This window comes from Phodopus roborovskii, unplaced genomic scaffold (assembly GCF_943737965.1).
Source record: "Phodopus roborovskii unplaced genomic scaffold, PHOROB, whole genome shotgun sequence".
NCBI classification, from domain to species: Eukaryota; Metazoa; Chordata; class Mammalia; order Rodentia; family Cricetidae; genus Phodopus; species Phodopus roborovskii.
In genome coordinates, this window is record NW_026125544.1 from 7,767 (window position 1) to 79,855 (window position 72,089).

At 40.5% G+C, this 72,089-nt stretch overlaps 1 protein-coding gene across 1 annotated transcript; it reads right to left on the reverse strand.

Moving 5' to 3' along the window:
* Positions 1 to 2,190: 2,190 nt before the first annotated feature.
* Positions 2,191 to 54,029, reverse strand: LOC127216397 (chondroitin sulfate N-acetylgalactosaminyltransferase 1-like; the record flags this gene model as incomplete). Its single annotated transcript, XM_051177044.1, is given in 3 exon segments — positions 2,191 to 2,314; positions 2,316 to 2,443; positions 53,283 to 54,029. Coding segments are annotated over 3 exon segments (886 nt in total), but the record flags the coding sequence as incomplete, so codon positions are not given.
* Positions 54,030 to 72,089: the final 18,060 nt, after the last annotated feature.

Genomic DNA, 72,089 nt, shown 5'->3' on the forward strand with positions numbered 1-72,089 from the left:
ATGAGGCAGAGGGATGAGGGAAGGAAAGCAGGGAGGGAGAGGGAGAAATTGAGGGAGCAAAGAGCTGTGAATCCTCCTCTGACTTACCACCTCTAATAAAGCCACACCACCCAAACCTTCCAAACTGTTCTACCAATTAGGGACCACCTATGGTGGCCATTTTCATTCAAACCATCATCACCCCAGGCAAATCAATCAATGCCAAGAGGAGACATATCCTGGTTAAGTTACTACAATTCAAGACTAAAAAGGAATGCTTCCTGGCCTTTAGGCAAAAGTCACTTTTAGAAGAGATAAATGAACAATTCTTAATACATTTTCATGACATCATTCAATGTTAAAAGAAAGTCTATGAAGTCCCGAGTAAGTCCCAAGTCCTTAAGCCTAGACAGCCTGTCCTGTTAACATTACAAAGGTAACTATAGACAGTTCATGTTAAAGCATTTATGGCTGTCCTGTGTTTCTTACCCATTAAACACAACCAAGAACTGAGGGATGGGGATGCTATTTTAAGAAATGTAATAAATCTGAATATAGATTTGCCTTTTTCAAAATAGAAACTAAGGGTTGCATCCCACAACTAGGTAACAACACAGGTGACTAAATTTGGAATGTGGATGAATCACAGAGGAAGGAGTACATATGGAATGTACGGATGTTCTTTCCCTACTGCAACCCCTTAGTCTGCTCAGTGGGATACTTGAATATGATTAAAGGACATTATAATTCCAATCATAGCTTGTTCTGTGAGTAACTTTAAACATGAGAAAGACCTTTATGAATTAATATCTTTACAGCATGAAGAGAAATTTGCTAGAAACCCAGCATACTAAAAAAAGTTTAAATACAGATTTAAGGAGGTAAAATTTAATGCATTAAAAATGGAATATGTAAGATATCTCATGCCTATTAAATTATTCATATCTAGTAAACCATCCTTTTTATCACATATATGTTAAGGAAAGTCATGTAAAATGGATCGAATTAATGTAAATAGTGTTCAGTTGTGGATTGCTTTAAAATAACTTATTCCTTGTTTTGTTCACAATGATCAAACATCTTGTAGTAGCCAAATAATCTATTCTGTAAGTGAAATGTTCATTTTAAATTAGAAACCCCAAAATGGTCTTTCATCGTTTCAAACCATTTTATTCAATACTATATGTGTGTAGACTCAGTCTCGGCTACAATGCCCACTCCTCTGGGAATTTTTCTTTGTGTGCACTATCCTTTGCAGCCCCTGGCTTTCAGATATGGCCTCCATCTTCCATTCCCAGATGACTTTAATGGTCTCTTCAAAGATGATTTGATCCTGATACAAATAACTTAATTACAAAAGGATGCCTCTTGTGCTCTTAAGCTAGAATATTGAAAGCTGCCACAGAGATTCTTCTACTGAACACCATTGACTTTTTAATAATCTGAACTTAATAATAAAAACTCCCAAAAAGTAGCCAAATCTTTCAGGATTTATAACTCAATAAAATAAGCTGGCTTCCTTAAAACAAGGTAAGTAAATTATTTAGCTGGTTAATCTCAGCCTATATGCGGATTCCATACATAAAACTTAATGAGACCCACTGTTGCTCAGTAGATGGTTTCCAGTCACAGGTGCATCAGCTTCACCAATGCACCCTGGAATAAAGGTCTACTTACTGAGTGCCTATAACATTGAGTACCTAAAGCCTTCCTGCAATAGTTTTAATTCAGTCTCTTAGGGTATGTAGCTTAGAATAAGAAATAGGCTGTGATTCAATACCCTCCAGAAGCAGTTGGAATAGGACAGCAAATGAAGCTAGTCTTCTGCTGAGCCAGAGCCTCTTTCTTGTCCAGAGTCATCAGTGAAGTGGGTTTTGTCACCACCAGCCAGCTCCTACTTGTTCCTGATGATTTTGAACCTCATTTGCTTGCTTCTGAGAATTTAACGTTTGGCTTCGGAGCCTAGGATCAAGTCAGAACTGAAGGTGACATGCTGCACTGTTTTATCAAATCAGAATGAAGGTGACATGTGCAGTGCTGTGGATAGCCTATCCTTCCTAGACTTATCTTCTAAGGAAAACACATTTAAACAAAGATTTTCTAATTGCTTTAGGGAAAGGCAGATACAAATGGCAAACTTTGTATGAATAAAACTGAGTGGAGTGCAGGAAAAGGAGCCTTTGTGCATGGTAGGGAAATGAAGACACTGACAACAAATAAGCAGGGTTCCCTGCAAACAAACAAACCTGAAGTTCTGCATGAAGTGCCGGAACTTGTCCACCCTCCTCGCTAGGGGCACAATAACATTGATAAGCGTGTTGGCCATACTGAGTTTTTTCCTTTTTCACTTTCATAATGGGGCCAAAGGGTCGAAATAGGACAAGCCGTTGGAATTCATGTTTGTAGTCCCCTTTGAAGGTGAGCTCATACAAAGTGCCTTTATCCCTTTCTGTTCGGTAGATCCCTACAAAACAAAACAAGGAAAGGTGATTTCAGCAAACGAGCTTTGACTGTTTAGTATCCTTCTATAACCAAGATCTACCACAAATGCTTTTGAAATTAATATTAGAGCTCCATATACCAAGATTTAAAAACCTCAAAATATAATTAATATTCAAAAAACCCAATCAGTTTAAAAGTCAGTTATGATACCCTCATAAAGCAATAAGAAATTCTTGTAATATTAGATACAAAGTTACATGTTTAGAATCATTGGAAAAAGACTATTTGGAATGTAGAATAAGTCTGATATAATATAGATTAGGATATGTTCTTTACTGCTATTGTATACATTTTATAATAGCATTATAATATGGGCATTCTTGTTTACTTAACTTAAAACTATGTTAAAATTATTTCTTTGCAATTATATTCATTTCTGATGAAGCAGCTATAGTGATTTATAGGGGCATCTTTGAAGAAAGCAGGGATAGAAACATGTGCCCCTCCTACCCCAAAGCTCCCAGAAGCATTAAGACAATATTCAAATATCCAGTGTGATGGCAGGCATACATCATATTTAGTCTCACATCTTCCTGCCTCTAATCATTGTGATTAAAAACCTCAGAATATGTTTTGTTTAAGATCAAAAGTCTATGTTAAAGTTCTGGCCCCATGGTTGTACTTGGAAAACTGTTTTATCTTTGATGGGGGATGTTCATAGTGTGTGTGTGTGTGTGTGTGTGTGTGTGTGTGTGTGTGTGTGTGTGTAGTAGTAGCCAGGCAGAAAGTATAGGCAGGGCTACCAGATGAGGAGAATGCTGGGTAGAGGAAAGAAAGAAATGTCCAGAGGGGATGCCATGTAGACACTGGAAAGATCAGACATGCTGGGCATTCTCTGGTAAGACAAGGCCATATATAAATACATAGATTAGTAGTTATGGGTTAATAATTAAGAGAGAGAGCTAGTCAGTAAGACGTCTGAGCCATCAGCCAAAGGTTATAATTAATAGATGCCTCTGTGTATCCATTTGGGGTCAAATGGCTGGAAGGACCAGGTGGGAAAGAAATTCCAGCTACAAATGTTGCCTACATCTTTCCATACATCATTTACCTCACAGAATTAACAATTTCTTAGTGGCATAATCCACAGACTAATACAAGAAGATGACAAGCTGAAGGCTTGCCCAGGCCTCAGAGTTCAAGGCCAGCATTCATTACTTAGAGAATCACTCATGTGGCTTAGTGATAGAGTGCATGCTTCACATATGCCAGGCCCTGTGTTCAACCTCCAGCACCACTACCACCACCAGAAAGCTGGAGTGTTTACCAATAAATCCCCACAGTGCTTGGCATATAGTAAAGCATACATGCCATGCCCCCCCTCATTTTATCTTCCCTGTTCCTGTCAGTTCTTGTGAAACATGTTACATTAGGAAGGAAGCAGAACAGGGAGAAGTTTATTCATATTGCCTTCAATCTGTGTTGAGTCACACGCCACTGAGTGTCAACTGTCAGGCTGAAGGTGCAGCTTTGCCATCTCACTTCATTCTTAGGGAGGATACTCATTAAGGTCTACCTGATTGAACAGCCACATGTAAAAACCAAACAACTCTCTAAGCCCACTTTTTTTCCCTGGGATCACCAACAGTGTGGGTGTTTTTTCTTAAAGGTAGGCAAAAGTTAGTAACATCCACCAAATTAGGAGAGAAGCCTTTATCTTTGATTTATGCCATAGTTCCCATTCCACATCTTCATCTTATTCTTAATGCCTACATTAGCTGAAAATGTACCTCCTTGTCTCTGATTAGCTACAGAAATAAATCTCTGAGGGAATGTTCCAGCTGATGGTGAGGACTCTTGAGAGCATCTCACAAGCCATTTCTCTTTTCTTCCTCACTCTCCTGCCTTGTTACTTTTGTGGTTAATGCACATCTTCTTTATACACAATCTCTTGTCTGTGTTTTGACTTTGGGGGGGCTTTTTCATCCTAGAGATCTGGTCTTGTAGCCTCTTTGATTTCACCCAAAGTTTAGAGGTCTCTCTGAGGTGTAGCAAAGAGTCTGTGAATTTTCAGTGTGGCCTCATTTCTCACAGTCATCCAATGAGCCTGATTAAGATTCCAAAAGCACAGGGCATTGGCAGTGAGCAAGGGTGACTGAAGGAATCAGTTCTCTTCTGAAACCTTGGCCGCTTCCTGGGGTATCACAATGGGACATCCTGCTCTGCGACCCACAATGTCAGGGAATCCAGCAGAATAGCCGAGCTCCTGCTAGGAAAGAACTTCTGCAGCCAGTCAAAGAAGGGAGGAATAGATTTATTCCTTTCAAGGCACAAAGGACATCTTTGGAAATATCAAATAATGCCTTCAAAGTTTGTTAATTCCTTTAGGTAATCAGTCCCAAGTGAGGAAATGGCCTCTAATGATGTCTAAGCAGTTGGCTAGATACAATCTCTTTATACAGACTAAATGAAGCCCAGCAGAATCACACAACAGTCCAGTTGTCACAGAGGTATATCTACACACTTCAGTGGACCTTGAGGTTGGTTGCTGAGCCTTGACAAATGCTTTTGTTATTGGTGTCAGCAGTATAGATTCATCAGTCAGTTGTAAATCTGGGGAAAACTGTTTTCATTTTAACTTGCAAATAAAAGCATACAGGGGAGTAGAGGTCCTGGAAGCTAGTATATTGCTTGCAAGAAGAATTAAGTTTGATCACCAGAAATCATATAAAAAAGACAGGTGGCTGCCCAGCTTAGATCACCCCACTTACATATGATAAACCTGACCTTAGAAACCCCCCCAACTACATTTATCTTAAATATAAATTCTTTAAAATCCTCCTCAAACTTAGATCCACAAAACTGAGATTTACACTTGCCACCCAGGAACTGTCACCAAGACCATTGCACAGCTGCAATAAAGGTACTACAGCCTGCCTTGTGTCAACCCAGAGGACAACAGCTAAGGAGTATTTCTTCTGTGGAAACTTCAGTAATCAAAGCACAAAGAATCATAGAGAAAGAGGACATGAACACCCAGAGGCATGAATGGTTTTGGCATGACACATAGCTAACACAGAACAAAGGGCCACACAAACACCTTTCTTACACAGACAGGCCAGGCATTCTTAATTGGAAAACTGAAAATGTGAAACTTAGGTACAAACAATGCTCATAAATTTTGTTCTTTAAACCATTTTAGATTTAATATTTTCTGATTAAGTTGGTAAAATGTCAGCAAATATTCCAAGATCTAAAATCCTCCAAAGGAGGTAGATGGTGGTGGTGGGGGGGAGGGAACTGAGAGGGAGAGGAGTGAGTGGAAACTGTAGTCACTATGTAAAATAAATTTTAAAATGTCAATTAAATAAAAATATTTTAACAATGAAAAAAGTCCCCCAAATCTGAACCATGTCTGTTGACAGTGTTCTAGACAAAAGATATACCACTTATAGGCTGTCATAACATAGTAACTTATTATTATGTAAATTATGCATAAAAAAGACCTTTGTAGCTCCAGCTCAGATCTTGTGTAAATACACCTCTGGTGCCTGCAGTCCATTCCTTACTTTGAGTCTGGTGTTTCAGTTCGCTGTGCAAACACCCTAAGGAACTTTTATTCTTACTCAGGACCCAGATCTGTAGCCCTCAGCTAAGAGGGTGCTCCCTATGAAACAGCTCCATCACTGCTGCCTGTGCTCTCCCTCTTCCCCCTCTTTCCCCTTCCTCCATCATGGGAATGAAACCCACAACTCACTGATGCAGAGTAAGTAACATCCTGATGATGGGGGATGCCCTTCTGTGTATATGTATCTCTTATTGTTTGATGAATAAAGCACTGTGGAGGGAGTAGGGGATGAAGAGAATTCTGGGAAAGATAGGCGGAGAGAGTGCAGTACAGACAGAGACACCATGTAGTTGCCAAGAGGAGTAGAGGATCTGGATCCTTCTCTGGTAAGCCAAGACCATGTGGAAAAGCATAGATTAACAGATATGGGTTAATAATTAAGACAGCTATCCAATATGAAGCTCTAGTCATTGGCCAACAGTTTTATAATTAATATAAGTCTTTGCTTGCTTATTTGGGCTGAAATGGCAACAGGACCTGGTGGGACAAGAACCTACAGCAACATTTTATCATCCACCCATACTCCTCAGCCCTACTGCAAAGATATTCCTTCCTAGGCCAGGAACCACCTGACTAACTGGTTCTCTCCCATCTCTGTGTGCTATAGTTACCTTGAAAATCAAAATGACAAACGATAAGGGATGTAAATCTTGCTATCACTCCATATAAGTATACTTAAGATGACCAATGTTGAATGGCTGACTGAACCCATGCACAATTCTTCAAACCCCTCACCAGCAAAACACTTTCCTCATTCTCAAGAATCTTATTCAATTTCTCCTTGTTCATTCCTACCTTTCCATCCCCCCTACCTGGAGTCCAGAACCTAGGACTTTCACTTAGAACCAGATGTCTAGCCTAGATAGCTAGATGTAATCAAATGCTGACCAGTGTCCCAGCCTCCAGGTCTCAACTCACATTAAATGCATAATTTGGTTCTTAAGCTGCCTATAGGACCATATAATTTTGCCCTTGCCTCACCAGCTTCCTATACCCTGCAGAATAGGCACCAGAACCATATCCTAGATTCAAGACTCTCCATACTGTCACCAATATGCTGTCATAATTGAACATTTTGTCATTGCCTCAGGTGCAGTCTGGGCTACAGTCAAGCTGATTTAGATAGAAGACATGTAGCCACTTGTCCATATGGTGAATCTAGAAGGAACCAGGTAATTCTCAGTGGGAATATAAAATGGTACATATACTGTGAGAAAACGTTCGGAAATCCCTCAAATGAGTTAAATGCATGTTCACAGCCATATGATTTACAACAGCTAAGAGAGTCAACACAAGTGTCCATTCAGAGATGGACAAGGAAAACATAGTATATGCATACAAGACAATATTATTCAATATAAAACAGGAATATAATTTGATATGTCCTACTAGGGTAGATTTTGGGAATACTGTGTTAAGAGAAGTACGTTAGCCACACAGTGAGAAATACTGTGTAAAGTCACGTTTATAAGATACCCAGACAGTCAAAATAAGGAAGAGAAAGTAGAATTGGGGTGGCCCGGAGACAGGAGGGTGAGAAATGAGGGGGTCACTGCTTCACAATTCCAGTTGTGGGGGTTTCTTTGTTTTGTCTGTTGTACTGCTAGGGATTGAACTCCGGGCCTTGTATATAACAGGAAAGCAATATAATAGCAAGCTACATCCATAATCTCAAGTTTTCTATTAGGGAAGATAAAATTATTCTGGAGACAGATGGCAGTGATGGCCATCAAGTTATGTGAATATTCTTTGCATTACTGAACTAAGTAATTAAAAGTTGCTCCTGATCTATTTAATGGTATGTGAGTTTTCCAGCATACCATTCTGTTCTGAAAAGATCTTATACTTTCTCCCAGGCACACGAATTTCAGCTGCATCACATCTACCTCCTCGACTTTCTAATCTCACCTTCCTCCCTGTGGGAAAGAGTCTGTCATATTCTCGATGTAAAGCGATCTCTCATCTTCCAGATTTTTTTTTCTCACAGCCCTTAAACATTCCTTTACTAAAACTACTTTCTTGATATCTGAGAATGAAAAAGGTGTGGAATTCATCTGGTCCAGACATATGAGCAACCTGAGACCTAGAGAAGCCATCATTTGTCCTAAGGACCTACTTGTTACTGGCTACCTGTCTAATAGGCCTGACTTACTGGAGTCACTGCTCACACATAACTGGACAACTGGAGTATGGAAGTCAGGAGCAGGGGAAATTGCTGCCTGGAAGTCAGAATAAACAGACCACAGGGAGAGGAACATGCTGTACTTGCCTTTCATACTCACAGGTGATCCCTACACACTCACAGGTGGTGCCTGCACACTCACAGGTGGCCATTGCACACTCACAAGTGCAGCTTTCCTTTAGTATACAAGTAATTTTGACAGTTACTAAATAAGTTGTACTCCATCCAGCCTGTGAAACACTGAGGGAGGGAATGGTGAAAAGCATGCTTTTGTGGGGGAAAGATTTTCCAATAAGAAAGAAGACTATAGCATCCCTTGGTAACTGCCAAGGCATTCTGGAACCCTATTAGGGTACCAAAATAAGAGGAGAATGCTCAAATACCTTATATTTAATAGCACAAAATTTACATAAAACCCGTATGCTTTAAATAATTTTGGTTACTCATAATCCCTCAAAGAGTAGATTTTATGTAAATAATTATTTCCTTCTATTTTTTTTAGGGACTAATGCCATGAAAAGGTCTGCACATGCTCAGTACTACTGTGATTATTTTTGAGTAGCTTCAATCCAAGGTTGGTTCAATGCACAGGTGCTGAGGTTGTAGCTACAGAGGGCTGACGTCAGGAGAAAACAGAGACAGATGAACTGCCAATAGAGGTCAAGACAGAATACTACATTTTAAAGATTACATGTGCATGGTAACTTCCCATGTTACAAATCCACTGATGTGAACTGCCTCTACAGACTACAGCTGCCTCTCTCCAACTCTAGAGGGACACATGCTGCGTATTCTGCTCAGGGAGAAAATCAGCCAAGTGCAGAGAAACATTTCACTCTTAAAATGATAACATTCTCCTTTGCTACTTGCTACTTCAGCTTTCTAAACAATTCCACTTACATGACATGTCATTCCTAGACCTCATAAAGATCACCTTTGTAAATTTCTCCATAGTGCATCTGGTTGAGTCACAGATTGAAGTAGGCAAGTCTGATATCTAGTTTTTACTCTACCCAGACTTTCTGGGAATCTCACTTAGCTAAAGTTGCTTCTTGCTTCCTCAGAATCACTAGCAACTGTCTTTCTTCTATCACAGTAAGCCTGCTGGGATTAGACAATAAGGAGACAAAAAAGGTGCATGTAAGATTCCAGTGTTTTCCATGGAAGCCATCATGTTTCCCTTCTGATTGCCAGTCTGAGTGAAAGCTGGGGTTCACTGACAGTGACCCACATTAAGAGATGGCAACTAATCAAGGACAAGGTCAAAATTAAAAAGGCTGATCTTCCAAAAGATCTGAATTCAGAGTTCAGTTTGCAGTATCCACATCAGATAGCCACAACTATCTGTAATACCCACACACACACACACACACACACACACACACACAGAGAGAGAGAGAGAGAGAGAGAGAGAGAGAGAGAGAGAGAGTAAAACTTTTCTGATAAAAGAACCATGATTCTGAATTTACTTACTAGAGAAGAAAGTACATGGGTAAACAAAATAGGTAAACTATATGATGGGCATATCACAGAATGAGCCTGAACAATTGGAGAGGAGGAGAAAGAAATGTATCTCCCCCTAATGAAAATCATGGGCCATTTGATAGGTGTTTTGCCAGAATTGAAGACGGGGTGTGTGTTTCCTGAGACTTCCATCAGAGGGAATGCTGAAGAAAGATAGCAGCATACAGGAAGAAAACAGCAAAAACAAACCAGGTCCTCAGGGAAGGCAAGCTTGACAGAGTTGAGCAAGGAAGGAGCGCAGAAGTAAATAGGTATGCTAGAGAAGTGGGAGAGGCTGGGGACTCACTGAAAGCCATGTCACATATGCACCTTTGGTCATCCTCACAGGCACGGCTTTATCTTGGGCCACAGAGAAGCCCTTTTATTGTTTCAACAGGGGAGAGATAACAGTCTTAGGACGATCACCTCCCAACAGTGTAACAAACAGGCGGATGACAGGAAATGAGATCAGGAATCATCAGGAAGTAACTACCCGGAACAACAGGAAGTGGTGAAGGCCCTACTCAAATTTGGTGACCACAGATAAGAGAAGGAAGGTACTGGAAAGAACGTGGCTGGTTACTTGGATCCTGGGGGAGAGTGGAGGAGACATGTATCCTAAATGTAGTTATGGGTGAGAACACAGTTATGCATTGTACATACCCACTTTAGCAGCTGAGTAAGTAGGGTTGAATTCACTAGAGAGACTTTTATAGAGATATGGATTTGCACATTCTCACTTTATAAATTAAAGGTTTGTGTATGGGTGTGATAACCTAGAAAGAGCCATTAGATGTTGAAGTAGGAGCTTAGTATGTCTAGAGAACTATTTTTAACATCCACGATATGGAAGCAACATCAGCATTCTTTGGTCTTAAAAAGAAAGATACCATGCAATTTGTGGTGATGTGAATGGAGTCAAGAAAATTTTATTGAGGAAAATCAGGTGAGTAGTAAAAGACAAATTTTGAATTTTCACATATATGTGGAGTTTAAAGCAAACAAACAAACAAAAGGAACGAGGGGGGAGTAGTGGTTATCATGATGTGGAACGGGGAGGAAGGGACGAGAAAAAAAAGAAGATGTAGGTTTAAAAGTACCAAGTGTCAGACTGGAGAAGTTTTTTAGTGACCAATTGTTTTGCCTGGTGATCATGATCAACAATACTATATATTTCAAATTATTTAAAATAGGTTTATTTTCTTTATTCTTATAATACACACAAGTAAGGTATTTGGACACTAATCATCATATTATCTATGATGTATGGCATACATTATATGCCATAAAGATACACAATTATTGTTACTCACTTAAAATAGATACATGGAAGACAGATAGAAAGCCCATGATGTTGACATGGGATATACACACCTCCAGACTCTGTGTGCATGGGTCAGCACAAAGGACTGAGAAGTCTCAGTGACCAAAGGACTCATAGAAGACAGTAATGTCAGGTAACCAGTGTCAAGTACAAAATACTGCTTCAGGGTCTGGCTGGTAAAAGGAGGATCAAAAGCCCAGGGAATGGGGCAGGTATCTATCTCATTAGTGGTCACTCCAGTAGTGGCTTCAGAGAGGTGGCAGGGATGAGAGCCAGACTGGGGTCCATCTGAAAGCTCATGGGCATTAACATAGCAGCAGGGAGATGAGGGCTTTTCTTTCATTTGCAACTGTCAAGTTTATTCTTGCCTCGAAACCCTTGTCCTCAATCTTCAGGGCCTGAGATCTTCCCAGGTGCCAGCCTGGCTAGATTCCCCCAATAATATAGGCCTTGACTCAGTGGCTGCTTCCCCAGATGGGCATCTATTTCACTCTGTATCCTTCAGGTCCCCTTTCCAGCCCCTCGCCCCTTGACTGTAAGCCTCTCTACCCTCCTGCTCTCACTGCTCCCCTACAGAAGGCCAGCACTTTAAAAAGCAGAGCTGTGTTTCCAACATAATAAAGATTTATTGCACAGATGGGACAGAGAAGACAGTGATTATCCTTGACTAGAAAGGGAATATATACATTTGGACAGAAGGTAGAGGCACTTACAAAAAGATAGATGGAGAAACGTCTTATGCTGAAGGAAAGGAACAAAGAGTAGGTAATGAGAACACATGGATGGGATGAGGAACTGAGAAGTGGATAGATCCACAGCCCATGTAAGGACTTGGTAAAAAAAAAAAAAAAAAAAAAAAAAAACCATAGAATTTATAGATCCCTAAACAGGACAGAAATGGGAGAACAGGGGTTCAGCATTTGAAGCACAGAGTGAGGAATTAAAGGTGGAACAATGGGCTATAGAGGACTCCTGCTAGTGCGTTGTGATGGTGACAGTGTGGATGGGAGATGAAGCTGAGGAAGCATGCAGGGAAGGCATTCCAAAATATCACATTGGTATACCAGGGTTGGAGATCAGAAGACTCCAATGATGTCAGTGTGGGAGTTCAGGGGTCCTTCCACCATTCTGCCTCCCTGTCTCCCTCCTTTACCCCCTCCCTCCTTCCTCTCCTTCTTTCACTTTTCCTCCTCTTCCTTCTTTTTGCTCTCCTAACACACACATGTGACATTCAAGTACCCAATGCAAAGGCCAGAGCAGGATGCCAGGTGTGTGTGTGTGTGACTCTGTGCCTTGTTTCCTGGAGACTGTATCTCTTACTGTACCAGAAAATCACAATTTTGTACAGTCTGGCTATCTATCAAGCTCCCAAGATCCACCTGTTTATGCCTTCAAATGCTGGGATTACATGCATAAGAGCCTTGCCAAGCTTTTTATGTGGGTACTTGGCATTCAAACTCTGGTCTTTTTGCTTGAAGTATATATGCTCTTATCCATTGAGACACCTCCCCAGCTCCATTGGGGATTATTTTCCAGTAGCAGAAAACCAGCTGGCAGAGAAAGCACCCATATAGTGCTTAGGGTTGCATGAGGCAGGGATGGAGGCACAGTCATACACAGTCAGTAGAGCAAGTGGTTGCGGAACAGAGTGGAGCCTGGGCTGCAGAGGGAGCAGGGAGGCCCAAGAAAGGCTCTAAGTGTACCTGCAGGAAGGACAGGCAGTAGGAAACTGACCACAGTCAGACATACTAAAGGAAGGAATGGAAGGAGAATCAGTTAGAAGATGTTAAGATGGCTGAGAGTTTAAATTTAACCCGTTCCAGGAGAGACAAGGGTGGGAGATGTAGCCACACCGGGAACTGAACATTTCTACCTCAATGATTAAGTTTTCTAGGCCCAGACAACAAAACAAGCTGCCCAAGGTCTAAGAACACTTTTTTTTGTTGTTGTTGTTGTTTTCCTTCAATTCTCATTTTTTGAGAATTTCAGTTTTTTAGGAAGAAATGGCAGTTCTTTTTCTGACCTCATTTTAAGAAATCAGTGAACAGAAATTATGGAGGTGCACCTAGGCTAAAGAAGTTGGAGTAATCTGGTTGTGAGAGGCCAGTGAAGCTAGTGGAGAGCTCTTTAGAGATTCCAGACCAAACGAGCATGGAAGGGAAGCCAGAGCTGCCGTTCGCAAGGTTTGCTTCTGAACAGCTGCCAAGACTTTGTCTCAAAACAGGAAGCACAACCATCTACTCAGAATGCTATGAAAAAGCAGAAAAGTTCAGATGGGAGCTGGCAGGAGCAGGAATTCAAGGGTCAGAGCCCAAGAGATGTGTGTGTGGCCAAGCTGTTGTCTGTGGCCCACCACTGACTTTGTCTATTCATTTCTGTCCAATTTGCTACCAAATAGCAGATGCATGTTGTTAGTATTTATGCATTTTACTGACCTGCCCTTGTTGTTCTGACAGGATACACCACTACGAGCACTACCTGCACCTATTCAATATGTTCCCTTTTAAAAGGGCCCTACCTACCTCCCATCCCTCTCCCATCCCTCTCTTATTCTTCCCCCCTCTCTGTTTCTTCTTTCCTGCTGTTCCTGTCCCTGGATGCTGGTCTTCACCCTCCCCTTTCCCCCTTATGATCCTTCCTTGTTATAGGTAGGTAAATAGAGATCTTTGAAGCATTTAAATACCTAACTTAATCACGGTTATCCACGATGTGTTCACAGATGGATGGATATACCATCGTGAATTTAAGAGCGATGATATGGCTCAGCTCTTCCAAGTAGATCAACTTTATCATAAAAATGATGATTTTTAATATCTATTTTTTCTCATTGATACTGGCTTTTGAGAAAACAGAAAATTATGATGCTTTGAAAAGCTAACCAACTCTGTAACATGTATCACAAAGCCAGTTCTAAAACTGACCCTTGAAAATTGGTTCCTTGACAGCAGTATTTACTTGTCTTTCAAATGTGGTTAATAGTAGTGTTTCGTTTTTCTAAGAGACACTGTGAAGATCAAATGGATATATGTAAAATATGCATATCTGATGAGTAAGCAGTACTCAGCAGTATTAGCACTGGCAGGGTGTCATTGCTATTATTACTGTGTTATTCCGATTTGTGCCATTAGTCATTGAACATGTAATTGCTTTTAGTCACATAGTCTGAGACTTCAGAAAAAAGCATGTCAGCTTGCTGCACTGGTATGAAACGGTCTTGAAGGCAGAACCCAATTGCTGATATTTTTTAAAGTTGCCATTGTTGACCTATTTGTCCTTCCTGTTATTTATTGACTTTTCTTTTTATTTTAGTTGATCCTTTATGGGTTTCACATCATGCATTCTGATCCCACTCATCTCCCCATCCCCTCATATTTGCCCTCTGCCCTTGCTAACCACTACCACAAACCCAAATTTAAAAGAAAAACAAAACACAAAACAAAACAAACTTGACATGGGATGACCAGAAAATATGAGAGTAAAGAAGCATATTGAACATTCAGGAAACCATAGAAGTCCAGGAAGACAAGAAATGGAATGTATAAGAATAAGTATTTCTTATACAGTAAGATATGGAATTGAAAGACCTGGGGAGATTCCAGGTCACAGAAAACCTTGTGAAGATTACAGAGGGGGCCTCACCATTTGCTACCATAGGATTATAGGCTTTATTTGTGTTATGAGTAAGGTTTTTTCCTTGCTGGTCTGGGGCCCACTGCCATGCCAGCCCCAGATAATACACAGAGACATTATATTAGATATAATTCTGTAGGCCAGTTACTAGTTTCTTATTGGCTAGCTCTGTCTTAAATATTAACCCATTTCTATTAATCTAAGTATTTCCACATGGTCTCCTCTTACCGGAGAGAGAGGAGCTGGCATTCTTCTCTCTCCATCCTCCATCTTGGATCTCCTCCCAACTACTTCCTCTTTCCTCCTAGTCTCTTAGTCCCACCTATCTTGCTTTCCTATTGGCCAACAGTGCTTTATTCATTAATCAATAAGAGAAACATATTTACAGAATGACATTTCCCATCATATTTGAGATTGCTTTAGGTATTTTACTCATTTATTTTTTATAATTATTATAACTGAAATATAATCTATAACAATATAAGTTGCTAAAAATACAGAGGTAGTTTGAATAAGAATGGTCTCCATGGGCTCATATATCTAAATGTTTAACCAACAGGGAATGGCACTAGTTGGAAAGATTAGGAGATAATGGCCTCATTGCAGGAAGTATGTCACTGGGGGTGGACTTTGAGGTTTCAGACAAGTACAGTGTCACCTCTCTTCCTGCTGCCTGATGATCCAGATGTAGAACTCTGTGCCCTACCCCTACACACACACACACACACACACACACACACACACACACACACACACTGATTCAATGGAAAAATATAAAAAAACAAGAACAAAGTAAAAATGATCTTTTCTTTGGAGTAAAAAGCATAGCTGGGAACAATTTAAAATACTAAATACTGGTAAATGGAAGTTTTCTCACCCCAAAGGGGTTATTCTTATTGAACATCTACTCAGGATGCCAAGCTACATTTTACATGTTAACCTGTGTGGTGGCAAGTCAGATGGTGACAAAGCCAGGGAAAGTTCTACAGAGCCATGCTGCCATGGGGCAAAGAGATGCTTGCTTTTTAAATTTCATCATTTCCTTGTGCTATGACTTTGGGCAAAATTTATCCCCAAGCCCAAGTTTCCCCATCTGTGCAGCACAGAAATGAAACAACTTTCAGTACTCATGACATGACCACAAGCCAGAAGACTGTTGCGAGTGTGGGGTCTGACTGTCATTACCTCTATCAAATCTCTGCAGCACATGACATGAGAACACAGTGAACTGAGAATGAAATCAATTCCACAAGATGCCAGCATAACACAGCTTCAGTTTTCAGATGCTAATTTAATAAAATGATTTTTTTCTCAAACTTAAGTGAACCCATAAGCTTTGATAATATTTGGGTAGTAAGTATATTTCCTAGTATTTTTTCCCTTCAATGAGTCATGACCTCCAGATTCTCAGACAATGTGATTTCTTTCTTTCCTGAGAATTGACTGTGTTTTGGGCAGGGAGGAGAATGAATGTCCACCTTCTTTTCTGGACAGATTTCTCTTGGGTCCCAGAACGCTATGGAGCAGGTTTCAATAGCTTAAGGATACCATAAAGTCATGAGACATGGACAAACTATATATGTGGACACTCCTGATCCTTGTGTCCCCACAGTCCAGGTGCAAGACTTGGGAGTAAACAATGGTTCAGATGATTTTAGGCCCAGGTGTCAAATCCTGTCCCAGCTTTCTAGAAAGCTGAGGCAGAGGCATGCCATCTTCATCTGTCTTTTCAGAATTCCTTGTCCCACAGAATGGTGATATTAAGACATTAAATTCTAGTACAGTGTGCAATGTAGCCATTATTGCTAGAGAATGAGTGCCTGGTGGATAGAAGTTTTGCTTTTATTATATTGCCTGGCAAACTTGCCACAGGTAAACATGCTCAGAACTACCATATATCATTATACCTGAAAATGGAAGCTCTAATGTTACACCAGCATCATAAGGCATTGCACACTCCATTTTATTGATAGACACTCATAATCTACTACACAGAACATGAGACCACTAGCCCTCTATAAGGAGCTGGACAGTGGGACTTTCACTTTCCTCAGAATAAAATGTTGTAAATCCTTTGGACCTTCCTAGGTCTGCTCTGAGCACACTGGACCTGCCTATCCATGAGGGACCACCTTGAGGCCCCACTCACCAGATCTTTGGACCCCATCACCTGCCCTCTGCTGGAGGAGAGACCTCCAAGAAAGCATGGATCATCCAGAGTTACAGGCATCAAACACCTGACCCACTTATACCCACAGGGAGAGCATGGTAGAGAACAGAGATTCTACCTGCACCCACTGGAAAAGGTGATGGGAAGATAGCAATATAAGAAAACACCCAACAACAGAAAGACCAGTATGACACCACCAGAATCTAGGGACTCTATGCCAACTAGATGTGCACACGCTGAAGCAGATGAAGCAGAAGAGAACGACTTAAAAATAACTTCAAAAAAAAAAAAAAAAAAAAAAAAAAAGATAGAGGCCCTCAAAGATGATATGAGAAAATCCCTTAAAGAAATGGAATTAAAAACAAAAAATTGGAAGAAATAAAAGACTAAGGAAGAAAAAAAAAACAAGAAAAAAAAACCAGCACAAAAAACAAAAACAAAAACAAAAAAAGTAAGACATGAACACATGAACAAATCTCTCTCTCTTTTTTTTAATATTCTAAATCTAAAGGGAATGGAACGCTGATGACAAATGTTTATTAAAGCATTAATATTAGTATTAAACAGCTTGTATTTTTCTTCCCATACAGTCTTACTCATTGACTGAAGATCTATCTTCTGCTTCAGGGATACTAGTCATTATTCAGTCAAAATCCATCATTTATGACTTAAAACATACATATTCTTCTGGACATCAACCAATTAGTTTTTAACCTCTCCACTCATCCTATGATATATATTCATAGAACATCCACGTTTATAGAGTCATTTTATATGTCAGGTAAACAATGCAAAAAGCCTATCCTGTTGTTAATGTGGTCAGATGTTAGAGTAGCATTCCAAAGAGTTAAAATGCATTGTTTCTCCTTCCTGGGTCAATGTGAACCTCACCTCTTTGTTCTGATTCATTCTACTCTAATGGACCCTGCTCCTCTGTAGGAGGTTATTTTAGCCTACATTTTTATTGGGGGAAAATACATCCCTCACAATTATATTTATACCCAAATCTCTGCCATTCAAATAGCTGAAAGCAAAATGTAGCAATGCAGAAGCCATTATAGTAAAATGTAAAATAGGTAAAACAATCAAGTTCTGTGACAAAATGTACAAGGATTTTTTTTTTTTTTGTAGGAAAGCTAAGTGGTATTATAATCCATTCACTTCCCTTGGCAATGCATATTAGGCTTTCTAAATGAGACAGGGCAATTAAAGCTGTCTGGAAATGATTACCACCATGTGACCTATGAAGTCAATTCCACTAAATAGTGATTTCCCCTACAAGCCATATCAGTGTTAATGTTTGTATGTAGGCATATACACAAAAGCATCTCCATGTTGTAAAATAGTTTTTTTAAAATAGAGTATTTCTAAAGGTTTGTTAAAAGAATTACTGACTAGCTACTATTTCATTTTTTTGTGGGGAGGGGGAAGAGTTTATTTGGTTTATTTCCTTATCGAAGGAACTCAGGACAGGAACTCAAACAGAGCAAGATCTTGGAGGCAGGAGCTGACGCAGAGGCCGTGGAGGGTGCTGCCTCTTGGCTTGTCTACTGAAACTTGCGTAGCCTGCTCATTTATATTATTATTATTTTATTTATTTATTTTATATAACCAAGTCCATTTAATTGAAAACAAACGTCTATAGACAATATTTGGGAATTTGGGTGTTGTTCTTTCCAAACTACTTCCTGCTGGTAAGGGGCACTGTCATGGGGGATTCGAAGATTCAGAAATCCTGGCTGTAGTTTGTAAAGCTGCTTTGTCCAGCTGTTTTGAATGTAAGATCACCTGGTACTCTGTTTCAGGTGGTCTGGCTTAATCAAACCACATTAGTCTGGAAGGAATCCACATCAAAACCCCAGTACAATTCTTCACTGATTTGAAAGGATAATACTCAACTTTATATGGAAAAACAAAAGATCCAGAATAACTAAAACAACACTATTCAATAAAGGAACTTCTGGAGGTATCACCATCCCCAACTATAGTCCTGAGAACGTATTGATATTGACACAAAAATAGACAGGTAGACCAATGGATTCGAATTAAAAATCCTCATATTAACCCACACACCTCTGAATGCCTGATTTTTGACAAAACAGCTAAAATTATACAATGGAAGGAGGAAAGCATCTTCAACAAATGGTGCTGGCACAACTGGATGATGGTGAGTAGAAGACTGAAGATAGATCCATGTCCATGTACAAAACTCAAGTCCAAATGGATCAAAGACATCAACATAAACCCAGCCACACTGAACCTCTTAGAAGAGAAAGTGGAAGATACCCTTGAACAAATTGCTACAGGAGACTGCATCCTGAACATAACACCCGTAGCACAGACACTGAGATCGACAATTAATAAATGGGACCTCCTTAAACTTAGAAGCTTCTGTAAGGCAAAGGACACAGTGGAAAATATCAAATGGCAGCCCAGAGACTGGGAAAAAAACTTCACTGATCCCACATCTGACAGAGGGCTGATCTCCAAAATATACAAAGAACTCAAGAAACTAGTCAACAAAATACCAAATAACCCTATTAAAAAGTGGGGTGTAGTACTGAATAGAGAAATCTCAATAGAGGAATTCAAAATGGTTCAAAAGACACTTAAGAAAGTGTTCAACATCCTTAGCTATCAGGGAAATGCAAAAACAACTCTGAGATACCATCTTACTCCTGCCAGAATGGCTAAAATTAAAAACACCAAATGACAGCTTCTGCTGGAGAGGATGTGGAGAAAGGGGAACACTCCTCCACTGCTGGTGTGAGTGCAAACTTGTACAACCATTTTGGAGATCAGTATGGTGGTTCCTCAGGAAAATGGGAATCAGTCTACCACAGGACCCAGCAATCCCCTCTTAGGCATATACCCAAATGATCCACATCCATGCAACAAATACACCTGTTCAGCTACGTTCATAACAGCCGTATTTGTAATACCAAGAACCTGGAAGCAACCTAGATGCCCCTCAACTGAAGAATGGATAAAGAAGATGTGGTACATCTACACAATGAAATACTACTCAGCGGGGTGGGGGGAACCATTGGAATCTTGAAATTCACAGGCAAATGAATGGAACTTGGAGAAACCATCCTGAGTGAGGTAACCCAGTCATAAAAGAGGAACATGGTATGTACTCACACATACATGGATTTTAGACATTGAACAAAGTATCACCAGCCTATAATTCACACTGAAAGAGAAACTAGTGTACAAGGAGGAACCTAAGAGATTCATACAAGGTCCCTCACAGAAGGGAAAGGAACAAGATCTCCTGAGCATATTGGGAGTGGGTGGGGGGGTTAAGAGAAAGGGAAGGGGAGGAGAGGAGAACATATGAGATCAGGAAGAGTGAGTCAGAGGAAGAATACAGGAGAGCAAAAAGAAGAGATACCGTAATAGAGGAAGCCATTACAGGTTTGAAGAGAAAACTGACTCTAGAGAAATGTCCAGAGACTTACAAGGATGACTCCAACTAACAATCTGAACAACAGTGGAGAGGCTACCTTAAATGCCCTTCCCTGGTAATGAGATTGACAACTAACTTATCCACCATCATAGAGCCCTCATCTAGTAACTGATGGCAATAGAAGTAGATACCCCTCAGCAAACATTGAGCTAAACTGCTGGAATCCTGTTGCATAGAGGGAAGAATAATAAGAAAATGGGTGAAGACCAGGCAACAGAAACCCACAAAGACTGCTGACCTTCATGAGCAAGGGGGAGTTCATGGACACCCAGACTGATAGCTGGGAAACCAGCATTGGACCAACTCAGACCCTCTGAACATGGATCTCCATTATAAGAGAAGACCTATAAGGAATCTCTGACAGTGGAACCAGGATGTATCCCTGGTGCACAAAAGGACTTTGGGAGCACATCCCCATGGGGGGATATTCCTCCTACCCAGAGGCTGGAGGAAGGGCCTAGTCCCTACTCCAAATGACTTGACAGATTTTGTTGATCCCTCTTTAAAGGCATTACCCTCCCTGTGGAGTGGGGCTGGGTGGGAATGGGATGGGAATGGGGATGGGGGCATGGGAGGGAGCGGGGAGAGGGAACTGTGATTGATATGTAAAATAAGAATATCTATTTGGCTGAGTCACCAAAATCCCTGACAGTTATGCATAGCCACAATTAATTTACCCTAGAAACATTTTCAAGTAGATGATGGTAATCTTGTATTTTGTCTACACTGTCAACAACAAAGACAGCTCCTTGGTCAGTGATAGGTATTTATATATTTTAATCCCTTGGTTTGTGAATGAAATTAGTTCTGAGCATAACAAGCTTACATGCCAAAAGTTTGTTAGAGAACATAGCTTATTAGTGAAAATGTACATCCATTCTATAGCTAGTTAAGCCAGGAAACAAATTATAGTATACCAGAAATTATCTCAAGATGTACTCATATATACCCATTAAAAGGAAAGGGGTTAGGGATAGAGCTGAGTCTACTAATGGCTTGCAATGCAATCATGAGGAACAGAATCAAATCTCCAGAACCCATATGAATAAGCTGGAGTCAGAAGACCTTGTAATCACAACACTGGTAAAATAAAGAATTTCTGGGAGCCAGCCTGGACATGGACATACTTGACAAGTTCCAAGCCAGTGAGAGATCCTGTCTCAAAAAACAAACAAACAAACAAACAAACAAAAAAACAAAAACAAAATATGGGCAGTACTTGAAGAACAGCAAGCAAGGTTAGCTGTGGCCTCCACAGCCACTGCACACATGACATGCAAATCTGTACAAACATATATGCCTACACATGCACAGGCATACACAAACACAGAAACACAAACACACAAGCACAGTGAATTAAAAAATGAAACATTGTGATAACACGATGTTCATAAGGAATTTACTTTAAATTTAGTAACACAGGCATGTTAGTGGGGAAAAAGTGATGAAGAAAGAAATACCAGAAAACAATATTTTTATAAAGTTTAGAACAAAGAGACAAAGCCAAAACACATGTTACAAAATGAAGAAAATATCAATTCAGGAAGACATATGTTAAATATGAATGCATTCTACAATCAAGACTCAAAATACACAAAACTAAGAGGCAAAAGTATATAGAGACATACAATTATAGCTGGGGATTGATTTCAATCACCCTGGACAGACACATTGGACATGTAAGGAAGAACACTGAAGATGTGAACACCCCAATCAACAAACAAGGTCTAATCAACAGTTGGAGAATATGCCACCCCAAAAGCACAAAACACATCTTTGAGCACTCTTAGAAACATAACTGGGGCCACAGAACAAACCACAGTTTTAAAAGAATCAAAGTACAAACAATGTATTTTGTGATTGTAATGGAATCATAACAGAAACCTGAAATAGAAAGCCAAGATGGGCTAGAGAGATGGCTCAGTGGTTAAGAGCCCCAGCTGCTCTTGCAAAGGACCTGGGTTTTACTCTTAGCACCCACGTGAGCACCCACAACTCTGCAACTCCAGTCCCAGTGGAATCTGACACCCTCTTCTGGCCTCCTCAGGCATCTCATGCATGTGATGCAGACATACATGCATGCACAATATCCATATATATAAAATAAAAACCGATCTTTTAAACAATGAAAGAAAGATAAGGCTTTTTTTTTTTTTTTTTTTTTTTTTTTTTTTTTTACAAACATTAAGTTAAATAACATATTTTAATCCCCAGGCCAAAAAAGTGCTCTTAAAATTTTTAATATACAAAATTGAATAATGAAATTACTACACAAGGCTAACATAAGAGAGTACCACAGGCCATCTGCAAAGAATTACTATTTTAAAGCAATTGATTTTAAGTCATTTTCTGACAGTCAACATGTAGATCTATTACGTACTGAAGTACTCTGAAGGCATGCCTGAACACCATAGAGAACTGTCCATTTCAATCCAGAGTCCAGACGATCCTCTCTCTCTCTCTCTCTCTCTCTCTCTCTCTCTCTCTCTCTCTCTCTCTCTCTCTCTCCTCTCTCCTCTCTCCCCCCCCCCCCCCCCCCCCCATGGGAAAGTCATGAAACAGGAACTCTCAGAGAATATATGGTGCTGCATTTAACTTCTAGTTAAATAATCTTGGGAAAGACATAAGCTTTCTTTATCTCTGTGATTTCATTTCTGGCATTAACCTACTCCTAATATAACTACTTTGTGGTAGGGACAGTGTGAGGTCTGAGATGCGTATGTTGCACCTCCAGCAACACATGAACTATCTCAAGCCCTCAATAAGTATCAGGATATTATTTTAGGCTGTGGGAAGAAAGAATCAGTTCTCCCCAAAATGGACTGAAACCTTGTGCTTGTTTAGCAGAGATGGTGACCATGTTTCATGACATCCAACAAAGAATGCTGAATCCCACACTTACAGGCTTGGGTATGATTAGCTGCAAGATCCAACCAGCTTTCAATATGGTGATTTCTTTCAAATGTCAGTTCACACCTGTGGCTGGCTAGTATGATCACCTGGGAGCTTTAAAAACACTGAGATCCTGACCCTTCTCCCACAGATTCTGATTTTATTACTTTGTAGTATGGCTTATGCTCCCCAGGAGACTGTAATGTGCAGCCAGGTTTGGAAGGCACCACTTTGTGACTTCCATATGTAGCTAAAGGCATTCCCAGGCAGTCTCAGTGTACTTGGCCAATAAACACATTACTTTTCAAATCAAATCTAGGAGTTAACCGATGACAAAAATAATTTCCCTTTCTCTACCATTGAGTTGCTCTATTACCATAAATTGCATTGGTAAAGTAGTGTTAATGTTTCCAAGGCTTAATGTGACAGAGGCGTTTGTCCTTTGAAAGCTAACGTTCAGACAAAACAGGCATGAACAGCAGTAATATCTAGAAGCACTTCCAGATTTTGCCTTCATTGTTTTCCTAAAAGGCCCCCTGGTGCCTTTTGCAGCTACTACTCCTATGTAGTCAAAGTGCTGGCTTCCCTTGTACATAAAGACCTCGTCATTTTAGATTATTAATGTTTGGTGGTGGAGATTTCTATGAGATAAACATATATAGGAAACAGTGAGCAATCATAGCTGTCTAGTGAATGAATGATTAGGTGGCAGAATGCAAAGTTAAAACCTGTAGATGGTCTTATGAAGGACAGCTGTTATAGAACATAGGTTGTTAAGATGTGAGGAGATGGAAATGCGAGCAAGCTGTGGGGTAGGGATTGGTGTTTAAAATCTTTACAGCTGTCTGTAACACAGAGACACTTCAAAAGCCACAGGACTAAAATAAGCCCAAACAAAGCAGTTCACTATCCATTCCTTCCTTGCATAAACTGACAGTCTAGTTGAACTGGTATGCTCCAATTTCCATGAGCGATTATGTCTAAAAAAACCAGGATGAGAACAATTGAGCATATCAGATACTGATCTCTGGGCTACACACAAACACACACACCAACAAGAGCAACAACAAGCAAAAGCAAAACACACACACACACAAACCAATAACAACAAACAAAAACAAAATAAAACAAACACACACAAAAAACAACAAACAACAAAACAAACATACATACACAAACCAAAAACAAACAACAAAACAAAAATACATACACAAACAACAAAAAAACAAAACAAAATACACACATACATATATACGTACACAAATGTTGAACGGTATCAAATTGTTGACACTTTCAAAGCAAAGACCAGCATTCTGGAGACCATGGGAGAAGTCTTTCAAGTATAAATATTTAATAATAATGAAAACCACTTTTCTCAATGTGCCACCCTTGGGGGGAGGAGTTTATCACCAATCTCAAGATCCTGATGCCTTTGAAAGCATCAATAATACTATTATAGCTCAACGTGCATGTGTCCACATATAAGTGTGTGTGTGTGTGTGTGTGTGTGTGTGTGTGTGTGTGTGTGTGGTCCAGAGATCAACATCTGGTGTCTTCCTCGATTGCTTTTATTTTTCTTTTTTGTTTTTTATATAGAATCTCCCATGGAAATGGGAGCCCATTAATTCAGCTAGACTGTCAGTCACCAAGTCCCAGGGATCCTCTTCATCTGCCTACTCAGCAATGGGATTACAGGCTCACATCATAGCAGCTGGCTTCTTATGTAGGTGTTATAGTCTCAGGTCCCCATGTATATATACATGGCAAAGACCTTACTGATGAGCCATCTCCTCAGCTTTCCATGGTAACATTTTCCTCCCATTATTACACCATAAACCAAGGAAAGCACTTCATTGTTCTCATTAATTCTACCTTAGTCTCTTTCAGGGATTTAATATGTCTTGATGATAATATTGGAGACTTATAAAAAATTTCAGTGCTACCAAAAGTGTGTAAGAATTATTGCTCTATTCTGGCAACTATCCAGAATTAAGGCTTGTCAGGTAAGGACCTCCTCTGTGATGAACATGATTGATTGCCTGTCTTTAGAAAAGAATATCACCCCTCACTGTAAAAAAAAAAAAAAAAAAAAAACAGGCAATAAAAAGTGTGATAAGGATGCTGAAGTGTAGCTCTCCATAAGTGATGGGTTCTAGAGGGGGTGCAGAAGGAGAAGGACTCAGTTCTATTTAAAGGGCAAGCCACTGAGAATTTGATCATAATTCAGTGAGTGAGTGTGTGTGTGTGTGTATACATACATACATACATACATACATACATATATATATATAATCACAAATTAGTCTTTTGGGGGGGTCACAAGCATAGGTGGACTGGGAAGTGTGACCAGAGTGCAGGATATAAAATTCCCAAAGAATCAAAATTATGTTGAAATCAAATATTATGCTGAAAAAATAAAAGAGCCAAGCAAACCATAAACAGCAGGAAGACAGATACTCTTTAGTAGAGCCACAGCTCTGAAAGAACATCTCTCACAACACAGTATACTTATTTTTTTAGGTTCAGATTATAAATGAATTCAGTCATAAGTATTTCATTTGCCTCCATACCTAAATTCAGAATATGAATATATTAGTGTGCATTACAAAAATCAGAGCCCAGTGCTCAGCTGTTGGGGCATCTTGGGAAAGTCAGATTCCCTGAGGTTCGGAGATAAGGAATGTTTTGAACTGAAGATATAAATTGTGTTCTTAAAAACAGGAGTGTCACCGAGCAGAGGCAGGCTCTCCATGAGTTTGAGGCCAGCCTGGTCTACAAAGTGAGTGCCAGGAGAGGCTCCAAAGCCACACAGAGAAACCTTATCTCAAAAACAGCAACAAAACAACAACCTTCTAAACAAGCAAACAAATAAAATAACAAAAAACAAAAACAGGAGTATCTTTCTCTTCCTGTTTGACATCCCACCAAGCTTACCTCAGTAATGAATTCTTTGCAGTTAGGACTGACAGAGACATCATGGGAGGAAACACAGGGATCTGTAATCCCAATGAATGATCACTCTAAAATTTTCATACAGCAACTTTTCATGCAGTCCACCCTCACACTTCTACATAAAAGAGGGCTGTAGACCTTGTCCTTAGGACATTTGTGTCAGGACATTACCTGCACAAATTACTAAAACGCTCCCATTGCTGCAATACCACACTAATATTCTTATAAGGATATCGGTTCCTCTGTATGGTTAATGAAAGCACACTCTTTCCAATCATATTTTACTCTTGCATAACTTTACTGGCTAGTGTGTCCAACCCAACGGGCTTCTTTTATCTCCTGAATACCTGGTGACCATTTGGCCTCCTGCTCTAGGTATCTGTCCCCACCAACAACAACTTGGTTCATATCTGTCCTATTTTTTTTTAACTCTTCATGTATGTTTTGTTTTACCAACTATAGAAAAGATTGAATCTTATTTTCAAGTCTTTTCTATATCTTACATCTTGGCAAAGGAATAGAAATCTAGCAGGCTCACAAAAGAATACTTATAGACAATTTTGACATTATGGTTGGTTATGTCATTGTGTGTATGGCAGGGGTGGTGGTCATAAGGCTCTAGTTAACTATACTTGTCAACGTCTCTATCAAAAACTCCAAAATCACATTACAGGACATGCATACGGAAGCCTCAGAACAACAAAGAGGAAAGAGACAAGCACACACTCTGGGAGCTAAAATTTCATAGCTAATATTATTATTTCTGTATCTTGAATGGCAAGCACATTAGTAGAGTATGGAGGAGTGCTGGTATAAGTATACAATGTATTGCATCCCTAAACACTGACATCCCCAAAGCAATTCAACGAAAAATAAGTCTGTGTCTTCACCATTTTAGGCAGGAAGCTAAAATTTGTGGAGATGTTGTAATACAATACCTCATAGTAACTTTGGAAATATATTTTGAGGTCTCAAAATGATCTCAGGAGCAGATGGGTCTTTCTTTCATCTATATTCTATAGTAGCTTGATAGCATGATATATAGCCCTAAGTACACAACAATATATGAGTTGTTTGCAGACTCTAAACTTGTATATCCCCCTGTGGAGTGTGCATGCGTGAGTGCGTGCGTGCACGCACACACACACACACACACACACACACACACACACACACACCACACTGAAAGAGGGGGGAAGGGAAGAGAGAGAGAGAGTGTGTGTGTGTGTGTGTGTGTATGTATGTGTGTGTGTGTTTGTGTGAGTGAGAGAGAGAAAGGAGCACAAGACACTTACTGCTTGATTTCTTTCAATAACACCAACAACCTCATCTGAACACATCTTAACCCCAAGCTCAGAGCTCTGATCAACATGTGCACTCTTTCCCAATCCACTGTTCTCCCTTCAGTTGTCAGTTCCCATTCACTCTTTATAACTCAGCTCAGAATCTCTTTCCCTGGGTGTCATTTCATCCTATATCCTGCAAGGGTAGGTTTGATGATCTTCCTAAAATGGGTTCAAATCTAGTCTGGTTGTTGTTTCTAAAAGAAAAATATGCTGAACACAGAGAGATTCAAAAGTGTTCACTTTCAGAGGAAGGAATCCATGAAGGCCATAGCAAGAAGGTGGCCGATGGCATCATGATCTTGGACTTATGCAGCATGCAAGTGTGAAGATGTAGATTTCTGTTTATGCCAATTGATCTATGATGCATTGTTACAGTAGTTCAGGCAAACTAATGCAATTAGAAATGACCACCTTAGTCACACAGGACTTACTATTCTAGAACATGGTTTAGGTAATATGCACATGTTTTCATATGACACATGCACAAACTCACTCTTCCTTCCTCTGTCAATAGCAGTTCACTCATGTCATGGTGCTAGTTGGCATAAACACTGTATTTATCATTTCACCCTTTTTTCCTGTCAATCTATTAGTAAACCACATTAGTTCTCACTGCAGAATGGGACCAGAAACTGAGCACTTCTAACTACCTCTTCTGATGTTAGCATGGTCTTGAGCACTCTCTCTTGCTGCCCAGCAACTCACCAAGTCACTTAATGGTATCCTTGCTGCTGCCTCACCTCTGTACAATCTATTCTCAGTACAGCAATCAATAATGTTTTCAAACCGTAAGTCAGGTCATGCTACCTGTGATGGCTATTCTTGGGTTGTCAACTGGATTACATATAGAGTAAACCAAAACCCAAATGGATGGGTACTCCTGTAAGGGATGTTTTCTTAGATCAGTCATGCGAAGTGAGAAGACTCACTTCTAATCTGGATCTTTGAGGTGGGAAGTTCAACCTTTAATCTGGGCTAGACCTGCTGCTGGCAACCTATATAAAGGCCATGGGAGAAGGAAGCTTGCTTTCATTGCCTGCATGCTCTCAGTTTCACTGGCAAGTCCATTCCTTCACTGGCATTAAAGACTTCTTCTTTGGGATTCCAGCATATCCTGAAGACTAGCTGAGACATCCAGCCTAGTGGACTGAACAATGACTGGATTCTTGGACCTTCCCTTGGTAGACAGCTGTTGTTGCACTATCTGGACCTTACACAGCCTATAAGCCATTCCAATATCACACACACACACACACACACACACACACACACACACACACACACGAATGATATATAGGTATATATGAATTGATATATTGATTGATACATATATGAATGAATATTAGAAAAATATATGTATTTCATTCTATAAGTTCTGTTTCTGTAGAGACTCCTTACTAAAATACTGTGCTTTTCCTAACACCAACTGGTGCCTTTCTATCTTACTGGGGGGGGAAGCTGTAGTTCCTTTTCTGATCTTATGGACCACATGACATGTTTCTACTTCTCTGACTCCATTTTCTCTTTTTCTCCCCATCAGACCCTCCTTGACCACACTGGAATATCATGCTTTCATCAATTATAGCAGGCTTGTGCAGTCCTCATTCCTCCCATCTAGAAATCTTTTTCCTTCTGATACATGAACACATGAACACCCACGCTCTTCAATTTCCTGCTCAGACATTAGTGTCTCAATAACATTAAGCCTCTTTGTCTCATTGAAGAATGTAATACCCTTCCCAGTAACCCATGTCTCTTCAAATGCCTTTACATTTTTCCTACAAAGAGAATCACCTCTTCTAAGGTTATGTGAATAGTCTTCTTCATTTATATTTATTTCCCTCCTCCACTTCATGACTTGAATCTGGAACACTACCCACAAGGCATTAAGATTGACTCAGACTTTGATGATTCCCCATGGAAGGCCTCACCCTCCCTGGGGAGAAGACAGGGGAATGGAATGGGGGCTGGTGGGGTGCAGAGTAGAAGGGGAAAGAGAAGGAACTGGGATTTATACGTAAAATAAGATTGTTTTTATTCTAGATTTTTTTTTTTAAAGAAATGAACAGAAGAAGAAGGAGGAAGAGGAGGAGGAGGAGCAGTTGTCTCCCAGCTGGTGTTAACTGTATCTGAGGTTATGAAGGCTTTGGCGTAAGGGTCCTAACTGATGAATGCCATTAAAGATAGGACTTCAGAGGCTATACCTGCCTCTGGTTCTGGTCCCACTTTTTGTTCCTGTGTCAGGTGCCAGGAAATGGAACTGCCATGGGGCCATTCTGGTCCTACAGTTTCCTTGTGACCAGCTCCCTCTTGCTCCTAAGGATATCTAACTACTTCTGCCATCATGCCTTCTCTGCCATAATAGACTGGAAAATTCCTGAGTCCACGAGTCAAAAATAAGTCTCCCATAATTAAGGTGGGTTTATAGGAGTCCACCAATACTCATATAAATGATTTATTAGAGGAGAATTCACACAATGATGGTGAATAATTGCCTTAGTCTTCTGTTCCTGGAGATACAGCCTCTGCCCTTTAGGATGCTATGGACAACAAACCAACAGAGCTTGAGCCAGCCCCTCCTCTTCCTTATAAGGGGTCATGCCTGTATACACTGAAGACATACCCTAAGGTGTCACCACCTCAAGACCACTAGCAGAACAAGTTGCCACTACAACACTTCATAAGCCTGGATTTGTAGGGGTTCACGCTGGATTCCTCAATGCTAGGAGAGGCAGCTGACATGCACTGGGTACAATAGTTGAAGAAATGGTAACTAAGAATGCTATCCACTACTTCAAAACCTCATGGGAAGAAAGCAGGATTTACTACGACACCTCTTAGTAGGCACAGGTGAAGAGAAATCCTTTACCCATTAGTTTTGGGGAAGAGAGTCAAATAGCATTCAGGTGCCAACCTGTACTTTAATACACCGCTTCCTTTTTGAAGAATTACCTCACTTTTTTTCTCTTACTGACAACTCTAAAGAGCTTAAATCTTATTCCTAAAAGCTTTTGCTTTAACATTTGCTCAGACTCTATGCCAGAGACTCATCTATCATGTTAATACTCTGCTACACAGCACTGCTTTGAAAAGTCAAACTATTTCATTCTAACCAGCATCCCACATGAGAACATTTCCTTGCCTAGCTGTAACTGGTATCTGGAAGTCAAAGGACAAGTGTCTTTCACAGCTTGTCTTGTTCAGATCTGAAGTTCCTGGACAGCCAGTCCATGACAGACAGGTTCCTAGACATAAGCAGGGGAAAGCCATGGAAGGGGAGAATCATGGTGGAGTCCCCACTTAGAAGAACAAAACAACAGAACTCTGGGCTACAGAAATAACAATTAGCAGGATGAGTGGAAAGTCAATATGAATAATGAGTCAAGTTCCAGGAAAGAAAAATGATCAGGATTTGAAAGGCTAGCTGTTGATAAATTCCAACAGGTAAGATGCTATATTCTAAATAAATCTCCTGTGCTATAGTTTATGGGCTTTGGACATTTCTGGTCTTCAAAGTACTTCTCAGAATAATAGCATTCTTCACAAGCAGTGGAGTATCTTTGTAAGCCACCCATCCTCACAGTGTGAATTTTAATTAGAAAATACCCTGGCGACCATGGCAACACTGAGCTCTTTATTGGAGGAAGCTTTAGCCTTCTAGAATGGCATCAGCAGCTCAGTTAATGAGCATAGAAAGCAGAAACACGTATTTTGTGAAATGCTCAAATAAATGTTAGTGAATATCGACATGTACCGTACATTCATAGCCTTCCCAAGAGACAGCCTTTCATCTAAACACATATGCTATAAAAAAAAAAAAAAAAAAAAAAAAAAACCACGATTCTTTTTTGTGTAATTTAGAAGTCTCACCTGGGACCAGAGATGGTCATTTAGAACTCCATATCCCCCATTACTAGGAGTCCTTATTAGGATCACCTTCATACATTCCAGGAAGTTTCCATTGCACTAGGTTTCCATACAAAACCTCCAAGTGTTCTCAATTCCAGCCATCTTTCCCCCTCACTCTCTTTGTACACCCCATCTTCCCTCACCTGCTTCCCTCACTTAAGTCTACCCATAAGTCTATGCTGATTCCCCCTGCACGGAGATCCCTGCATCCCCCAGCTCGCTCCTCTTTACTTAACCTCTCAGGGTCTGTGGATTATGGCTTGGTTATCATTTACTTAACAGCTAATATCTGCTTATAAGTGAATATATATATTTATCATTATGGGTTCAAGTTACCCTACTCAGGATAATATTTTTCTAGTTAAACATTTTCATTTGCCTGCTCATATTAGGTTGTCAGTTTTTAACAACTGAGTAATACCCCATTGTGTAAATGTACTACTTTTTTTAAATTCATTCTCTTGAGGGACATCTAGGCTATTTCCAGTTTCTAGTTATTATGAATAAAGCCACAATAAACATGGCTGAGAAAAACATGTGATTTTATATACTATACTTTTCAATACAGCTGTTGGTAACCTTGACATTAACATAGGTTAAATAAGAATTCTAACTTTCTCCATGAAAATGTTTAGTTTTATTTGCATTAAATGGTATTTTTGAAGATAAGTCTAGAAAGGAAAATGAACTGACTGCTAATTAATGGTATCTTAGAGAAAAATCAACAATAATCCTGCAGTGTGTGAATACTTTTCCTTCAAAGGATGAACTTTCCTAAAGACCCAAGAAAGAGTATCAAGAATTTCTGATGCTATAAAAATGATTTCTCCCAAAGCCAATGAGTTACAAAACAGTAACAATAATTGATAGTATCTGTTGTGAATTGTTATAAAAGCAGTATATACTGCATATATATATATATATATATATATATATATATATATGAGTAGCTTAAAATATATTGCTTACAATAATCTCATGAGTTTGATAGTAATGATTTCAATTTTGTAGATAAACTGAGAAGTAAAGTAAGCCAACTGCCCTGGATATGTGACAGTTGAAACATTCGGCTGGAGTTTAAATCTAAGCAGCCTGACTCTCAATCACACTCAAAGAAGAGGCAGCAGCTGGAGAGTGTCATCTAATAAAATTTTCCAGTTCACAAGTGACGACTGGAGATTGTTAGAGATGATTTATATGCAGTTATGATGATGTGAAAAGAAGTCAAGGAGGAAACAAGAGCCTCCATTGCTGAAGATGTTCCTCCTGCAAGAAGAAAGTGGGAATAGAGAAGGGGACACCAAAACACCTAAGAAGGGTTCATAACAAAGAGCAGTGTGCACCTACAGTGGGAAGTGTTGTCAGTGAACCAAGTGAGATAATTGGGATTGCTATATAAATAGAAACATTAGCCACCAATCAAATAAATTTCCCTATGAAGAGTCAAATCAAAATTCATGGAGCTACAGAAGTAAAAGGTTTTGCAGGATGAGCATGATCAAATAGCCTTACCTATCTGTGAGTTCCTGTATTCATTTAACACTAACTGATGTATCACCAGACACTTTGCTTCACCTTAGACTCAGTAGTGTGAGAAATGGTTCTCTGTCTTAGCCCATCAAAATATCCAGAAAACGTAATCCACAAAGACAGGGCACAAATACATTGAACACAGAGTGTGCCACTTTACATTATTGTACTATTAAGTTTTTCTTTCTCTTTTTCTAGTCAAAATAACATATTTTCAAGTACTATTAATGATAGGCTAGTGTTTTCAAATTTCAATTTTGGTTATTTATAAGCTAATTTCAAATTTAAAACAAACAAAAATCCTCTCCCTTGCAAAGACATTTTTAGTAAATTATTGATCAACTGATCTATCAACTATCATGTCATTTTTGCACACATAGTTCTAACCAAAATGTCTTTTCTAGAGTGGCACCAACAAGAAAATTTCCACTTCAAGTTCATAAAATGACCAATTTGCCTGTTTAAAGTAATTACCACATGGACTTGCTGCTGTTCTCTTGATGTCCTCAAAATATTCTGGGAGCTGAGAATAAGAGCCAACCATGTTCAGAGAGCAGTCCTGATCAATGGTTCTTCTCATCCATCTGACTTCCCTGCCCCCTTGAAACAGCATGGGACATGCTATGAATTGAGGCATTCTAAATATATTGCAAAGTACAGAATGGACTGGAGATGGGAGTCAGCACAGGACAGGCAGGCATCACAGCTCACTCTGGTTTCCACAAACTGACAGGGACACATATTTCTGAGAAGGAAGGAAAAGAGAGACTACAGAAAAATAAACTTCAGAGAAAAAAAATTATTGTTATTGACAGAGGATCTTTTAGCTTATTTAGTTTTTGCTTTTGAAGGGCTGGAAGAAGAGGTGTTTAATGGGTCTTTTGTTTGTGAGAAAGCACTGTAAGATGCAAGGGAAGCAGAGCTACTACTTCAGTTAACCCACCATACTTGTAGGAACATCTGGTAGACCTGACTCGTCAGAGTTGTATGGTTGACTTGCACTTGAGAGGCTAGCAGAAATGAAGTTCTGGGCACAACAAGGACAAAGGTGGTGGTCACTTTCATGTAAAGAACTTCATTTCTTCAGACTGTCTCCTTGTAAAAGCGGGTGACCTGTAATTTTGTTTTCTGCTCTCTGGTTTCTCCAGATGGAGTGGACAATGGGGGAAGCCCAGGACAGAACTCCTTGTGATATTTTCTGTTCTAACTATACCATTTGTCCTGTTTAGGGAGTCAAATATTCTTTTTGGCCTTTTGTGCATGGTCAGCACTACAAGTGTGGGCAGGGTGGATATCTCACTACAGATGGCTCAGCAGTTAAGATCACTTGCTGCTCTTCCAGAGGACCTAGGTTTGGTTTCCAGTACCACGTAATGACTCATAACCACTTGGATCTATAGTTCCAATATGTCTGATGAACTCCTCTGGCCTCCTTTGGCACCACACACACACACACACACACACACACACACACACACATACACACACATATAAAATTAAAATAATTAAATATGAAATAAGTATTTTACGAGTCAACCAATATAATTTGAGCATTTTCACAGCTTATCAGAAATCGGAAAAACAACAGTTGCTCAAAATGGAATGTCTGGCAAACACAGTATTAACATTCTAACACATATAAAATTAAAAGAAAAAGTATTCAAATACAGTAGTTTCTGTCCTCTTAATTTTCTCCTTAATAGTTATGTTTTCTACTTTTCATTATTAAAATGATAGTTTTTCTCATAATAAGGCTTTCCTTTATGTTACTTAAAACTACACTATGCTTCTGTCTACTACTGCTGCATAACTTCATCAGTCTCTTCTTGCTAGATACCAGGATTGTTTCTAATTATGATGAGCACTCTACATATGTGCACATACACTTATGTGCATGTGTGTACGTGTGTGGTGTGTGTGTGTGTGTGTGTATGTGTGTGTGTGTGTGTATGTATGCATAGGTAAGAGTGTGTGGGGGGATTTGTACAGCTGCAAGTGCCTATGGAACTCAGTGACATCATATACCCCTGGAACTAGAGTTACAGGTAGTAGGGGACTGCCCAGCATGGGTGTTGGGATCTGAATTCTGAATCTTTCTGAGAGTGTTTGCTATTAACTGTTGAACCATCTCTCCAGCCTCATGATGAATAGTCTTGACATAAATATTCATGTATATTCTTCAGAATACATTTTTAGGAATGAAACACTAGTAAAATGTTTGAACATTTTAAAGGTTCTTGATTAAAAAATCACCTCACATAATGGTTGTACCAATTTATACTATCATTATTAAATATACATTTTCATTCATCCATCTTCACAATATCATTATTTATTTATATTTGTTCACTTTCTATATTGTGGCTGTTTAATGCCTAATTTGAATTGGTTCTTTCATTTTTTTCTCTCTTCTCTGGTAGGAAAAATTAAATCTCTCTCTCTCTCTCTCTCTCGCTCTCTCATAAACCAAAGGCCAATGCATCTATCAGTTCCTATTTTCACTCATTTATCTTTGTTGATATTTGTCTGAGCTTAAGTAATAACTCATATTTATGTGCATATTTAATAAAAGCAAAGTCTTTTTCTATTCTATTCTCAGCCTTTCTGTGTTGTCCAACAGTATGAAAAGGATATGACTGGTTCTAAGAACTTTTGGCTCGTAGTTAAAGGGCACTAAAGCATACTTTTATGTTACTCATATTTTATACTAGGCCAAGTAATCATGAATTCCATACATCATAGTTTTTGGGTGGAGGTTACCGAGATTAATGGTTTCATCAAACATGGAAGGGAAGCTAAAGTACACTCTGCATTGCTTATAAACTCTACTCATTGATCATAAATGTTCAAAATTTAAAGAGACTCAAACTTTGAACTTGAATTCTGTGCTTATACTAACCTTAAAGGACCATTGATAGCTGCTGGGACTCTCTCAGAAAACATCTAGAACTATACAGCATTTAGTTAGGGAGTTACTAACTACATAAGAACCATGAAGGCTCCTTATAAGTGAGTGCATATCCAGGGTCAAGGGCACATAGCCCTTGAGGTCTTTGGGCTATTTCAGGTATGTTGTGGGATTCAGTGGATATTTGCTGAATAAATAATCATCCCAGAGTAGTGAATTCCTTTTTATCTTTAGGTTCCAGCACACTGTTCCTGTTGTAGATCACATCACATCAGCTATCTGTAGTTTCAGCTTCCAGCCTCTCCCCCTGTTTCAGTATTAAAATCTGTTCCATCTACCCTGCTGGGATACCCTACCAAATGCTGTCAAGCCTTGACTATATGAGGCATAGTACTTTCATCTCCATGAGTTTTGTTCTAGTGGTGTTCATGGTGATGGAATTGTACGTTTCAATATCATCAGAGGCTCAGCTGAGTCTTATAGCTGGCCCATCTTGCCAGCCCAGCACTTGAACCTCAGTGCCAACAGACAGCAGCCAACTAGGGGTATATGCAATTTTGGTTATTATGCCAGACTATTTAGGCTCCAACTAGTGATAGCATATTAGGAAAATTATTTCCAAGTTGGAAATTAATCTTTGTGGTAGTGAACTGAGTACTATCACAACAATGTAAGCATAGATTTCTCAAATTTTTTCTACTGAATTTTTTTCTTATATATAGTAAAAATAATATTTGAATTTACCTTCTTTTAGCCAATGCCCCACAACCCCTGATCACATTAATGTCTTATAAAAGGATTTGTGTTAGAAAATATGTAAATGACAAAAAAACATGGCATCAACAGATATTATAGTTGCCTTAAGTTCTCTCTCTTTTTTTTTTAAAAAAAAAACTTTTCACGTAAGTATGTTTATTAGATTCTTCATTAAATCATATTGAAAATGTTCTGTGAAAAATCCCAGAACATCATGTAACCTAAAGAAAACTTGTCTAGAACTTACTTAGCTTAGCTTCTTCCTATTGTCTCTACTCAGGAGCCCTTTAGTCACCTTACTATTTTAAAAACTTTTAAATTAATGGTGTAACATCAGTCTTTTTACTTTTTGTTTGAGGATAGAGATTATACTTTTTAATTTTAATCAGTTCATTGAGATATAATGCCAAGCAATTTACCATTTTAAGTATATTAAAATAAGTCAGTTATTTCAGTGCATTCACAGTTCTATAGCCATCACAACCTAAATTTAGAGCATGTCATCTCCTCCAAAGGGAACTCTACCCCATCCCATCTCCTCTCTGCTCCAATAGAATGGCCTGAGGGATGTAAGAGAAAGAAGAAGGCAGAAAAGGAGAGGAAGGAGAACATGAGAGATCAGGAAGATTGAATGGTGAAGATGAATAGATGAAAACTAGAAAAGAAACACATCAATAGAGAGAGCCATTATAGGTTTAGAGAGAAATCTGGTACTAGGGAACTGTACAGAGATCCACAAGGATGACCCCAAATAGGAATCTAAGAAATAGTGGAGAGGATACCTTAAACATCCTTCCCCTGTAATGGAAATGATGACTACTTAAATGCCATCCTAGAGCATTTATTCAGTAGCTGATGGAGGCAGAAGCAGAGATGCACATCTAAGCACTGAGCCAAAACCCTGGAATCCAGTTTCAGAGATGGAGGAGTGATTAACAAAAGGGTCAAGACCACACTAGAAAAACCCACAGAAACAGCTGACCTGAGCAGGTGGGAACACATGGACCCCAGTCTGACAGCCTGGGAACCAACATAGGACCAAACCAGGCCCCTGAACATGGGTATCAGCTAGGAGGGCTGGGCAGTCTATAGGACCTCTGGCAATGGAACCAGCATGTATCCCTAGTGCACAAATGGACTATGGGAGTCCATTCCCAATGGAGGGATACTCCCTTAGCCTAGAGAAACAGGGGGAGGGCCTAGGCTCTACCCCAAATGTCTTGACAGATATTGATGATCTCTCATGGAAGGCCTCACTCTCACTGGGGAGTGGATGGGGGGTGGAATGGAGGTGGGGAGCATAGGAGGGTAGAATGGAGAGGGAACTGGGGTTGATATATAAAATAAGAAAAAATATTAAAGAAAGAAAGAAAGAAAGAAAGAAAGAAAGAAAGGAAGGAAGGAAGGAAGAAAGAAAGATCGCTAGTGGCTGGCCACTGTGCTTCTCTAATCCTTCAGCTTTCACACCATCATAGCCCACTCTACAGTTTTATTATTAACACCAATTAGTACTCTTCCAGATTCCCAGTTAATGATCATAACAACAAAACTTGTGGGTGAAATAAATGATACATATTTCTTATAAACTGGAGAACTGTGTACAATGGTGGAGACCAAGATGTGAGGTGTGAGATCAGACGATTGATTTGTTGCACAATACAGGGCAATAAAGTAATTGATAAGCTTTAAATTGTTATTTAAAGAGGGAGTTTCACATTTCTGTTCCCATGCAAAATTTGATAAAGTAGAAGTGTTTCTTATAGTAAAAACAGCCAGAATAACTTTAAACACAAGAAAAAGAAGTATTTAATGGAAAGTTAACCTCAAAGAACAAAGAACTGGCACTCAGTTTGCCGTTGGGACATGAAACACCCACAGAATGGAAAGAGCAAAATGATGATGGTCCAGTGAGGACTCTTCGGGGGGGGGTATTTTATTTTGTTTGTTTCTTGGGGAAACATCTACCTTTCAATGCTTTTTCTCCTGGACTCTCATTGACTATTCACAGAAGTGACCAAAAGGAACATTCTGAGGCCACACCATGTGACATGGTGAGGGGAAGCTGCCATGTGGGAAAGACAAGGAAGTCTGGATCCTTGTCTCTTTCCTAGATAGAGAAGGAGCCTTACTTGAGTGGAAACTGTACCATATATTCTCTTTCCTTGGGGAGTCTTCCTCTTTGGGTAAGATCAGAGAATGTCACATATTCCAGTATCATGGTTCTTGCCTGAGACTGAGAGTTAATCAAACTTTAGCATCCCATTCCATAACTCTACACTGCCCTGTAAAGCAAAGCTAACAAGCTTCAAGAAACAAGTCACAGTAGAATAGCACTGGAACATTTTGACTTTAAGCTCTACTACAGAGCTGTAGTCTGAAAACAGCCTGGTATTGGCACAAAAATAGGCAAGTAGACCAATGGAATGCGATCAAAATTCTGATATTAACTCACACACCTACTAACACCTGATTTTCAACAAAACAGCTAAAAGTATTTTCAACAAATGGTGCTGGCACATTTCAACAAATGGTGCTGGATGATGGTGTGTAGAAGACTTCAGATAGACCCATGTCTATAGCCACGCACAAAACTCAAGTCCAAATGGATCAAAGACCTCAACATAAATCCAGCCACACTGAACCTCTTAGAAGAGAAAGTGGAGGGTACCCTTAAAGAAATTGCTACAGGAGACTTCTTCCTGAACATAACACCAGTAGCACATACACTGAGATCGACAATTAATAAATGAGAACTCAAACTGAGAAGATTCTGTAAGGCAAAGGACATAGTTGACAAGACCAAACGGCAGCCCACAGACTGAGAAAAGATCTTCACCAATCCTACGTCTGACAGAAGGCTTGTCTCCAAAATATATAAAGAACTCAAGAAACTAGTCAACAAAACACCAAATAACCCTATTTAAAAATGGGGTACAGAACTGAATAAAGAACTCTCAATCGAGGAAATAAAAAGGGCTGAAAGACACTAAAGAAAGTGTTCAACATCCTTAGCCATCAGGGAAATGCAAATCAAAACAACTCTGAGAAACCATCTTACTCCTGCCAGAATGGTGAAAATAAGAAACACCAATGCTGGAGAGGATGTGGAGAAAGGGGAACCCTCCTCCACTGCTGGTGGAAGTGCAAACTTGTACAGTCATTTTGGGGATCAGTATGGTGGTTCCTCAGGAAAATGGGAATCAGTCTACCACAGCACCCAGCAAATTATCCACATCCATGAAACAAAGACATGTGCTCAACTATGTTCAGAGCAGCATTATTTGTAATAGCAAGAACCTGGAAGCAACCTAGATGCCCCTCAACTGAAGAATGGATAAAGAAGATGTGGCACATCTACACAATGGAATACTACTCTGAGGAAAAATACAATGGAATCTTGAAATTCACAGGCAAATGGATGTAACTTGAAGAAAACATCCTGAGTGAGGTAACCCAGTCACAAAAAGAGGAACATGGTATGTACTCACTCATATATTGATTTTAGACATAGAGCAAAGGATCACCAGCCTATAATTCACACCACCAGAGGAACTAGGATACAAGGAGGATTCTAAGAGATTCATATAATGCCTCGCACAGAAGGGGGAAGGGACAAGATCTCCAGAGCACATGGGGAGTGGGGGGCCAGTGAGTGAAGAAGGAAGTAGGAGAAAGAGAAGGGGAGGAGAGGAAAGTATGTGGGACTAGGAAGATTGAGTCTGGGGAGGAATAGGAGAGAGAGAAGAGAGAGAGAGAGATAATAAATGAGGGAGACATTATAGGTTTGAAGAGAAAACTGACTCTAGAGAAATGTCAAGAGACCTTCAAGACTGACCCCAACTAACAATTGGATCAACAGTGGAAAGGCTACCATAAATGCCCTTCCCTGATAATGAGATTGATGATTAACTTATCCACCATCATAGAGCCCTCACCTAGTAGCTGCTGGAAACAGAAGCAGACACCCACAGCTAAACTCTGAGCCAAACTGGAATTCAGATGCACAGAGGAAGGACAAGACAGAAACACATAGAGACAGCTGACCTGAACAAGGAGGAGCTAATGGGCCCCCGGACTGATAGCTGGGAATCCAGCATGGGACTGACTTAAACCCCCTGAACATGGGTCTCAGTTAGAAGGCCTGGGCAGTCTAAGAGACCTCAGGCAGTGGAGCCAGGATGTATTCCTGGTGCACAAAAGGACTTTGGGGGCACATCCCCCCATGGAGGGATACTCCTTTAACCTAGGGACTGGAGAGAAGTCCTAGTCCCTACTCTAATGGCTTGACAGATTTGGATGACCCCTCTTGAAGGGCATCACCCTACATGTGGAGTGGGGGGATGGGATGGGAGGGTGGTTGGGGGGCATAGGAGGGTGGGAGAGAAGGAAAGAGGGAGGGAGAGAGGGGGAACTGAGATCAATATGTAAAATAATAATAAAAAATTAAAAAAAGAAAAATAAAATGGATTTATTAGATATTACATTTCCTATGTTGAGGAACATGTAGATGACTTTATCTCCCCCAACCCACAGTAAACTAAAGGCCACGGGGAGGGGGAGAGCCATTTTCAGTTATGTTAGCTTCTACTATGTATACAAGATGTCTGGTTTGGGGCAAAAATTGAGTTATCAGAAAATCAAGGGAAAAAAATCAAATCAACCCTCTACAAAGAACCATCAGTCAGAACAGGACCCAGGCATGCTACAGACAGAAGATCCATGTACCAGGGAATTTAAAGATGAGCTTGACCAGTTTAAAGCTCCACCAGAGATAGTGGACATGTATAGCCTCTCAGGCTGCTTCAGCAGAGAGTTGGCAATGATAAGAATCAAATATAAATAACAGAAATAAAATGCATCAACATATTAAGTGATGCTCTCACAGGCTGACTCATCAAGGAGATAGGTCAATAAAAAAACACTTAAACTGAAACCCAGAGTAAGAAGGTAATGGAAACAGAGCATGCAGGAATGATCAAGTGGTGTCACATATCCACCACCAATATTCCTGAAAGACAGAAGACAGGTAAAGAATTGTTTGCCAAAGTACTGGTACAGATTTCCACAAAATGAGTGATAGCCATCAAGTGTGGACTGAAGAAGTTCAGAGCCATCTAGTGTGAGACATGAAAACAAAACAAAGTTTTAATGTGATAAATAGCATTGTACTACTCCCCATTGTCCATGAATCCTGAGAGCTACAGAACTCTGCACACTGATTTCCCCCTACATATAATGTTCATTTATGATAAACATTAATATTTAAATTACTCACAGAAAGAGATAATAGCACAGACGATTATAATATCATACTATAATGGAATGAATTTAAAACTGATGAATCTTGTTTTTCTGGAATTTTCCATATAAATATTTTCAGATTTGGTTGGTTGGGAGTTCTTGAAAGTACAGAGATCAAATTCTTGGGTAAGGCTACTTTCTCAGTCTGGATGACTGTGCCATGGTGGATTCTCATACTATATTTGCAATTCCTCTACAGTTCTAAAATGGTTTCAAACTAAAGTCTTTTAAAAGTACCTCAATTATTAGATTCTATTCTATATCAAGAAAGAACTAGCAAAGCTTAATACAGAAAAAATGAATCCATTTACTAAGAAAGCTACGTTTCCATGCCCAAGTATCCTGAGCTCTCAGTATTTGAGTTTGTATTTTCAGATTTGTGGTTCAAACCTATTCATAGTGGCCACTACTATGGAAAGCATCTTCCCATCCAAATTGCTAACTTACAGTAAAACTGTAAGGGCATAGCAAATTGCCAAATGTGAGCACTGTGTATAACCTCAGATTTTTGTAAGAATGTCTTCCAAAGAGTTTCTTTTTTAAGGGCTGTGTGCAGTGTATTCTATAGAATAGAAGAGATGAAAGCTGATTGAGATATAGATCACATCCACTAAAGACTAAAAGGACCAGGAGGCAAGGGTCCTCTGCTCCCCAGCAACAGGACCTTGGGAAATTACACTTCTCAAAGTCTCACTTAGCAGAACTTCAAAAAGGATAATACAGAATAAAAGGATTGTTGTGACACTTTGCAATCCGTGAACAGAGAAATCTAGCTTTTCAATTACTGTTTCTAAAAGCAGTCAGCAAGTGTCAGCAGTCAGTTGAATGTGAGCAATGGACTGATAAACTAGCTGGAGAAACTTGAGCAATGACCTCCCCTCTGAGATGCTCCTTTGGAAAGAATGAGGAAATACTTCCAGCAAGAAGGCTCGGAAACTATTTCAAAGAGGAAATAGTATAAATTGTTGGATAGACAGAGTACCTTGGTGCATGGACTTATTGATGGGGAATGTCCTGTAAATATGTTTCTCTTACTGGTTGATGATGCCAATAGAAGCAGGAAGATAGGCAGGACTAGGAGACAGAGATTAGGAGAATCTTGGGGGAAGAGGCAGAGAGAGAGGCTGTGAGGAGGAGAGACCATGTAGAGACCAGGAAGATAGAATGCACCAAACATTCTCTGGTAAGATAAGGCCATATAGAAATATATAAATTAGTAATTATGGGTTAATAATTAAGATAGAGCTAGCCAGCAAGAAGCCCTGGCTATCGGCCAACAGTTTTATAGTCACTATAGCATCTATGTGTTTATTTGGGGCTGAAGTGGCTATCAGACCTTGCAGGATGCAAACTGCAAAGGGAGAATAGGAGAGACCACCCCCCAGGGCTGTCCACATTGGAAATCACCTCAGATGCCAAGTAGATGTAAAGTAGGCTTTGGAGACTATGACAGCAATGTAAACCGCCACTATGTCCTTGAGGACCTGAGTAGCAAGCCACATAGCTCTGAAGGAGACACCTATGAGGTGTTCTGACTTGGTATCTTCTCTGCTTCAGTTTTCCATCACTCTGAAGTCAGAGAGAGAGAGAGAGAGAGAGACAGAGACAGAGAGACAGAGACAGAGACAGAGTCCCAGCATTTCAAATAAGGTTCTTCATGTCACCAGCTCCTATAACCCTTCTGTGGTTTCACTGTCCCCCCCCCAAAAATGACCTGAAATCTCCCACTGTAACAATATTAGGGGATGACATCTTCAAGAGACAATCAAGCAGAGAATGGATTCATAGCCCTACCTTCCAAGTGCATTCCTGATATAATAAGTTTGGATACATTTTCTTTTGATTTGGACTTCCTGAACTCTAGTAATTTAACAACTTTTTACTGTTTATACTAACATTTTCCTGCTATTTTTACAATTACCCAATCTGTGGTATTCTGTTATAGCCATGGAAAATAGATTATGATGGCTCTACATCTTCGTTCAGTTAAATTAATGAATTGTTATCCCTGAAAGTGGGAAGTAGAATCTACAAGATGAAGAGTTAAAGGTCATTCTCAACTCTATGGGCCACATGAAACCAACCTGGATTAAACAAACAAACAAACAAAACAGCAACAATAAAAAAGCACCACAAAGTTAAAGACTTTGTCTTCAGCATAATTTTATTCTGTCTCTTTCTATTTGTCTCCCCAATATATTTTTCCTTTGCGTTTGAACAATATGAGCTCCAAAGGATGTTTTTATAAGTTACAAGTATGAGGCTCCTCCTCAGTATGTTTTTAAGTCCTGCACCTGTTTTTAAGAAAGATTGCCTGACATTCCAAGGCTGTTTAGTATATTTAGCCCGCCACCTTCCGAGCAGAGCCAGCAGAATTCTCACGCTGTGAAATGGTGGTGGTGTTGCTCACCAGCTGTGCAACCTTAGGGCTCTTAACCATTTCCAATTTCAGATTCCTCCTGGGCTAAATGAAGATATTGAGAGCCTTGAGTCATGGGGAAAGAGAAATTTACATGAGATTGTGCTTACACGATGTCAGAATGTGCTCAAACATGCAATCAGCTGGAATAAGCCACAGCTATCACCATCACAGGTTATAGGGGACCTCAGGATGCTGCAGTTATTGGAACACTAGAAGCCTGTAGAAACAGTGAGGAGGAGGCTATGCGGGGCTCAAGAGCCTCTTGCAAATTTAAAGCATCTCTGTGCCCCATCCTCAGTTTCACGGAGCTACCATCTTTGGGCCTACTCCCTGGTGATGATGGCATCCCTTCCTATCACTGACTTAACCCCATGTTCAAGGCAATCTGTCTTCCAGGACTATCTCATTCCATTCTCAGCTACCTCCCCCAGTGTCCATTCTTGTCCTTGAAGCCCCACCACCTTCAACCTCCCCCTTGACCTCTCATTTGCTTTCTGCTACTGGCTCTAAAGCTCGAGCCACTAAGGGTCAGTTCCTTCCACTCAAGTCTCCCTCATTCAGAGTTTTATTTCTCTGCATAAACAATTTATCAGGGCTTTAAGCTTGACAACTGGATTTATCTTTCATTAGTTCTCAAACAGCTGAGACACTGTACACAGAGGGGGCATTCCATACATGCATGTTGATGAAGCCTCGGGGTGAGGGCCCATCTATTCCCTAACTAAAAAAGCCAGAGCCAGGTTCAAAATGACTCTTTTCCCAGAAGCAACATGCATGGCTTAGAAGGCTGAGGAGTGAGCAGCAGGCCTAGCACACCTCTAGCTACACATGTGTATGAAGGTGCTCTTTGTCTATTCCCTAACTGTCATAGCCCACATGTCCTTCCAACCTGTGCCATGCCCCATTCCCTTGTCCTCCATGGAGTTCTCCTGTCAAAGCCTAGTTCTTCCATCTTGGTTCTCCTGGAGTATCACAAATTCCCTTTTAGATTATTCATTCCTCTTCCTCCCTCTTTCCCTCCCTTCTTCTCTCTTTTCTTTCCTCCCTCCCTCTTCTGAGCCTTCTCCTGTCTGCCCTTGTGTCCCTTCCTCTCTTTTATTTGCCTTTATTCCCTTTCCATTCCCTCTTTTTTTCTCCTCTTTTCCTTCCTTTCCTCCCTCTCTTTCCCTTTCCTCCTTCCCGCCCTTCTCCTCCCTCAGTCTCTTCTACTTTCCTCATGACCTCCCCCCTCTCCCTTCTCTTCCTATTTTCTTGTTTTCTGTTTAACAGGGTTAGAACCTATACTAAGAAAGTACTCCTGCACTGAGCCACACCCTACAGTCTCTCAAAACATATTGTTAAGGTAGAAGGTAAGTCAAGAACAGTGAAAGCTCACTACTTTGAAAGTCTCAACGGGAACTAACTTACCTCAAATAAGGATAATAAAATTGCCAATTACAAAATCACATTCTCACCAGTTTCTCAACCTTATAACAAAATGCATGTCTTACACAGGTTGCATGCTTTCCACTTTCCCGAAGGCCAATGGAACTGACCCTCTGCCAACATGTTAGAACCACAGAGTTGATTGTCTTGATACCAGTGCCCTTCCTTCTTTATTATCCCTCCCTACTTTCCCAATGTGAGAGGTAGGATCAGCCACATAGTTGTAAATCTCAAAACAAAATAAAAAGGTAGGGTATCAAACACTTGGGCCACAGCAGTGTATTATTCTAGCATGAGCCCTGTATATGGATTCCTGCCCACTGGAAAGAAACCATAGCTACTTTCCTTTTGACATCAGCACAGGAGGAATTGTTGCACCATGTGTAGTTCTGAATCATTTACCTGCACTTAAGCCTCTTATCTCTAATTCCAGAGTCATTTATCCCTTGTACAGGAAATTAAAGCATCAGCAAACAAATGAGATTGAAGAGCAGTAGAGGGGAGTATGTAAGTGAGGAAGAGAGGAACCTGATCCCTCATAGGCTGGCTCATGACTTAAGAACAGACCAGTGCAGCCGATCCAACAGAACAATATCACAAGGCCTATGCCTTCAATTTCCTGTAGATACTGGCTTAGGACTCTGGAGTATACCCCAAGACCTTATACACTTTGCTTTCATGTTCACCACAGTTCCCCCCCCATGTACCGCCATACCATAAAAATGAGTCAAAGGTCACCCAGGGTGCAGAATCCCCACTATTTCCTGATTCTGCTGCTGGATCCCCAGATGTAGAGCAATTTGTTCCAATGTGTTGTGTATTTCTGACTCAACACCAAGTGGTTAACAAGAAGCATGTCTCTGGTATGAATGCTGAGGGAGGAGCTTCTTTTCTGCCTAGTGTCATCCCTGGCATATAACTTACCAGTAGGTTGCTAAAATACAGACCTAGAGTTAAATTTGATTTGACAAGGCAAGCTTGAGCAAAGTGTCCCCTAGAAGTCACATTGTGACAAACAATCAATGGATCTCTAGAACTCAATAGCTCCCTGAAGTCTTGATTGTAATGGGCAGGTCAGGACTGACTGAACAACCTGCTACAAAGTTATATAGTAACCTCCAAACATACATACATACATACATACATACATACATACATACATACATACATACACCAGGGTACCACTCTCACAGTCAGTTTCATTGCTACAAAAAAAAAAAAAAAAAAAAAAAAAACCTGAAGCAAGATAATTTGTCTTCACAGTGTTGGACTCCTGTAAACTCAGGACCACTCTGCTGCAGGTTCATTATCTGTGGATCCTGCATCCTCTGTGGAGGAATGCTGTGTCCCATATGGTGAAGGTGGAAGGGCAGCTACAGAATGATGCAAAAATCCTCTTTTGTAAAGACCTCAATCACATTCCTGAGCCTTTAGTCCTTCAGTGCCCAAACATCCAAGACTGACACACTGTCAACACCTAAATTTTTGGAGGGGTGAATTCAAACCACAGCACCTTAAAAGTCTTTCTGATGGGTTAGAGTTTGACTAAGTCACACCCCCAATTTGAGTCATTTGAACTCTCTCTCCATGCCACTAACCCTGCAGTAGCAGCAGGCAAGTGATAGAATAACCCTACCATGACAACAGACACTAAATGCTCATGTAGGGTCCCACTGTCATGTATTTGAACTGCAGAAGTTTTTTGTTTTTGTTTTTGTTTTTGTTTTTGTTTTTTTTTTTTTTTTTGGTTTTTCGAGATAGGGTTTCTCAGCTCTCCCTGTCCTCACTCTGTAGAACAGGCTGGCCTTGAACACATAGAGATTCCCCTGCCCCTGCCTCTGCCTCCTAAGTGCTGAGTGCTAGATTAAATGTATGTGCCATCACTGCCCAGCTAGGGTTGCAGAAGATTTAGAAAGATAAATTGCTTTGTGGAATGATGCCAACACATTTGCTACTCTCTTAAAGAAACATGAAATCAAAGACAAATGACAATGGCATGCCATTGTGTCTATCTTCCTCTGAAGGAATAAGTAATAAAATGTAAAGAAATGAGGAGATGAACAGTTAGATATTCCAGTGCAGTAGCTTGATTAAGCCTGATATCCACTTCTCTTCCCAAATGACTGCAAAATGTTAATGCTATTGAATGACAATCCAACAGGCACAAAACTCAGTGCCTGTGAGAAACCCTAAACAGAGATAAGTATTGTTCCTCTTAGATTTTAGAGACAAATAAAAAATCCTATAGATATTAAATATGTAGGCAGATGTGTGATAGTCTCCTTCTGCAAGCTCTGTAGAAGGACAGAGTTATCACAGTAACACCAGATGTCGTGAGTGTTTGTTCTCAATTTCTCACTTTGTAGGGTTAGTGACTTGCCTTTGGTCACCCAACAAGTGGATGCGGGAGCACTCTTCCACCTGAGTCTAGGAAGAGCCTAGGCAAACATGCACAGCAAGTTTCTTATTGACAGAGGCCAAGACATTTCTCAAGGAGCCTAAGGATCTTGTTGTAAGTCACACAGAGCTCATGTCACCTGCCTCATCTTAAGTTTTATACCATGGTTACCTGGAAGCATTCCACCACATAGGATTTTATTATTTCTTTAAATAGTTTGTTGATATGAATATTAAGTGTATCCTGGCCTCAAATGTCTGAACACTTAGTCTCCACTGAGTGGTGCTGTCTCTGGAAGATTGTGGAACCTTTAGTCCAGGGGAAGAAGTGGGTAACTGGAGGAGGGCCTTGAGGAGTCACGCCTCCAGCCTACTTCTGTTTGCTTCTTGCTTCCTGTTCCACTAAAATGTGAGATGAGGGGTATCTACCTGCATCATGGACCTGCCTCCCACCATGCTTCTTCCTAAAGTGTCTGGTAATAGCGACAGGAGAAGGAACTAGTAAACCCACAGGCAACCCATCCTTGCCTGCTAGTTCAGTGCCAGGCAGATTTACTGACTTCGTTTAGAATCTCCTGAGCACACAGAACACTACTGTTTAACTTAATTTCCCATGGATTTTTGCAAAATGACTCCAACTTTGAACCACCAAAATCTCATACATCAGACAAAATCACTTTCTCTCCAATTATGTTTAGAAATGCAAATATTTTTTTAAAAATATATTACTCCTAGCAAAGTCTTTATTCCTGCTCAAACTCATTGTAGAAAACAGATCTCAAATGGACTTTTTCCATTTGCTTTTTTCACTTTGAATAGGTGTAGATGAGAGACAAGTGAGCCAAGACTGAGAGGATGGAGTATAATCGAATCCAACCACTCTCTGCAGCAAGAATCACAATTGGCAACAGTCTTCCAGCTGATTCCATAGTAATAAGAATTGCACTCAATCTTGAGGCAACCTTGTTTTCAATTTGCTTCTTATGTTGAACTTAAATTCTGCTTCCTGCATCTTCTTCTGACTTTAGACTCTTCCCAAATGCCTCTATGATCATAGAAGATGGCCCCCATATTGCTTTGCTATGGATAACAATTTAAAAATCAAATAACCTGAGCTGTTTATACCTATTAGTCACACACAAATAAGAGTGTTTTGTGTTCAGCACATGAGAATAATTGTCTAGACTTACACCAAATTCAGAAGCTACCTGTGACTTGGTCTCCCTAGGACTATCAGCAGTGTTTTATACATAGAACCAACACCAGGCAGCTTGGGTGACAGCATCTTTAACAGTCAGTCAGTCAGATCTCAGAGCAAACAAACCCAGGTTGGTATCTCTGCTGCCTGAGAAGGACTGGCCTTATATACCAAGACCAGATAATGAAAAGCAAGCAGATGGAGATTTCAAAAATGAAGGCAGATTAAAAATCAAAAGGGTAAACTTTCCAAGCTGCAGGCATTGATTTGTAATCAAGTTCTTTTCAAATTGCTTTGTATATGGGCAGCAATCCATAGCATACTCACGGGAGCATAGCATAGTAGTGGTTTCTTTAAAATGATGTTTAATGATATCCCTCAAGGGTCAGCTAGTAAAATAATACATAAACCTCATAAACTACAAAGCACCATCAAATGTGATGCTGTCTCATCCTAGCCTGAACTCTTACTGAATGCTCATCATGTGTTTATTTTTACACTAGCTAGTGGCTAGAGATGTGCTGTCTTTGTTGTATCTAAGTACATGAATTACAAAAATCATCTCACCAGATGACTGATCATGTAAGTGATTTCTTTACCTGCTTCTAAGTGTGTGAAAAATTATTCTATATTAAAAGTTCATGAATTTATGGCTCAGATATAAAGTTAAAAAAAATCTCAAGGTAGTCAAGTGCATAAAGGGGCAAAAGAAATAGCAGAGGATTGTATGTGTGTGCATACACACACACATGGGCACACATATGCATGTGTGCATAGGTAAGCATGTGTGTGTAGCTTGCATATGTAGGTGCATATGTGGCTAATATGTATAGGTGTGTTCATGTAGAGGACAGGGTCTGTCACTGGTCTGGAGCTTGCCAGGTATTCCTGGCTAGCTGGCTAGTGAGCACCAGTGATGTGTCTGTGTCCACCTCCCTAGAACTGGGATTACAAGTGTGCACCACCACACTTGGCTTTGCATGTAGTGGTAGGGTGGAGTCCTAGGCAAATGAAGGCAGGTCCTTATGCTTTCAGTGCAAACACTTGACTATTTTAGCTCTCATCCCTGCCTGGGAGAATTTTTGACTGAAGAGAAACAGTCTTTCCTGGAGGCAATGGCATAGTTTCCAAATAGAAAAGGTAACAACTAAAAAGACACAGGTGTATTTCTGGCCATGTTGAAGATTTTATCCAGACATAGAGTAATGGAACTAAATGCTTTCAAAAGCTTGTTCCAGATTAGTAGATGTTCCTGAACCAGTAATAATGTATCAATTAAGATGATACCAATGAGTCTTCCCAGAAAGTAGACAAGAAGAGTGTCTCCTAAAGAATCAGACACAAACACAATCAGGCCCAGACTGCCTTGTGCCCATGAAAGAAGTGAACATCTCCTCTCACTTCCATTAGTGATGGCAATCTATACGTGACACTGGTTAAGGATGTACACTCAAGGCTCAGTCGTGGGTGCAAGTCCTGGCTATGTCTGTAGTACCAGCCTTTCCCTTAGTAAGTAAGTACTTCCTTTTCCTTGTCCCATAACAGGGTCCTACTGAACACAAAATGTACACAAAACATGCTTCCAACAGGGTCTGGCACTTGTAAATGCCTTGCTCTGTGCTTTCTTCTGGGTCTTACAGCCCAATCCAATTACTAGAATTGTCTATGGTAAAGGGCACAATGAAATTACTTATATATTCTATTTAGGTCTCTTTTAACTCTTTTCTTTTGTGGGGGCGAGTGGATGTATGATAATGTGCACACATGAGCTTGTATGTGGAAACCAGAGGATGACAATGGGTGTCTTCTCAGTTGTTCACCAACTGATTTCCTTCTACAATGTCTTTTACTAAAACTGTGAGCTGCCTATCTTGGTGTGGAGAATCTGAACTCCCAAGTTTTCACACTTTCCAGGCAAGCCCTTTACTGACTAAGACAGAGCAACTAAACTGTATTTATGGTAGTTTCCAAGAGAAAGTGAGGAGAAGCATGATGGGAGATGTCATTCTGTATATGTTTCTCATACTGGTTAATAATAAAGCACTGTTGGCCAATAGGAAAGGAAGATAGGAGGGACTAGGAGACAAGGAGGAAATAGGAAGTAGGAAGGAGGAGTGAAGATGGAGAGTCTGAAGAAAGCAGTATGCCGCCGGCTCCCTGGTAAGAGAAATACATAGATCAGCAGAAATGGGATAATAATTAAAGGCAGAGCTAGCCGATAAGAAACAAGTAACCAGGCCAACAGTATTGTATCAAATACAGAGTCTCTGTGTATTATTTGGGGCTGGCGGCGTGGCGGCAGGACAAGACCAGTGGCAGCAGGCGGAAAAAACCGTACTCGTTACAAATGGCGCCCAACGTGGGGCAAGCAAGGTTTCTTGGTAGCAGCATTTTTCTGGGTTGGACTCTGACTTGCTAGAGACAAGCAGATATTCGCGAGGCTCCTTTAAGGGAAGGTTCCTGACTCAGCATAAACGGCAAAAATCCGCACAGCTTTTAAATAACTCTGCTAACAGTTTATTGGTGTGTATGAGAGATGGCAATGGCAGTGACCACATCTCCAAGCCGGCGGCGTCCAGCTCTCTCCTGACTCTCCATCTTGACTCCTCCTTACTACTTCCTATTTCCTCCTTGTCTCCTAGTCCCTCCTATCTTCCTTTCCTATTGGCCAACAGTGCTTTATTATTAACCAGTATGAGAAACATATACAGAATGACATCTCCCATCATCTCCTCTTTTCTGTTTAAATAAAAAGAAGGGGTTTAACCTTAACACAGCAAAATATATAACACAATGGTAACACCAAAAAGGAAGATGGACATTAAAGAAACACATTATGGAGTTTACTTCCATTATGGCAAGACTAGCCATTTGGACAAGATACTCCTCTTGTCTGGACTGTTTGACTTTGTGATGTATAAACTGGACATGCAGGACCCACAGGAAAGTGACTTCTGATACAAGATGGACATTGCTACAGAGTTCCTGCTTCATGGAAGAATCTGCCAGACAGTCTGCAGGACACAGAGAAAAGTGACTGACAAACTGCCAATACAAGAAGACAGTTTAAAGTTTCCTGCTTTGCTGAAGAGTCTGCCAGACACACTATGGCCTATGGGCTGAAGATGGAAGATTACAAAAGAACTTCGGGTGACCAGGCAGTGAGTTGTCTCTGTCATTTCTAGAGTTTATATACTATCCTTCTGTGGTCTTTGATGGAGTTGAAGACAGATAGTTATGGTTATCGTTTTCCTTAGTTAGGTTTACAGATAAGTTACAAATAGGACTTTGGACTCACAAATATAGGATAGATGATAGAATAGTTTCTTTTAATCTTGATAAATGTTAATGGACTAAATATTGTTAACTGTGATTCTTATTTGATAACTCTTATGTAATATATTTTGCTATGCTAAGGTTAAAACCCTTCTTTTTATTTAGACAGAAAAGAGGAGATGATGGGAGATGTCATTCTGTATATGTTTCTCATACTGGTTAATAATAAAGCACTGTTGGCCAATAGGAAAGGAAGATAGGAGGGACTAGGAGACAAGGAGGAAATAGGAAGTAGGAAGGAGGAGTGAAGATGGAGAGTCTGAAGAAAGCAGTATGCCGCCGGCTCCCTGGTAAGAGAAATACATAGATCAGCAGAAATGGGATAATAATTAAAGGCAGAGCTAGCCGATAAGAAACAAGTAACCGGGCCAACAGTATTGTATCAAATACAGAGTCTCTGTGTATTATTTGGGGCTGGCGGCGTGGCAGCAGGACAAGACCAGTGGCAGCAGGCGGAAAAAACCGTACTCGTTACAGAAGCAAGTGCTTCTGATAAAAGAAACTACAACACACCTTTGGTATCTCCCTCACAAAACACTTCAATCCCTGTCCCACACCCTCAAAATACATGCATGCCAACCTTCTATGAAGTCTGCAGCTGTGTAAGGACGCTGGTGTGGGCTGCTTTCCTCAGGGCTGTTCAGACTCTCCAGAGCAAATTCGATGGCTTCCACCAGCTCATCTCGCTTGTCTTTCCTCACAGGCTTCTCCTCAGGGTGGCGAGTCAGGCCAGTCTCCAGCTGATACACTTTTTGCAGGGTGAAGCTATCAAAAGGCACGGCAGCGTATTCTGTGGCCAGTTTGATACCCGCATGTACCTCAGCCTTGTCCACCTGCCCACGCAGGAAGGCCAGCAGATCGGCCTGGGCTTTTGGTGCAGGGTCCCAGCCTGAGCGCAGACCAGTGGCATCGCTGGCCTGGTCCAGCCCGCTGCGGAGCTGTTCACTGTGTGCCTGCAGTTCATCCTTGAGCTGTGCGATCTGCCGCTTAAGGCTGTTCACGTAGTTGCGATGCTGTTCTTCACGCTCTTGCAGCACCGCTTGGTAGCCATCTTTGCCTGTGGGGCCATTGGCCCAGGGCAGTCCCTTTTGCTCCTGGTCGCCTTTTGGGGTGCAAGCTAACATGTAGAGGACAGAGATGGCACAGCAAAGCAGTACCAGCACAATCACCACCCGAGAAATCCACCCCAGCAGCCCACGGCGGACCATTCTCATTCAGGTGCAGGCCATGTGTCCAGCACGTGCAGCATCCCAGGAAGCCAGAAAGGCCCCATACAAGGGCTTTCCTGGTTAGATCACAGTGCCTCTGAAGCTCCCTGGACCAATTATATCCATTTCCTTCTAGAATGTGGCCTGCCTTTAGATGTCAACCATGACACAAGACCACTCTCCTGTTTCCAAGAGAAGATCTTCCAGGCAGAAACAATCAGTCAAATGGAACCTCATTTGTTCCCATCGTTGTCCTCCTGACATGCCAAGGATGAGGGGGAACCTGAGAAGACACAAAGGACAGGTACCCTTAGTGTTTTATTCAGTCTTTAACATTTTACATACAGGATCCCTTTCTATCTGAGAAAGTTTCACTTGATCCAAAGCACATAAATATTTAAAATGAGCACACAAGTCAAATACTTAGTCACCACAAAACATACATTTCTTTTAAATATAATTGCCACATTTATTGAAGAATAAGCAGATGTGTGTGGTGATATATTGTTTATGATCTAATAAAGACACTGAAGATCAGAGAAGCACAACATCCAAGCCACCAGAAAGCTCTTACCTCTGCCAAGGCTGGAAGGGGTATCCTGTCCTCAATGTGACTGTAAATTCTGAATGCCCTACTACTATTTTTATATACCTCTCTAGAGCTGGGGTTAAAGGTGTGAGCTCTAGTTCTCTTTTAGACTGATTCACTCTCGTGTTGTCCTGGGTGGCTTTGAACTCACAGAGATCCATCTGCCTTTGTCTCCTGAGTCCTGGGATTAAATGTTTGTGCCACCACTGCCTAGCTTCTGTGGCTGTGGCTGGCTTTGCATTCTGATCTTCTGGCAAGCTGTATCAGATCATAAGTGAGATTTCATCGCAGATGAGCATATTAATGAGTTCCATGTGATTAGTGTACATAATTCAACTTGGTGGAATTTGGTACTACAGGATGGAAAACTCATGTTCATCATTTTGTAGAACTGGTTCTATAATCACTGATGCTAAGTAAAGCGCTTTGCATAAATGTATAATGAAAACCAGTAGAAGCCTGTTTAAAGCTTTTTCAGAAATTTGCTGAAAATGCTGTCCTGATCCAAAGTCAACATTTGTTTAGCCTTTATTTATGAAAACCTAGTGGAAAACTCATATAGAATATATTTAATCCAAATATTTCAACAAAATCAAATCCAAGATACACCAATTTCATACTTACATTCTGAGGAACAGCAGAAGGAAAAATACTAAAAGACTTTGTTTACTACAATCAAGCCAACATATATCGACAAGAGTGGAAAATTTTGCATATTCAATAAATACACTGCAGTTCATAACATAATTCTGGGCTGAGATGTTTTGGGTATTCACTGTTGTTTTTTGGTGTAACAGTATGTGCAGTGCAAAGTGCACGTGTTTTGTCTTAAGAATCAAGGCTTCCATGAAGTGTTCCAGTGCAGCTTGGGTCAGTACTGCTAGAAACACTTAGATTCACTGGGCATTTGATTTCAAAGTCATTTTTCTCTCTGCATGTCTAGAAATCTTACAGTTGCTGAATTTCTCATGAACCCCACATTCAGTTCCATGAAATTGCAATTCACTGTGTAAGACTCTGAAGTCCCATTCACTATGACAATCAATAGTCAATTGGCTCCCCACTCCTACAACAATATTTATGGAAATTGTTTACAGCAGATACTTAAGTATAAGTGTATCTGTAAATCATAACACAAAGTGCATCAAAGGGAACCTAAAAAGATTGGGTAGGAATCATTGCTAAATACAAACAGTACTTCTGCTGAGAATGGAGACTGATGTATTGACTCATCTCTGTTTTTCAGTATATTGTAATTCTTCATGGAGATACATACTGGAGTGCTCCAAAGCAAAACTTCGATGTCACTGAACTCACTGGTAGCAGATTTCTCCACCAGTGCTGGCTAGTAGCCACATGTGGATACCTGTACGCTAGCTGTCCTCTGGAGCAGGCCTAAGGGCCATCAGAATAGATGCTGAGCTTTCTGAATAAGTAAAGAAGTATCCAGAAGTTTAAATACAGAAGTACAAAGTGCTGATGGTAACACAGTCAAAGGAATCTGTGACAAAGATCTCGCCAAATCTCTAATAACACCTGCAAGTGGCAAAGAGGACTCTACCACAGAAAGGGATGGGTTAGGAGAGAAGAGATGAGATGCTGACTCTTCTGGCTTATACGAGGACTTATGTGTCTTGCTTAGTCATCAGTAGATCTTAGAATGACCACACCCCAACATTCAATCCTTGTAATAAAGGAGGAGCAAGCCAGACTCAAGTCTCCATGTCCCAAAGGCTACTCTTCCTCCCTCCTCTACCACAGACAGCACCCTTGACACAATAGTTTGATTTAGACCATCCTAGTCATTATAGCCATAAATTAATCAATAAACCAATAAAAAGGATCAAATAAATATTTTTGTTTAGGAATATTTTCATAGACCCTTCCTGGTATTTTTACATACAAGGTATCTTAAAGTCAAGGAGGATCTGCACTCTGCCGTTTTATGAAAATGACATTTTAAATAATACCTATATGGTGAAATTGCTTTTTACAATATTTGTGCTCAACCTCAGCAGTCTAGAATCTGGTCTAATAATTACTTCTTTTCTTAATATTGTGCCCCAGTCTTTATGAGAAGAAATTGCAACTACAGATCCTCTGGTACAAAGAGATTCCACTGCCATTCTCTGACTCAGGATATGGTGATGATCCAGGCTCACTGGCCCATCCTGAATGTATCATGCACTTGGTGCATTTGATGTTCATACAGAGAAAGCCCTCTTGCACTGCCCAGGAGACAAGCCTCTTACTAATGTCCCCACACCACCAAAATTGTTTATTGCTCCACTTTGTGTAAAAGTTTAATATATAATGTTTTGTCTCTGATATATTCTCTAGAATTTCTCTGGCCCCAGGGAGTCTTTCAACTATCATTTAGAACAATACATAATTATTAGTACAAGGTTTAAAGTGCATGCTTGCCCTTGGAAGCCTTTTATGTCTGATGAAAATCTCAGGATTTGTATAATTACTATAATTCTGTGATTAAAACCATCTTGGTTTTGATGCTCAGGCACCTTGCTGTTTTTAATGAAATCTCTCAGACTAGCTCATTGTAGCCAAGTAGTAAATTGTCAATGAGGACATGTTATCATATTAGTCTGCCATTTTAAAGACTTTTATTTTAAATACGTTGTCATTACAGACAAAATAAAAAATCAAAAACAAAGAAACAGAACATTCAACACAATTTATTGTGCTGTAGTAACTTAAGAGATACCATCATGTTAACAAATTTTAATGAAATAAATGTTACATTTGCATAATGGATTGAAGTCATCATGCTGCTTTAACCAAGGCAATGCAATAAGACTATGGTTAAGAAAATTAAAACTAGGGCTGTGGTGGTGAATTCCTTTAATCCTAGCACTCTGTAGGCAGAAGCAGGCAGATCTCTGTGTTTGAGTTCAGCCTTGTCTACAGTGAGTTCCAGGACAGCCAGGGCTATGTAGAGAGACCCTGTCTCAAACAACAACAACAAAGGTTAGCAGAAAATTAAAACTATAGGCTATCAATTATACCCATAAGTGCTTTGATTACAAGGATTGGGGTTGGCAGTGAGATGACTCAGTGGGTAAAGGCTCCTTCTGTCAACCCTGGAAGTTAGGGGATCCTAAACTTCATACAGGAATACAGAGAACACAGGTGCCTGACCAATCCTATGCAAAAATAATGGTGCCTGAGTTATTGAAACATGTTCTGGCATAGGCATAGTCATGCAGGACATGGAACATGAATTGAACTCAGAAATAACCACTCACAACTATGGACTGCAAATTTTTGACAAAAATTGTCACAAACATCACTAGAAGCAGCCATCTTATTTAATACATGGTGCTGGCAAAACAGATATTGACATGAGGAAGAAAGAAATTATAACAGTACCTCTCACCCTGTACAAATCAATTCAAAGTAGACATTAAATGAAATTAAATTGAAACCAGAAATTCTGAGATAACTAGAAATAAACATAGAAAACAAAACACAGGTATGGGCAAAACCTTTCTGGATAGAATCCCAAAAGCACAAAAAAAAATAGCCTCAAGAATTGACAACTATTACTACATGAAATTAGAAACTTCTTCACAGCAAAGGAAATTCTCAGCAATGAACAGACTACAGAATGAAGAGCAGACATTTAGGAAGAAAAAAATAGGATGCCAAAAATTGCTGCCAAAGAGTCGGCATTATTTTTTTCTTTGTAAACTATTGGGAACAGACAATGCATCAGAAACAACATTCTGCATCCTTTAACAGACAAAACATTTTCTAATGTTCCTAGGAATCTAATCCGTAATCAAACATAGTAACTAGTGATGGTACAGAGGCCTATAGACAGGTATTTGACTGCTGCAGTCATGAAACACCAATCCTTCATGCTCTTGCTTCTGTGGAAAGCCCAGACATTTTACTTAACCCTACATTGTGTCATGCTTGAGTGGGGGGTCACTTTACCAGCATTTCTGCCTTCAGAAAAGACACACCAGTAAAACACGGGTGAACCAGTGGAGCTGTGGAGATTCAACACAATCTCTGGTCTTGGCAGAGGAGTTGGAGAATTAGATTTAATGTGCATAAAGTGTTTACTGTCTTGCAGATAGAAAGTACCATGTAATTACCAGGGACTACTATACATTCAAGGTGACAGTAAAAATATAGCCTTATGAGATCACAGTCATACTGTGCTATTGTTTAAAATACTTAGACGAGGAACTCGGATTTTCAGTCCCACTAAATCTCTCATGAAATGGGACAGGGAGAGGAGGTGGAGGAAGAAGACAACCCTATCATTAACTGACTTGGGATGCTTGGGTGAAAAGAAGTGGGTACTTGGGTTTTACAATCATCAGAAATCCTTGTATTCATCAGGCTTCTTGCCACTTACAATTTTATATCCGCATTCTCACTGATGGTTTTACCCAGTGCTTTCCCATTCCTGGCTAGCCTTTATGGATGACTCTGAGATGTGCCACATCTTGCCACTGTATTTACCAACTGGGTTGAAGGATACACAGAGCACAATGGCACTCTGATGAGTTTCATTGCTATTCTTATGAGCTCTGAGAGTGGAACTGTTTGAGGGAGGGCTTCTCCATAGTCTCCTGTGAAGTGCGAGAGCCTGTTGAGTAGGACCAGAGCTCTCACACTCAGTATTCTCAGTGAGGATGAGACTCTATCCCCTCCCATTAGAATAACCCTGAGTGATTTATAACTGCAATTCATGGCTAGGGGCTGCTTAAGGAATTGGCAGCTCTTCCTAAGTTTTGAAGACAGACTTTCTGAAGGGCATGATGGGCCTATACCAAGGAATGTAGCAATGGATTGAATTTCTTCAGATGCCAAATAGAAGTTAGACAAAAGTCCTGACAACCCACCGAGACCAAGGAATATCTGGGGGACTTCCCTAGTTCTCTAGTGGGCACAGCAGTGACCCAACAACATTGGTTTTAGTTCCTTCAACTAGGATTATCTCTATATATGAACACAGACAGCCCATCCCCAATAAAATAACAGGTGACAGGCTGGGTAGATGGTTCAGTTGGGAAAGTGCCTTCTGTACAGACATGAAGACTTGAGTCTGATTCCCAGCCCTCAAAGTAAAAACGTTTGGAGGTAGCACTGGGGAGGCATAAACAGGCAGATCTCTGGAACTTGCTGGCCAACCAGCCTAACCTAATTTGTGCATCTCTGGTCCAAGCAAGGGACCTTATATCAAAAAAGTAGATGGATGGCTCCTGACATTCAAGGTTGCTAGTTCTCTGACTAAACAGATTCAGATGCAGATGCATGTGCATGAGCTCTCTCTCTCTCTCTCTTCTCTCTCTCTCTCTCTCTCTCTCACCCACCCACCCACCCACCCACCCACACACACACACACACAGGACAGAGAGAGAGGAAGGAAGAGAGAACAAGTGATTAAATACAAATTCCATCTTCAGCCAGTTTAGAAGCATTTGCAGGAACTGGTGTCTTTGTAAAGATCTGTAATTTGAGCCCCAAACAGACAGATGTCATTAAAACAGATGGAAAATATCAGCTCCACGTTCCGATCTGCTATTATATCAGGTTGAGAATAGTCCTAAGCGGATAAATAAAAATTAATAAAAATGGGAGGAAAATGATAGAAATGATTATTATCTGTTAAAATATGCCAGTGCCCATGGGTACTGCTACCATTCACCTCCCAGGAGATGAAACCAACCAGAGCCTACAAGTTGCCCCAGAGATGCAGTGAATATTAGAATTTCTGTACTCAGGACTGGCATTGCTATCAGGAAAGGTCCTGACATTTCCTTCTCAGTAGACTTTTTGGTCATGAAGGCCGTGTACCATGCAGAACACCTGTAAAAGTCTATTTGTGTCTACAAGAAGCTCACAAATCACAAAGGACTGCTGGACAAACCCTGTGGATAAAATGCTGTCACAGCACACAGAAAAGATGGTAGCTTCATAGAAAGATCAGGTGAGGCAGTGTGAATAATGACAGGCCTTGTGAGTGATAAAAGAACCTATTCAAGGAGATGCAATAAATTCAACAAGACCTCTCCATCCCATGTGCAGGCATGCCAAGACATGGAGGAAAGAAACAGGCAGTGTCTGCTGAATCAGGAAATAGTGGGCCAAAGCCCTAACACCACCATACCAATCACTCCTCTCTGGAGCACACAGCAAGCTCTTTGAGTACAAAGAAGCAAATGAGGCTCCATTAGACTATACACCAAATCACATCTCGTGGATACGGATAAACACAACAACCTGGGAAAGCATGGAAAGGATACTATGAAAGGGTTCCTATCCTTATTCAGAGTTTGCAGATGCTCTCCAAAATGGATATAATCTAACATTGTCAGCTGTGCTTAGACATGAGTCCCCTTCACTTCAGAGCCTCACTTCAATTCATGTATGTGGACTGTGCCAGACATCTTCCAAAATGGCCTTTCTAGAATGTTGCACCCTGGTATTCCTACCACTATCTGGTTTGTCCCAGGTGTACTTGGGTTTTGATGTGAACAACCAGAAAAATGGGGTTAAAAAGGTGGTGTGGAATTTGTTTTATCACGTGTGAACAGACTGCAGCTTCTACTTCTGTATTCACTCTCTCATATTCTCTTTCTCTTTCTCCCCCTCCCTCTCCCCCTTCTTCCCCCTCCCTCCCTTCTTTTCTCTCTCTTCATTTATTCTTCCTTTCTTCTATTCAGGAGACTCTTTGGAACAGAGTATGAGGTGATAAACTGAAACCCAGGCAATACCCAGTGTGGAACTGAGACGGGCCAGCCAGTGGGGATAGATAAGGATTCTGAAGCCGTAGTCAAATTAGGAAATGACAACTTCATGACAACCCCATGAGAGACAAAACCACATCACCAAGCTAAGCAACTACTCCCAAGCTCTTCAGGTTTGTTATGTATAGAGAGGTAATACATAGAATTACAGGCTCTGCTTTGCTCCATCTCTCTACAGGGGACCTTAGGTTCAGGGGGATGTTCTTGCTATGGACTCCACTATCTCCTTCTAGGAGTTCCAACATCTGTGGCTAGGCCACACACCTAGACCAACACCAGGAGCTCATTCATCTTCCCTCCTAACTGACAGGACCAGGACTCAGCTATAAGATGTCTCAAGGGTCTGCCCTGTGAGATTTCCCTGTGCCTAGTCCCTGAGAACTGATTCTCAGCAGACACATAGCCCAGTGGGACCGCCTCACTGCTTACTCCTCTATCACAGACTCCCAAACTTGGAGGTTCCCTCCAGTTCCTCCTCTGTAAGCCCATTTCATTAAATAATGATCCTATATCACTTCTTCATTAATAGATGCAGAACAAGAGAAATGTGGAAAAATAAATTGAGGATGGCTAATCAGAAAATGAAAGTATAGAGATTAATCATGATGATGGCACACACTGCAAAGACACGAAATACTTCTAGCCCTTGAACTTGTCTCCCTCTTTGCTTTTGATTTTTCACTTACTGGTGGATCTTGGTAGAGAAAACTTGCTAGAAGGGGTTCTCTCTATGCAAGTGTCTTCCTTCCTACCCATTGTACCTTCACTCTGGCTTCAGGGAGCTTTGATGAAGTCAGTTGGCGCAGGCTGCAGATATAGAGTCAATAAGGTGCAAAGGCAGAATAACAGGACCTGTTTCCCAGCAGTGCAATGTCTCAGTTGGAGTTGCATGCTGAGTCAGCTGTGAACCCTGGCAGAGGGGTCTGCCTCATTTGCTTCCTCCTCAGTGCCGTGAAGAGCCATCCTGGCACTGAAATAAAGAACCCTTAAAGCAAGGTTTCCTACACCCTCCCAGTTCTCATAATTGTGACCACTTAGTGAGCACTTACTTTGGGCCAGATGTCAGACTAAGCACTTTACAAACATTATCTCATTTAATCCTATGAGGTAAGTCTTATTATCCCAATTAACGATAAGAGAATGGAGGCTTATGGGGATGAAGTGACTTGTTCAAGGTACACAGCCTGGGACAGTAGCCAATCACAGCTCCAGCTGACTCTCAGCCTCAGCTTGTACCCACTAGACTATACTGTTCAACAGCCTTAATAATCCAAACTGCTTGCTGACACATCTTCACTGTAGACCCAATGCACTTCATTTTCCTAGTTTCTGAACTGTGGTGAAACTTTCCATTTACAAGCATAGATAGCAACTCAAACGAGAGAAGAGATGTTTCTCTAGCTTAAACTCTTTGCTTCCTAGTCAGCTGTGACTCACATTTCCATTTTTGTCACTGGCTATCAAAATCACACTCCTAACACTGTATATTAAGGCATATCAGTGTGAGCCTTTTTTGTTATTGTTGTTCCATGATTGGACCCAGGACATGATGTCTGCAGCATTCAAGTGTTCCTGAGCAAAGGCCAGAAGATTATACATGCATATCAAGTTTAAGACATCTTAATTAAAAGGTGCCCTGGCAAGTGAAGTCTTTAATCAACTGAGAAGATTCTTCTTTTCAAAGTAAACATCTCTAGATCAGTGAGCATGGTGGCTGGCAGTAATAGGAGTGTTCATATGCTATGCACTATATTCTATCTTTCCTCTTAAGAATCAAGCCATGGCCATGGTCATGCGCCATAATGGCATTTTAGCATCCTTCTTACAGCCTAAGCCTGGTTGGTACTGGGGGAGATATGAGGCAGTCTTGAGATCATGCAACACAATATCCAGAGAAAATCATATTGGTAATTAACAAGGAGGGGACTAATTAAAAGTGAACAATGCTTAGAGGCTAAGCAATGCTCGAAGCTACACAATAAACACAATGGCAATACACAAATTGCAGGTAGAGCTGCTGAGTGCTAAGTATCAGCTACAAGGTGAGGTCAGTGTGAATCATGCCATGCTGTGCTGCACAGGTCTGCAGGCTCTGGGCAAATATTGTCTATTTCATTAAGTGAAAAACAACATAGAAAGAAGCAAAATGGAGCTCTTGCCTTCCAGAAAAAAAAATGTCTTGTCAGCAGAGAGAAGGGAAGGCCCGAGTGTTGACCAAGGGCCTCATATCTCCTAGAACAAAGAAAACTATAGAAAACACTGCTTTAAAGATAAAGAGAAACAAGCTGGCTCAGAGACAAAGAAAGTTACCCAGGGCTCTCTTTGGGAATCTCAGAAAAGGCTTTGGATAGGATAGTTGGTAAAAAGTTGAGCCTCTTGCTTTACCTGGAGCTTCACTACACATTGTGACACCCTCAATGGCAAGCCACTGATCATCATTCTCCATGGCCAAGAGACATATTTAGGTAAGGGATTTGACTTCCTTCCCAAAGCCTGTATGTTCATATCTCGGTTCTCAGATTCCTTACCAAAGCTGGTGTTAGTATCTTGGTTTGGCACTATTGGGAGGAAATAGAACCTTTAAGAGGAAGGGCCTAGTGGGATGACTTCAGAGACAGGAAGTCACATTCTGGAAGGAGATAGTGAAGCCCTGACATGTTCTTCTCTTTGTTCTGCATCCTAGCCATGAGATTAGTGGTTTTATTCCACCATGTGGTCTTGACATGCTATGCTGCCTCAGCACAGCCCCAAAGCAAAGGAACAATCACACATAAACTGATATGTGTAAAACTGTTGACTAAAATCAACTTAGTCAATGAGGTGATGATCTCAGGCATCTATTACAATGACACAAAACTGGCAGCCACATTCCTCATAAGGATGGAAGGCCTTCTGAGTCTAAAATATTACAAAGTCTTTCTGCAGTTGGTTTACACTGTAGAGAGCAGAGAGAACAACTTAGCATATACAGAATTACAAAAAAGAGTAATGTGGGAACATTGTGTGTGTGTGCATGTGTGCATGTGTGCGTGCGTGCGTGTGGTGTGTGTGTGTGTGTGTGTGTGTGTGTGTGTGTGTGTGTGTGTGTGTGTTGTATTCCAAAGAAGGGAAAGAAAGAAGAACAAAAAAAATCCAGAACATCTAGAGAAAGGACAGTCTCCCAAGAGAACAGACAACCAGCTGATATCAGAGTTGGGTAGGGCTTATGCTTTGGCTTAAAGGTGAGTATATGGAACATTTTCCATTTCCAACCTCCATCTTGGGAGCCCTTGGGAAGGACACTCTGCTTGGTGTGAAAACCTGAAAAAGTGGTCTCTTCTGTGGCCACCTAAGAGTCATGTGTGTTTCTTTTCTAGGGGTAGCATCTAGCATCCCATTCCCCATATGACATCAGTTAGCTCTTTGGTCCCTATTTCCACACCCCAAAGAAAACCAACAGGAAGCACCCCAAGATGAAGAAGGTCATACCCACCCACATGGACACTTGGAAAAGTTGTGTTAGCTAAGTGAAGGTTAAGAATGAAACCATTACTGTTAGTCAAGACAAAATAAATAACCTAACTTCTCCAACTTCTCCCTTCCCTTTTTACAAGGTAGTCATCAGCACACAAAGGAGGGACTTTCTTTTGGGAAGGTGGTGGTTATATAAGAGGAGTAGAGAAAGTGTACATCTTGCAGAATTATTTTAGAAACTCATAAAATGATTCCAACAAAGCCACCTCTCTTTGTACCATATCGCTGAGAATGGAAACAGAGTCAAAATGTAGAAAAATAATGCTGGGCAGTGGTGGTACATGCCTTTAATCCCAGAATTTGAAAGGCAGAAGCTCGTAGATTTCTGAGTTTGAGGTCAGCCTGATCTACAGAGCAGTTCCAGGACAGCCAGGGCTACATAGAGAAACCCTGTTTTGAAAAACAAAAAAAGTAAAATAAATAAATAAGTAGTAGAAAATATTGGAAGCCTAACAACAAATAAATGCATCTTACACTCCTCTTTCATAAAATTTAATATTGTTTATTAATGTCATGGTTCCAACCCACCCAACCCAAGTGTCTTTCCTGGTATTGCCTGTGCTGCCTTCAGTGTCTCACACTCAAGACCTGTTACTAAACCCTCAGAGAGCAATAATTATGATATTAGCTAAAAACATTTCAGAGTATTGTGGTTGTAAACAGCTTTCAGAAATAGAAGTTATTGTTTGCATGCCCAAAGAGATTGCATAAAGCATGAATTTAATATATATTTGCTTTCTAACTCAATACTATTCAGCATTTCCCAAATGTGTTCTCTCTGCATTGACCTTTGGACACTGGATGCACTTACTGCCAGCTTCACCTTCCTGGCTATGAAAGATGGCCTAGAAGGCAGGATGACCAATCAAGAAAGAGATGGAGTATAAGGGGCAATAGGGATGCAGTGTGAAAGGTTTATAGCAAAGGACTTTTATACTGTGGTGGGAATCTAACCTCACAGGAGGCAATTTGCTAGCATCTTAATTTTTAACCTCAACAGGATTAGAATTGACTTTTTGCACGTGGACAGTATGAGAATAAATTATAGACTGGCATTAGGAATAGCGTATCTGTGATCATTACACCATTACTGATAAGTAAAGATTTGAGTCAAGGCAATAGGACCAAAGAAGAGGGGAGATGGAGGTTCAGGAGGTATTTCTTGAATACTGTATTAGTTACTTTTATACTTCTGCCATGAATAAATAAATAGGAGAAAGAGTTTATTCAGGTTTATGGTCGCAGAGGGGTAAGAATCAGTTATGGCAAGAAGACAAGGCAACAAACACAGCAGGCATGGCAGGCTGGTACAGGAGCTGAGGGCTCACATCCTTTACTATAAGCATGGAGCAGAAACAATAAAGTGGGAGTAGGGCAGAGTCTTAAACTTTCCAACCCTGCCCCGGTGACATGGTTCTTCCTTCAATGAGGCTCATTCTTCAAACTATCTGTCTAGGTAAGCACCTGCTTTTCCAATTCCTGACACTAAACAAAACTTCCTATGTCAATCTGTGGTTTGCTAAGTACTTGCATATCTTTGATATCCTTTATATTGGGATACAGTTCAGTGGTTGAGCAGGCTTCCTGGGGTCAGGCCTCATGAGACCTACCTCATTTGGTTTCTTTCAGCCTTTGTCTCCCAATACAACATGGCCTTCCCAGAAGAGGTTTTGTGTTGAAAACTAAGATAGTGCATGCTAAGTACTTGTCCTAGCCATTAAAACAAATTTGATTTTACATCAGTGGGAACAAACTTGGTCAAACAGTGTAAGAGAGAGATCAGAACAGCATGTCATCAGAATGAAGATTGTGTAAAGTGACAGAGCTGGGTAAAAGCACAATGGCCACCGGAACCCCAAACTCAAGACCCTGTCCCTGACCTCTAAATTGCACCTTAGAATCTAAATTAAACATTTCACCTTCTCTATTCACTGGTTCCTTGACTGTGGATTCAAACAATAGACTGAAAATATTCTTTAAAACTTATGCTTGTTTTGAACATGTACATATTACTTTTACTTATTCTTAGTCCCTAATCTAGAAAAACTATTTAAATAACACATTGTACTAGGTATTATGAATATGAATGATCTAGAAATTATTTAAAATATAATGGAAGATATTTATTAGATGTAAAATGTGATGCCATTTTATAAAAGGGACATGAGCATCTCCAAAGTTTATCATCATCCAGGACCCTGAAGTTAACATCCTACTGATGGAGAAGTGTAAGTCATAACCTTAGCTTCCCCAACCCTAGTTCATTTTTAAAAGAGAAAATGGAAGGAATGGAAGGGAAGGAGAACAGTAAAAGGAAGAGGAAAGGAGAGGGCAGGAAATTTTCTTTTGGTTAAAGATCAAAGGGAGTCTTAGGGAGTTTCAGGGAGAAAGACAGAGGGAAGGTAAAGAGTTAATCTAAAAGTTCCCCTCATATTCCTATTTGAACAGAATGGCACCTGGGAGATGAAAACAACCATGGACATGAAGGTGCCTGGCATGGAGGTGGGCACAGTGGACATCAGAACAATATATGTTATGGCTGTAGGCATGTGGCTGTAAGCATCAAAGCATCAGGCAAGTTTCTCTGTACCCGAGGACTCATCAGAAGCCTAGGCATGAGTCCACTGACCGCTATCCAGCAGGAGCAGTAGACTCACACATAATACTTGGGTGAGATCTCAAAGTTTCCAGAGTACTTCTGTGCTGCAATTTGTCAGCTGGTCAGCTGGCATGATTGATTCACCCATGTTCTGACTTCAGCTACTGCTACTGCACATATTCCCAGGGTTCAGAACAACCTTAAGCATTCCCAACTAAGCACTAAGCATTTAGATGTGTGCAGGAAAGGAAAGGATGCTTTGACCTCTTCTTTTGACAGCATGACACCCTCTTGTAATGGGTCTTACTGAAAAGCTTCTTCTCAGGGTGAGCATAAAATGCTTCTATATGAAAAATAAAATTGGAATATGGTCCTTTGATTAGACACATGAAACTGCAATGATTGCTGAAATTAGAACTGCATTGGAATAATCTCCAAGGAACAAAATAATGAAACATTCTATCCCATGCTGGAGTGACTAACCATGTAGCAGGAAGCTGTGGAAAGCAAGAGACAGGCCTTTGAAGCCTCCACATGCTCAGTAACCCCCACCCCACTTACAAGAAAGATTCTATGCAGGATTGTGTGTGTGAGAGTGCATGTGCACACACACACATGCATGTAAATGTAAATGCATGTGTGTGTTTACACAATTGTACATGTGTAGAGACAGTCTTGGTCATAATTCCTAGGGTGTTTTCTGAGACAAAGTCTCTCACTGGCCTAGAATCTACCAAATAGTCCAGAGAGACCTAAAGATCAACCCCTCCCCAACTCCCCTGTGCTAGAATTACAAGTGCATGATGCTATGCATGGCTTTTTTAAAATAAAAGTTTGGGGATCAAACTTAGATCCTTATGCTTGCAAGGCAAGAGCTATCCCCCCAGCCCAAGCATGTGGGATTCCTATACAGAGCATATGTAAGGTAGTGCAGCGGTGTCACTATGAAGTATCTTTTCTCAAATCCAGGTTATGTGATAGTAAACAAGCCACGTCCAACTGACTACCAAATACGTACCAAATGCTTACTGTGTAAAAAGGGCCATGTTGAACTAAAAGATCAGAGGAGTTTCCATGGGTTTTATTAAAGTGCTCATTTTGATTAGATAGACATGGGGACCTAAGGTGCTGTACATCTATCTTCCATTGTCATTCAATTCTTAATAAAACACAGGGAAATCTAAAAATCCACCATCTTATTGACCAGATCATTTTTTCCTCTGTTTTTTCCTGGTTTGACTTGTCTCTTAGCTATCAAACCTTTTTTATATGCCCTCAGGGAATGTTGAAAATACACTGGGCTTGGTGCAGTCCCTTCCACTTTATTATTTTTTAATATGAGCTTCTTCTCTGTAGAAAGAAAAGGTGAGACATTTTCTCCCTAGAAGCAACTTAATGGGTCTCAAGACTGATATAAGGGCAGTTATCCTGTAGAGTAGTGATTCCGAGAAGGCTTCAGATTTTAATGAACATCATTTAATCTCCATTAAGAGCTTTACAATGAGATCAAGAGTTTTAGATGCTCCCTTAGCCAGAAAGGACTAACCAAGGTGTCACTGAAGTCCCTTACATGTTTACTTCCTTTGTTCTGACTCAGTGATATGACTAACATAAGTAACATCCTATGGGAGTGTGACTTTGACAGACAGCCCAGAAACCCATGTCAGGAACCAAATGGAAGGTTCTGTAAAAGAACACAAAGAGATTTCCCCCACCATGACACACAGCCTGTGCCATGACAAGGCCTTGTTCATCTAGAAACAACACAGCAGATCACTTCCTAGGCCTCCGGGTTGCACACTGTTCACAGACTTCTGTATCTTCACACTAGTGTTTCAATAAAACAGGGTTACACCTTCAGTACAGAGACTATGTACTTTGTCTAACTTACTTGCCAGGCAAAGGACTCTTCCTGAGCACCCAATCTTAGTGATAATGCTATGAGAAGTTTGCTAGGTTTCCTTAAACAACCATGCAAAAGCTTTCCAGAGTTCAAGTGCCACCCCAGCTGTTGTCTTCACTGTGACTGACACCACAAATCTGCAGACATTTCAAAGGACCCCCAGCTTGAGAAAAACATGAAAGCTGATAATCAGAGGGACTGAGGGGGTCCTTATTTACATACATTGCAAACAATGATCTGTTCTCAGATCAACACTCTGTCTTCCTCTCCCAGCTGCCTACTCCTGACAATTACCCTTATATATTCTCTGCCTATGCCTTGCTTCCTCTTTAGACTGACTAGCTGTTCCCCTGCCCAGAAGTCCACATTGACTCTACCTGCCTCCTCTTTTGCTTGCTGAGGAACACTGTCAGTGCCCATCAAACAGTTCTGGTGTTTGCATCAAACAGAGCTACCTACAAGGTCAAATTTAGGAAGGTGACAGGAGGCATTTAGGGTGTGGTTTTATCATTCTATTTCATTTATAATATTCATAGGAACAGGAAAGTCAAATGAGGCATGAAAAGGAAGGACCTTTTCACTGTCCAGTGTCCAATTAATATATAATTATTTCTAAATAAAGGTCTTTTGAAAGTATAGTGTAAGCTGAGCATGGTGGCACACACCTTTAAACCCAGCACTTAGAAGTCAGAGTTAGAGGCCAGACTAGTCTACATAGTGAGTTACAGAACATCCAGGACTACACAGAGAAACCCTGTCTCAAAATAAATAAATACAAAGAAGAAGAGCAGGATAGAAACATCTGCCCTACTCTGTAAACCAAGCATGGCCAGATCTCACCTTGTACTATACTTCATCCAGACTCATCTCCTTCACAAAATCCAGCTAGGTGTAGAGAAAATAGCACAGGGCTGGAAAGCAGGAGTCCTGGTTCCCATCTCAGAGTCTGACATTTCCTTAAATTCAAGGAGGGGTAGAAAAGCCATGATTTGTAGATGAAATTTATAGGTAAAATGGAAAAAATGTGTGTTTCACTGAGAAAGATATTGCTGAAGTCATTAAAAGTCATGGCCAAAATAAAAACCAACTTTCTGAAAATATATAATTTATGAGGAAAAGCACAGCTCGGCTCACCTAACATCAGTCTCAATACTTTTGAAAAAATGTATTTTCTTAGTAAAGCAAAATGCAAACATACAACATACTTGGCTTAATATTTTTATTAAAAGATCAAATTCCTGGTTATTTTAGGACTAGGAAAATTCTAGCAGAAATCCTTAGATAAAGCCAGCTAGATGACTCGCCAGGTAAAGGTGCTTGCTTGTCACTGATGTCTGACAACCCGGGTTAGATCCTGGGACCCATGTGATAGAAAGAGACAACCAACTCCCAAAAGTTGTCCTCTGGCCGCTGTACACATGTCATAGTGCACATGCAAACATGCATACATACACTCACACAGAGAGAGAAGAGAGAGATCCTTAGACATCAAGATGTTTAACTAGCATTGACTAATGACCCACTTAAGGCCAGGTCTCATTAAGAGGTGAGATGTGTGTGTGTGTGTGTGTGTGTGTGTGTGTGTGTGTGTGTGTGTGGTATATGTATGTTATGTATTTATGCTGGAGACACTGGTTTCAGTACATGAAGCATACTGGGATAAGGTTGCTGAACTTGAGAGTTTAAAGTTTGGTGCTAGAAGTGAAGGATAAGTAAACAATTGAGGCTGCTGTGATAACAGAGGAACAAATGGGCTAATGGGGTTACACAGAAGGTACAGTCCATCTTCTCCAGAAGACTTGGAGAAAGCTCTGTGCAAGATTTTATGCAGAAGCAGAAAGGGAAAAGGGACCTCTCTGACAGACAGAATGACCGGATTATGAATGGTGGTGTTATGGAGACATGCAGCAACATCGTGTCTAAGTGACATGTGCCGCTGATCCAGCACAGTGCCATCAGGGAATTGGTACCAGAAACATTAAATTCAGAATATGGATAAGTTGATGAGTCAAGCCGAAGTACCTAGAGATATCTAGGCAGAGAAGAAGGAGCACATCAGAGAAGTCAAGGCTGGAGAGGGATCAAGGGTCAATGGCATGTTGAAACTAGCCAAAAGATGATGTTGGAAGGGTCCACGGGCTACTAGAAAGTGATGGGTAAGTGAGATTCCTCAGCTGTAGAACTTCAATGCCATGGCAAGGAAAGGAGATAAGTGGCAAAGCAAATCAAGAGGAATTTCCAGAGTGATTCTATGTTGCCTTAACTTGGAGTAGTTTTACCAAAACACTGGTAGTGATGCTATCCATGACTGGATGGGGAACTCTGCCAGTTTTGGGGGTCAGCACTTGTGTTCTGTGCTGGTTTGAGTATGCTTCCCACAGGCTCATGTGCTAATTGGGACTCCTGTGCTAAGCATTTAGGGGGAACTTCTATATAAGGTCACAGGGGCATACCATAGAAAGAAATTAACATCGTCCCCCTAGAATTTAGTTATTTCCAAAGCGAGAGATGACAGAGTGAGATAGAGTTACAAAGAAGTGTGTGCGCGCACACACACACACACACACACACACACACACACACACACACACACACACTGTGTGGGGGTGGTAGCAATAAAACATGAGCCTGGACCCTCTTTGGTCCCTTGCTCCTTCTTTCACTGTGTAATTTCTCCTTCCGTCCCCTTCTCCCTGTCTTTTGCCTCTTCCCTTTCTGTTTCTTGCATGCAGATCTGCAGGGTGAAGCTGTCTTCTTTGTGATAGAGCAAGGGGAGTCCTCATGGCACCA